The sequence below is a fragment of the Erythrolamprus reginae genome, chromosome 6, assembly GCF_031021105.1.
Source record: "Erythrolamprus reginae isolate rEryReg1 chromosome 6, rEryReg1.hap1, whole genome shotgun sequence".
NCBI lineage: Eukaryota > Metazoa > Chordata > Lepidosauria > Squamata > Dipsadidae > Erythrolamprus > Erythrolamprus reginae.
This window is the reverse complement of record NC_091955.1, coordinates 67,771,655-67,843,743: the sequence shown is the minus strand read 5'-3', so window position 1 is coordinate 67,843,743 and position 72,089 is coordinate 67,771,655. Positions and strand designations below refer to the sequence as shown.

Below are 72,089 nucleotides of genomic sequence, written 5' to 3'. Positions count from 1 at the left end.
CCTGACAATCCCAGGATGGCCCACGTGTAACATTCTGAGTACCTTTTCCCTTAGGCGTTTGGGGATGATCACTCTATCCCCCCACAGCAAACAACCTTTTACATATGACAATTCAAGCCTTTTGTTCTTAAAATCACACAATTCAGGTTTAACAATATCATTTTGCCATCCCTTTAGAACACAGTTCACTACTTGTTTCAGGATTTGGTCTTGCTGCGTGTGTGCAGCTACCTCTTTTGCTGTGGTTAGTGGGTTTTCCTCGAGTTCTATCATTAGCACGTCTGTGGTTGGAACAGGGTCTTCTACCAAGTCTGCTATGGGGCATCTGCTGAGGCCGTCTGCATGATTGATTTCCTTCCCCCCCTTGTGGGTGAGCTCATACTGATACCCAGAGAGGAAAAGGGCCCATCTGATTAGTCTTGGAGACATAAAAGGTGGAGTGGGCTTGTTGGGGGCTAGCAGGCCTAGTAGGGGTTTGTGGTCAGTGACTAGCTCAAAATTTCTTCCAAAAATGTAATTGTGAAACTTCTTTACCCCTGCCACTAATGCCAGAGCCTCCTTGTCTAACTGGCTATAATTTCTCTCCGTGCTGGTCATGGTTCTTGAAAAAAATGCTATTGGGGCCTCTGTCTGATTAGGTAGAACGTGAGCTAGGACTCCTCCTATGCCGTACGGCGAAGCGTCGCACGTGAGCCTAATGGGTAGTGAGGCACTATATTGGACTACTACACTTTTAGAAGTCAGTAAATTTTTTATTTGAGCAAAGGCTTCACGTTCAATTTTCCCCCATGTCCAGCGGGCTTCCTTCTGGAGTAAACGATGGAGAGGCTCTGCTACTGTTGCCTTCTGCTTTAAAAAAACGGAATAAAAATTAAGGAGGCCCAAAAATGCTTGCAACTCACTCTTATCTCGTGGCTCTGGGGCTTCTCTAATTGCTCTCAGCTTCTCAGTTGTGGGGTGGATACCTTCCTTATCTATTTTATATCCTAGGAATTCAATACTGTTAGTTCCCCAGACACATTTATCAGGCTTGATTCGTAACCCTTTGTCCTGTAGCCTCTTAAGTACTTCCCTTATTCTTTTGTTCACTTGTTCCTGGTTTTCCCCTGCAATTAAGATGTCATCAAAATATGGGATGGCCCCATTTACCCCTGACAATAGGCGTTCCATGATGCTCTGGAATATCCCTGGGGCTATGCTCACCCCAAACTGTAACCTCGTGCATTTGAAAGCCCCCCTGTGCGTTACAATTGTTTGAGCGTTTGCTGTTTGTTCATCGACCGGAAGTTGCTGGTAAGCCTGCGCCAGGTCGATCTTTGCGAACCTTTTCCCCTCCCCCAGGGAGTGTAAGAGTTGTTGCACAACCGGAATGGGGTAGGGGTGGTGTTGGAGTGCCTTATTCAGGGTTGATTTGTAATCAGCGCAAACTCTTAAGGAGCCATCTGGCTTCAGGGGTGTCACTATGGGAGTTTCCCATGGCCCCTGTTCCACAGGGACCAAGATACCTTGACTAATGAGTTTGTCCAGCTGTAAGTCTAGCTTGGGGAGAAGCGGGAGGGGAACCCTGCGAGGTTTCAGTCTAACTGGTGGGACCTTGGGGTCAATAGAGAAAGATATGGGGGTTCCCTTATACAATCCTAAGGTGGGGCTGAACACTTCAGGGAACTCTTTCACAAAGTTAGGCATAATATCACAGTTTACATTACACACACCCGAAATTTCAATCCCCAACGGTTCCATCCATGCTAGCCCTAGCAGGGAGTGTTTGGCCCCCGTCACAATAAGCATGGGAAGGGTACATTTGACATTCTTAAATACAATAGGTACATTTGCAGTTCCCAGGACCGAGATTACCCCCCCTTGGAAGTCTCTGATCACCAAAGAGGTTTGAATTAGGTCAGCCTCAGACACATTAGGCATATATAGCTTAAATTTTTCCCAGGGCATGATGGTATATCTCGAACCCGTATCTAGCTCCATTGAGCAAGGCTGGTTATTTAGCAACAACGAGATAACAATTTTAGCCCCCTTTTTGGTTGCCGTGTTATTCACGGAATATTGAGAGTTACCTCTATTGTAGTCTCGGTTAGCGGTGGGGTAATTCCTTTGACCCGAGTTGCGGAACGGTCTCCTTTCTCGCGATTGGGGGGGGTGGTTTTGGGGTCGCTGGTATTGTTGTGTGGCAAAAGTTTCTTCTGGTGCCGTTGCCCTGCATGCGATGGCGATGTGGCCTCTCCGGTTGCAACGGCGGCAAGTGGTGTCGCGGAACGGGCATCGATGGCGCTGGTGATTTCCCCGGCAGCCCGCGCAGGGGGCTGGATGAGTAGCTCTAGGGTGTCTCGGTTGGTCTTGCAGGAGGAGGCAGTCGTCCCCGTTGCTAGTTAGCTGGCCGCGGACGTCTGTTCCCATGGCGCTGGGAGACTCGGCGTCGATTTTGGCAATGGTTTCTCGCCTTCCGTGCTCTTTTAATTCTCTTGCCGCTGCGTCGGCTGCTTCCGCGGTTTGCGCTAATTTGATTACGGTTTGTAGAGTCGGCTCATCTTCGGTGAGGAGTTTACTTCTCACTGTGTGGTTCTTCATGCCGAAAATCAAGGCGTCGGTGAGGCGAGCTTCCGGATCTTGAAACTTGCATTGAGCGAGTACCGTTCGAAGCCGCGTTGTGAATTGGCTTATCGACTCGGTTTCTCTCTGAGCCATCATGTGAAATTGATGCCGGTAAACCACGGCTGGTCTGGTTGGTTTAAAATGGCTCGCTAGTTTCTGTTGAAGGACGTCCCACGCTGTGGCTCTTGCTTGTTCTGGTTCGGTGAGAGTTTGGGCAAGTCTACGGATCTCTGCGCCGCAGTAGTTTAGAAAAATAGCCCGTCTGCGATCGGCTCCGGCGTCCTGCATTCCCGCCGCCTCGAGGAATATCTCGAAGGTGGCCATGTACTCGTCCCAAGTCATTTTCTCGGCATCGAAAAGTTCTGGAGCCTGGCCGATCTGGATTTTGTCCATGTTGCACGCGAAGTTCTTCCGTTCGTTCGTCGCCAGTGAAGTAGACCCAGAGACAGGGTTTGAGCAATCGGTACTTTTATTCAGCTCAGAGAATAAGTGACAGCTCAGCAAGGTAAAGTGACGATTCAGCGAGTACCGACTGGCTCTGCAGGGAGAAGCCGCTTCTTTTATACTTTTGCGGTTCCCGCCAAAGCGAGAGCCGGCCGCGTCTGAGCCAATCAGGAGCGACTTCCTGCTTGGGCTCAGACAGCGCTGGAAAAGAGGAACAAACTATTTACAGCGTTACAAGGTAGCCATTTCAGGATACAACAAGAGCAACTTGGACCTACACATAATATCAGTTTATAATTAATGTACATATGTTGCATTTCTACAGTTAGCATACCTTTATATTTTTCTTGGACAGAAGAATTCACTTCCTAACAAAGCACCATCTTATTTTCTAATGTTTCTCGGGCCTGTCTAGTACCAAGAGACATCCTTGAAAATAGTGTTTGAGATGCCCTGCCTTGCTTCAACCTATCTTCTCATTTAAAAAAAGAAGTAACCTTGAAAAATAAAATCAAATGAAGTTAGAATGTTGAAATGTACTAAGAAGATGTTAATTGGCTCTCATAAATACTAATTGGAGAATGTGGAGCTTAGTTCAACATCTACAAATAGTCTTGTCTTTTCTACAGAGCAGCAAAAGTGTTTAGCGGTTGCTAAAATAGGCTCATTTCTATGCATAAGTGTGATTGCTCTGGGTTTACCAATTTTATGAAGAATAATAAGAACAACAAAACTTGTCCATTGTTGATTTTATTGGCATTTGTTTATATAAAATATTCATATACCATCCCTCTCTGTCCAACAGGGACTCTCAAGACATTTAATAAGTAACAACTTAATCAAGACAAATTGTAAGAGGTCATAACACATAGTTAAGGAAAGGACAACCCAAGAACAAATAACATGCTATCGTTAACAAAAACAACAAAGAGAGCAATTCAATTGCCATTAGTCTTCATAAAGAAAAGAAAACTCTGTCAAAATGTCCAAATGCAAGCAGACAGGAGACAAATGAATGTTGCAGTGAAGAGATTTCCAGAAGACAAGTCGCTATCACCCAGCATGTTTATGTGTCATATCAAATGGCAAAGAGACACTGAGCAAAGCTGAAAATGAAGATGAAGTGAGCCAGCTAGGATGGAGTAGAGAAAAATCGGAAAGTCCTCTAAGGAATGGTTGGAATGTTGAACTTGGCGAAGAGCTCTTTAAGAGATGTTACAAAAACAATTTTTATATCTGAAATGCGGTCCCTCACACAGAAGGCAAAGTAGATTTAATCTTTCCAGAAGGAAGGAGAAAATGACAAGGAAGCAGATTTCAATCAAATATTAGAAGATCCTTCCTAATAATAATTGTTTGATAGTGGAACAGGGTGATGGATTAAGCACCTAAAGCTGACACCACTTTTTAACATCAAATATTTTGCAAGTGTGCAACGAATTGACGATGAAGATATGAAAATATTACATTGCTTCTGTCTGTGAGGGGGATACTATCAATAGTAAAGAAATCAGAAGTAAACCATAGCATTCACTGTGTCATCAATGAAGGTCTTGAAAAAGATATTCAGATGACATACAGTGATACCTTGTCTTACAAACTTAATTGGTTCCGGGACGAAGTTCTTAAGGTGAAAAGTTTGTAAGACAAAACAATGTTTCCCATAGGAATCAATGGAAAAGTGATTAATGCGTGCAAGCCCAAAATTCACCCCTTTTGCCAGCCGAAGCACCCGTTTTTGCGCTGCTGGGATTCTCCTGAGGTTCCCCTCCATAGGAAACACCACCTCCGGACCTCTGTGTTTTTGTGATGCTGCAAGGGGAATCCCAGCAGGGGAATCCCAGCAGCGCAAAAACGGGTGCTTCGCTAGCAACGGAAGTCCGGAGGTGGGGCATCCCAGCTGCGGCGGTGGGTTTGTAAGGTGAAAATAGTTTGTAAGAAGAGGCAAAAAAATCTTAAACCCCGGGTTTGTATCTCAAAAAGTTTGTATGACGAGGCATTTGTAAGACGAGGTTTCACTGTATTTATACCTATGACTAGACTGGTGTAGACAGTGGGCTCATTACAGAATATGAAAGTAAACGCTGGATTTTGATGATGTAGGATAGAAAGAGTATTAATTCTCCTGATAATATAACAGATAACTAAAATTAAATAAGTAAATGGATTGTAGAGGAAAGCAAACTGGAGGTCTTATTTGAGTACAGGTTCAAATTGCCATATTTTGAATTCAGTATGCAAAGACCCAGCTTTCTTGACAAGCGTTATAATGATGGGAGATGGAAGGAAATAGGTTGACTAGTGTAAGAGAACCACAAACTCAGTCATCAATATTCTGATGATGCCCATCTTTACATCATCACCCTGGGCCAATTGAGTGATTATATGGTGGTCCTGTCTCAGGCTGTGTGGGTTTGGATGGGGAACAACAAGCTCAACCCAAGCAAAAGTGAGTGGCTTTGGGAGTTGGAGCCCTCTGATTCTGGGGACTTTCCATCTCTTGTGCACTGCCTCAAGGAAAACCCGGCACAATTTAGAGGCTCTTCTGAACATACAGCTCCTATTTGAAGAACAGGTGGCAGCCATGGCCAGGAGGGGCTTTGATCAACTAAACAATGTCGGTTGGCAGGGCCCAGGGGAAGAGCCTTCTCTGTGGCGGCCCCGACCCTCTGGAACCAACTCCCCCCAGAGATTAGAATAGCCCCCACCCTGCTTGCCTTTTGTAAGCTCCTCAAAACCCACCTCTGCCGTCAGGCATGGGGGAATTAAGATAATCTTTCCCCCTAGGCTTCTACAATTTATGCATGGTATGTTTGTATGTATGATTGGTTTTATAACAAGGGTTTTTAGCTGTTGTAGTATTGGATTTTTACATTCTGTTTTTTGCCACCGTTGTTAGCCGCCCCGAGTCCATGGAGAGGGGCGGCATACAAATCAAACCAAACAAATAAACAAACGAACAAATAAATAAATAAATAAATATGTTGTATACCCAATTTTGTCTATTCCTAAACCAAGAGGCCCTGTTCATGGATACTTGTGAAGTTCTCATATGAATTAAAGTAATGTACTCTCCATGAGGCTGCCCTTGTAAAATATTCAGAATGCAAAATGCTGCTGCCTGGGCAGTTATGATCAGTGTATGTTATGCCTTTTCTCCTTTGGTTGCGAGTTTGCTTTTAGATGATATTCCAGGAAAAGCCTATGCGAGGTTATGTTGACTTATGGATAGGGATGTCTCCTCAGCTGTGAATTTTGGGTTTGTATATGATTTTATAGTTTTTATTGTTTTTATTGTTTAAATTTGTATTGCTTTGCTTTTTCATTTTTTAAAACTGTGAGCCACCTGACTCCTATATCAAGATGGATGACTACATAAACCTGATAAATAAAATGTGATTATGGGTGCCCTCTTGGGTCACCTGAAAGACAAATTTGGAGATAGAAAAGCCCATTTGTGTATGGTTATTAATAGTTACCACAGACTTGATGCATATAATCAATTGCATCCTGGACTAACTTTTGCCAACCTGCTGCTCTACATATATGGTGAGCTAGAAGTCCAGTTACCCTCATGTTGATATTGGGAATTGTGGGAATTGTAATCTAAAATATCTAGAGCAGGGATAACCTTAAACATTCAAAGAGCCACAAGGGTCCTAACCGGAAGCCTCCCATTCAATTCTGGAGCCATAGAGTCTCCTCCTAGTGTGGTGTCCTTTTTCCTCTTCCTGTCCTAACTGAAAGCTCTACCAATTGTGAAGCCAACGGGTGACAGGGAGCCGCAACAGAGGGATGAAAGAGCCGAGGTGGCGCAGCAGGTAGAATACGGTACTGCAGGCCACTAAAGTTGACTGTAGATCTGTAGGTCAGTGGTTCAAATCTCATCACCGGCTCAAGGTTGACTTAGCTTTCCATCCTCCCAAGGTGGGTAAAATGAGGACCCGGATTGTGGGGGCAATTTGCTGGCTCTGTTAAAAAGTGCTATTGCTAACATGTTGTAAGCCGCCCTGAGTCTAAGGAGAAGGGCAGCATTAAAAAAACATTTAAATAAATAAATAAATAAATAAATAAATAAATAAATAAATAAATAAATAAATAAATAAATAAATAAATAAATGAAAGAGCCACATTCAGCTCCACAGCCTCAGGTTGCTGACCCCGATCTAGAGGGCATCAGATTGAGTAAAGCTGATTTAGGGATCTAAAAATAAATGTTAGAAACACTTCAAATTGGGGTCAGATATGTATCTTCAGTTGTACCACTTGGTGGTACTGGAGGAATAGCTATGAAACAGCTATTCCTGATTTCACAAATCCAAACTGTGCTTCCACCATCCTGCCTTGCCTTGTCAAAGCTGAAGACGAAAGAAGAACTGGCGCTCAATGAACAGGCAGAAACGTTGATGTAAGTAGATTCACCCTAAAATAGATTGGACCTTTAACAACAATAACAACAAACCCTTGAATCAGATGCAGGGAGGCTGCTGAATCCAAAAAGGAACTATATAATTAAAGGCCAGGGTGGGGTAAAGTGCCAAAACAGCCTTGCCCATCTGCAAATGCAGAAACAAGGGTGAGGAAATTGGAAGAAATCCAGGATAGAATGGAAGACTTGGCAGAAATCAGGTGGTGGTTGACTAAGTTGGAGCCAGGCAGCCAAATTGCAAACTATTGATTTTCCTTATATTTTTAAATTCATGGCTATTATGGAAATCCAGGAAGCCATGTTATTGTCTTTCTATCCCAAGCCCTTTGTCCTTTTGCCCATCTTCTCCTCTGTGAGGCTCAGCTAAAGTCCTGTTTTCCATGAGGTGGTGAAGCAAGAAAAATAATTTGTAGTTATTTCCCCAATACAGTGATACTTTGTCTTACAAACTTAATTGGTTCTGGGATGAGGTTCTTAAGGTGAAAACTTTGTAAGACGAAACAATGTTTCCCATAGGAATCAATAGAAAAGCGATTAATGCGTGCAAGCCCAAAATTCACCCCTTTTGCCAGCCAAAGCACCCATTTTTGTGCTGCTGGGATTCCCCTGAGGCTCCCCTCCATGGGAAACCCCACCTCCGGACTTCTGTTGCCAGTAAAGCGCCAGTTTTTGTGCTGCTGGGATTTTCCTGCTGGGATTCCCCTGCAGCATCACAAAAACACGGAAGTCCAGAGGTGGGGTTTCCCATGGAGGGGAGCCTCAGGGGAATCCCAGCAGCACAAAAATGGGTGCTTTGCTGGCAACGGAAGTCCAGAGGTGAGGCATCCCACCTGCAGCGGTGGGTTTGTAAGGTGAAAATAGTTTGTAAGAAGAGGCAAAAAAATCTTAAACCCCGGGTTTGTATCTCGAAAAGTTTGTATGATGAGGCGTTTGTAAGACGAGGTATCACTGTATATATTAATTTTAAAGGAACAACAATGATATTTATAATTTGCCACGTGGGTTCTGTGGCTACTAAACATATCTGAGCTGTATCTTCAGCTTAATTGGCATTTGGCAAATTACAAGCAGGACAAGGAAATTATTGAAAGTTGCAGACAACTGGTTGCCAATCATAAAAAATACTGCTGCCAAATAGGAGGTTAAAATAGATGGCGTGCTTTGTATGCAAGTCCCAATTTCACTCTCTGAGATTTCCAGAGGAGATGAGAAAGTCCTTTATGTAAAACCTGAGGAGTTCCTGCCAGAGAAAGCAACCCTGAACAACACAGGCCAGTGTTTGATTCTGTATAAAGCATCATCCCAATTCTGTAAATGATTCTGGGATTACAGAAACCAAGGAAGCATAAGGACTATAAGGAAGAAAAGTGGCTGAATAAGTACATCACCTTCTTGCCTCCGAATCAAGATTAAAAGCTCCAGCTATAAGAAACTGGATTAGCCAACTAATTTATAAATGCAGCTACAAGAGCAATCATGGGCTTCCCTAAATATGCCCATGTCACACCAACACTCCGCAGTCTGCATTGGTTGCTGATCAGTTTCCGGTCACAATTCAAAGTGTTGGTTATGACCTATAAAGCCCTTCATGGCACCGGACCAGATTATCTCTGGGACCGCCTTCTGCTACACGAATCCCAGTGACCAGTTAGGTCCCACAGAGTGGGTCTTCTCCGGGTTCCGTCAACTAAACAATGTCGCTTGGCGGGGCCCAGGGGAAGAGCCTTCTCTGTGGCGGCTCTGGCCCTCTGGAACCAACTCCCCCCAGAGATTAGAATAGCCCCCACCCTCCTTGCCTTTCGTAAGCTCTTTAAAACCCACCTCTGCCGTCAGGCATGGGGGAACTAAGATAATCTTTCCCCCTAGGCTTCTACAATTTATACATGGTATGTTTGTATGTATGATTGGTTTTATAACAAGGGTTTTTAGCTGTTTTAGTATTGGATTTTTACATTCTGTTTTGTCACTGTTGTTAGCCGCCCCGAGTCCACGGAGAGGGGCGGCATACAAATCCAATAAATAAATGAATAAATAAATGAATAAATAAATGAATAAATAAATAAACAAACAAACAAACAAACAAACAAATAAATAAATAAATTTATATCCGTATAACAATGTTGTTTGTAAACTCACGCTGAAGATCATTCTAAGAGTATCTTGACTGGTGGCTACAAGGATCAGAGAGGCCATTGAAAAATGTGTAGTATTAAATATTTAAAAAAATTAACAGTTACACTTGATGCTTGAGTACACAGCACACCTAACTTCACAATTCATCTTACTTTTTTTTCTTTGCTTAGAGTATTGTTCATGACGAATAATTTATGGCTCAGCATGATGTGCAAAGCCAGCCAGTGTTGAATTAAAAAGAAAAAATACAATGGTTGGAACAAACCATGTTTTCCTGCATTTCATTTACATTGCTGAATTTATTTATGTCTCCAAGTTTGGGGTTGTGGCACCACACATCTGGAGGGCACTAGACTGGTGATTATTCTGACCTTCATGCCACTTTAAAAAAAAAAAAGCCTGGCATATTGCTGTTTTATCTGAATGAACCAACTTATTTATTTTATTCGTTTGTTTTGTCAAGCACGTATTGGTGGTATACAAAGATATATAATAATATTTATATACATGATTCTAGTAAAAGAGAAACATTAGGACAGGGGACTGGTGCACTTATGTATGTCCCTTACTGACATACATAAGTACACCCTTACTGGTGCACTTATGTATGTCCCTTACTGACCTCTTAGGAATCAGGAGAGGTCAACACTGGACAGTCTAAGGGTAAAGTTTTGGGGGTTAGATGATGATACTACAGAGTCTGGTAGTAAGTTCAATGCATCAACTACTCTGTTACTAAAGTTGTTTTTCCTGCAGTCGAGTTTAAAGTGGTTTACTTTAAGTTTGTATCTGTTGCATGCTCAAGTGTTGTTGTGGATGAAGCTGAAGTAGTCATTGACAGGAAGGACATTGTAGCAGATGATTTTATGGGCTATGCTTAGGTCGTGTTTAAGGCAACGTAGTTCTAAGCTTTCTAAACCTAGGATTGTAAGTCTAGTTGCATAGGGAATTCTGTTGTGAGCAGAGGAGTGGAGGGCTCTTCTAGTAAAGTATCTCTGGACATTTTCTAGAGTGTTTATGTCCGAAATGTGGTGTGGATTCCAGGCAGATGAGCTGTATTCAAGGATTAGTCTGGCGAAAGTAAATTTTTAAATTGTCCATTGCCTATTATGAAGACTAAACTTTGATGCGGGAAAATTATGAATATGAATGAAAGGGTTTGCTGAAAACTAGTTAAAATTTAAGAAACAGGCATCCATGCTATTATAACACAAAGGAGCCAGGGGGGAAAAAGAAAAAAAATAGATTTGGGACTGCAGTTGCTGAATAACAGAGTGTCATTTGTTGGCCTCCTTCCAATTAGAGAACAGTTCCTGCAATTCAACCCTCACCCCGCTACCCTCCATCTCCCCAGTGTGATGTAGGATGGATGTGGAATGCCACAGGGAGCCCCCTCACATTCCTGGACGCCATTGTGCCCCTCTCAGCCCAGGAATGTAGTTAATGCGTGTAGTAAGTACGTATGGGAAAATAGAATCAGTAGAGACTTTGAATGTCTCAGCTCCCAGTTGAGTAAACAACTGTTTTCTGGCAGCCGATCAGCTCTACACCCTGGAGACCTTGAGCAAAAAGTTGGAAAGAGGTCCCTTTGGTACAAAGTCTAATGAAGGACTCCCTCCCCCAACTCGTTCTGCTGGTCACCAGCCAGCAAGTTAGCCTTTCAAACCCACAAGGCTTTCAGATCCACTCAATAATGACCAGTCATCCACCAGCAAAAGAGATTCCAGGAAAACTCCCTAAGAGGAGAGAGGGGGGGGAAAACGAGATTGCAAAAATAGATTTCCCCAACAAACTTGGGTTGGAGACTGGTAAGAATTTTTTTAAAAAAATTACATTACCAGGAAGGGAATTTTAAATTATGGCTTCTAAGAATAATGAGTCCAAAACACTTTATGCTGTGGCCAATTTAAACTTTTAAAATATCATAAATAACAATTATTTCATAATTGTTCGTGTCTTTGCTCCCTCTAGCAAATACTTAATGACTTACTCAAGTTTGATTATTTTTATCTGGTGCCTTCTAAAGTGGGAGGGGCTAAGTAAACCTCAGCAGCTTTTATTTTTTAGACTTGGTTAAGATCCAGGTTGGAAACAACTGGTTTTTCTTCTCCTGACAAGGGAGAATTATACCAACTCACCAAGTAATACTGGGACTGGATTCACAGCCTGCTTTGAGCCATAGCATTTTTTTTTCTCTGAGGTTTGGCATGTTGTTGAAGCCTATTGTGGCTTGTTCAATGAACCTCGTTTAAAGAAACCATGACTTAGTATAATATACACATTTTATCACTATACAAACTGCAATTACTAGGAAATTGCAGTTACAAGCGAATAAATCGTGAGTGTGCAATCTTTCTTTTATATTGCAGATCCATCCGTTTTAAAATACTTTTGACCCCTCCTGAATGCCACTGATCACTCTGCCATGATTTTCTTAATAATGTATTACCAAGACAAAGGATAAGAGTAAAATAACTAATATAACATTTGCTAATACGTGCAGTCCAGTGAAGGGCAGCAAAAACTTTTACTACCACACTGTGGGCATGGCTTACTTTGTGGGTGTGGCTTGCCAGCCATGTGACCAGGTGGGAGTGGCTTCATGATCATGTGACCGGGGGTGGCTTAAAGGCCATGCAACTGGCTTAAAGGTTGCCAACTTGATGTCACTCACGTCAACGGCATCTCCTTGCCTCAAAGAGATACAATTTCCTTATCTATTTACATAGAAACATAGAAGACTGATGGCAGAAAAAGACCTCATGATCCATCTAGTCTGCCCTTATACTATTTCCTGTATTTTATCTTAGGATGGATATATGTTTATCCCAGGCATGTTTAAATTCAGTTACTGTGGATTTATCTACCACGTCTGCTGGACGTGGTTACTATTACTGAACATCCAAAATATACCCTTTAATTCTATGTACAGTAGTCCCTCACCTATCGCTGGTGTTACGTTCCAGACCTGGCCGCGATAGGTGAAATCCGTGATGGGGAATTTATCGACTGATAGTACTTATTTAAGTATTTATATTGTAATTGTTTGGTAGTTTTCATTGTTTTAAGTGTTTATAAACCCTTCCCACACAGTATTTATTTTAGATACAGTATTTAAATATAGTATTTACAATTTTAGATTTATTTATTTTTTGAAAAACCTGCCGATCGAGTTCGGCGGGCTGTTTAAATCTGCCAATCGGCTTCCTCAGAAACCCGCGATGAAGTGAAGCCGCAGTAGGTGAAGCGCGGTATAGCGAGGGACTACTGTATATATGCCATATGTGTACATACATATTACACACAGGCACACAAAAATAGACATTATCTACTATATAAACTGTATATGTATGTACACACACACATACACACACAGCTCTTCTAAAATTATACACATTCAACCTCATTTACTGCGATAGGAAAAACATACCCAGAGCCCAGAAGGAAAAAAAATAAAAAATAAAAAATAAATAAAAAATCAATTTTCTACCAGTTCTGTGTACCTGAGCGTACCCGTAGGAGCCCATCACTGATACAGTCCTCTCCTAATGACTACAACTGGAACCAGAATTTCCCTTACTAAGCAAAGCAGTTGTTATGTGAGTCGTCCCAGATTTCAGACCTTTTCCCCCAAGATTATTAAATGAATCACTACAATTAAATGAATCATGTGGTTATTAAGTGAATCTGCCTTTCCCCGTCGACTGTGCTTGTTGGAATCCAGTTGGGAAGGTCACAGATGTAATTGTGTGGCCCTGGGATGCACAACATCATTTACATCCTGGTTGCCAAGTGCCTAGATTTTGATTACATGACTGTGGGGAAGTTTTGATGGTCATAAATGTGAGACGCGGTCATAGTATGTCATTTTTTTCAGTGCTGTTATAACTTTGAACAGTTGCTAAACAAATGATTGATTACATGACACTGGGGATGTTAAATTTGTATAAATGTATGTTTGTGTGTGAGGGGGGTTTAAAGGAGACGGTTAAAAGAGATGCTTCAATAATTCAATATCTATAAAGCCTAATTAGTATCTATAATTAGGGATGGGCTGCTGGAAATTCGCAGAGTTTTGGAAAACTTCTAGTTAAGATGCTGTGCAGTTTATAGAATCCCCAAATCCCACTCCTGGCTGGCCACGACCACCCCTCCCCTCCCAGGAATCCCCATGAGGTCTGTTTTGAATGCAGGTAAGTGCAGGACAGGCACGGAGACCTGGGGAGGGTGAAAAACAGGCCTATCTAAAGTTTGGGAAGGACCTCCAGAGCCTGGGGAGGCTGTTTTCGCCATCCCAGAGGTTTGAGGAAGCTCTAGAGATCGGAAAGCCCAATAAATGCCCCCTCCACCGTGATGGTGCAGGAGGCTGACTAGGCCAGTGTTTCCGAACCCTGGCAATCTGAAAATATCTGGACTTCAACTCCCAGAATTCCCCAGCCAGCATTTGCTGGCTGGGGAATTCTGGGAGTTGAAGTCCAAATATCTTCAAGTTGCCATGGTTGGGAAACACTGGACTAGGCCGTACCCACTATGGCCACGCCCACCTAGCAACCAGGCAGAGAACCCCTTGCCAAAATTAACAACAACAACAATAATAATAATAACAACAACAACAACAACAACAGAATTGGAAGGGATCTTGAAGGTCTTCTAGTTCAATCCCCTGCTTAGGCAGGAAACCCTATACTACTTCAGATAGATGGTTATCCAACATCTTCTTAAAAACTTCCAGTGTTGGAGTATTCACAACTTCTGGAGGCAATTTTTGAAGCCCACCCCTGACTATAATGCAAACAAACACAATTTTATCACAAGCTGGAGAGATTTCATCCAGGTGACCAGCAAAATTAATCAAACTATTGTCCAAGTAATGCTCATGTTATTCAGCACATTTTAAACTCTCTCTCACACACACACACTTATACAAATATGATTATGTCGCCACTATTACTCTATTTGTTTCTTTAATTATTTTTTTAAAATCAACCAGGCCCCTTTGAAGTAATGCTAGGAATCGCCTTAAGTTACAACAGGAATATTCTAACATTGCATGTGACCCTCTGCCTGTAGGTTGTCCATATAAGTTACAGACTCTCCCTGTTTCTGAAGGAGACTGTTGCCTTTCTCATTCCCACCTACTCACCCACCCTTTTTTTTTCTTAGCACACACTGCTTGGTAACTTAGCCGGGGGAAAGACACTGTCTGGTTTTGTGGAGGTGACGTATAAGGCATGAGTAACTGTTCTTTCCTTCACCATTTTGTACAACTGGAGAGGGGGGAAGAGCCCATGGCAGCGGGCTGGCCGCTTGCCCACTTCCCTATCGCGAAACATCAGGCATTGACTTTGAGTAGAATGTGCTATTGTTTCTCAGCCTCCAGGCCTTTTCCTGTCCTCATAAGAGCTATAGTTGCAAACAAAGGCAAAGCTAGACAGCTCAGGGTGGAGGCCAAGCCAGTCTTCTCCTTTATGTACCACACCCTGCTCTCCGCAGCACCCATATAAATCAAATGGATGGACACTGTTACTTTGAAAGAGAAAGGGCCTATTTTTAGCATCCACGGGCCAAAAATAAGCAGGCCACATGCACAGTTTAAACACTTGAGATAACATAATTTTCCAGAATGCTCCAGCCCTGTCTGTTTGGAAACCTGTTTAGCTTATTTACCTAAGACCTCATCTAACTTATAGTTGCAGCCTTCAACTTGACTTTCTGCTGCAGCTTTCAGGAGCGACTAACCACATGTTCCATAGCCATGTGTTTTCCTGGATTCTTCCTCCTAAGTGGTGGAAAAGTCCAGTTTAGGACTCCCTATTTCTACTTCCCTGCCAGCATCCGCACCTACCACACTCTAAAGGACGAATATCCAACGTTGGCAACTTTGCAACTTGTGGACTTCAATTCCCAGAGTTCTGGGAGTTGCGGTCCGCAAGTCATAAGACCCTTGCTCTAAAGCAGTGATTCTCAAATAGTGGGGCGGGGGGCCCTGGGGGGGCAAGGAGCGATGGCAGGGGGGCATGTGACCCCGGAGAATGTGGGGGGGGGGTTGCCACAGGGAGTAGAGTTTTATTGCACCAAACAATAGCACACAGCACAGAGCAAAAGATATGAAGTGCAGATAACAAATCCTTAAGAGACACTGGAAAAATATTTAACAGAGATGAAAAGAAAGGAGGAGAGAGACGGAGATAATGAGACAAATGTAAGTCTCCCAAAAGCTAGGACGAAGAAATATGATGAGGAAGCGTGTGTAGCTTTGTGACTATGGTGGGAGACAAGAAAAGACTGGTATGTTTACTGTGTCTAAAAATGTTGGGAACGCATATCATGAAGCCAAATAAATTAAGGTGTCACTTAAACACATTACACCCCAATCACGCTGATAAGCCCCTTGATTTTTTTCAGCGAATATTGCAAACAATCATCCATGGAGAATTGGGGGGGGCAGCAAATATTTACTTCTTCCTGGGGGGGGGCATAACAGAAAATAATTGAGAAGCACTGCTCTAAAGTATGATATACCAAATCAGGGTAGATGCCAGATTTCAGGATTCAAAAGATCTTAAATCCTTCTCCTTCCCTCCATGATCTTCCTCCATGGTAAAAATGTAGACCACCTGTTCTTAGGTCAAAGTGTTCCAACCTACATATCGTCCTAGTAGCAGTAATTGCTTTTTCTACAAGTTTGTCAACATAGTGAAACCATTGTGTTCTTTTATTATTGTTCTTGTAGTTAAGCATCAATGTTTAAAACTTAGACTCTGAGATGAATGCAAGATTCAGGATTCAGTTTAAAAGATGGGAGAACAGAGAAAAGAGAGAAAATGAGTATGTCATAGTTTCACATATTATTGTTATTGGTAATCAACAAAATAATATTTCTGGAAATCTTCAAGTACAGGCTGGGCAATCATCTCTTGAAGACATTTTACTTCTAAAAGAAGCAAATTATCTAAAAAGCTTTTCCAACTCCAAATGTTATAAATAATATGATTCATACAATCAACTAAGTGATCATGTAAATTGTTTGGCTTATCATGTGATATGAACACAGTCATTATGACTTATTTAAAAAGACATAATTGAGTTAATGGAAACCATAGTGAAATGTTTGTTTGTTTGTTTGTTTGTTTGTTTGTTTGTTTGTTCATTTATTCAGTCATTCATTCATTCACTCACTCACTCACTCACTCACTCACTCACTCACTCATTTATTTATTTATTTATTCATTTGAATTATATGCCGCCCCTCTCCGAAGACTCAGGGCGGCTTTCAACATATAGGAAACAATATACATCCTAAATCCAATTAATTGAAATTGATAATCTAAAACAATCTAAGAATCAATTAAAATACTCTCATACCCATTCAGTCAACAAGCTCACAACACATTCGTCGGCCCGGGGGTAATATCTAATGACACCAGGCCTGGTGGCATAAATGAGTCTTTAGACTCTTATAGAAGGCAAGGAGCGTGGGAGCAATACGAATCTCCGAGGGGAGCTGATTCCAGAGGGCCGGCGACCCCCATAGAGAAGGCTCTTCCCCTAGGTCCTGCCAAATGACATTGTCTAGTTGGCTGGACCTGGAGAAGGCCAACTCTGTGGGACCTAACCAGTAGGTGGGACACTTAATTCCCTCCTATTTTACTCCATTCTCCATACTTCAACACTTTGGCATTACTGATCTATAGTATGGGTGTCAAACTCACCACGTCATGTTGATGTCATAGAAACATAGAAACATAGAAGACTGACGGCAGAAAAAGACCTCATGATCCATCTAGTCTGCCCTTATACTATTTTCTGTATTTTATCTTAGGATGGATATATGTTTATCCCAGGCATGTTTAAATTCAGTTATTGTGGATTTATCTACCACGTCTGCTGGAAGTTTGTTCCAAGGATCTACTACTCTTTCAGTAAAATAATATTTTCTCATGTTGCTTTTGATCTGTCCCCCAACTAACTTTAGATTGTGTCCCCTTGTTCTTGTGTTCACTTTCCTATTAAAAACACTTCCCTCCTGGACCTTATTTAACCCTTTAACATATTTAAATGTTTCGATCATGTACCCCCTTTTCCTTCTGTCCTCCAGACTATACAGATTGAGTTCATGAAGTCTTTCCTGATACGTTTTATGCTTAACACCTTCCACCATTCTTGTAGCCCGTCTTTGGACCCGTTCAATTTTGTCAATATCTTTTTTTAGGTGAGGTCTCCAGAACTGAACACATTATTCCAAATGTGGTCTCACCAGCACTCTATATAGCGGGATCATAATCTCCCTCTTCCTGCTTGTTATACCTCTAGCTATGCAGCCAAGCATCCTACTTGCTTTCCCTACCGCCTGACTGCACTGTTCACCCATTTTGAGACTGTCAGAAATCACTACGCCTAAATCCTTTTCTTCTGAAGTTTTTGCTAACACAGAACTGCCAATACAATACTCAGATTAAGGACTCCTTTTCCCCAAATGCATTATTTTACATTTGGAAACATTAAACTGCAGTTTCCATTGCTTTGACCATTTATCTAGTAAAGCTAGATAAATGGTCAAAGTGATGTATCATTACATTTTTTACCTTCGCAGAGCTGAGGTAAGCATGGCCTGTGCGTGATGCACCTGGGCCATTGGCCACAAGTTCGACACCCCAGGTCTATAGTCAGTGAAGGGCTGCCACAATTTTTACTTCCACACTGTGGGCGTGGCTTATGCAGGAAGCCCTGCATTTTCTTTCAACATCTTTCAGTGCAAATTGGATGCTCTGGGGTGGAGCTCCATTTTCATTACCCTACTGCATTACCCCCCCCCCCAATCTGGGCAGTAGCCCACCCCTGTCTATAGCATTCGTGGGTGGGTGGGATTTAAAATACATTGGCTGTAGGGCCAATGGCCCTGCCCCAGACCTCCGCTCAGAAATGCCTAGTCTCACGCACACACACATCCCTTCCCAAAAAAACCTTTAACATATTGTTTTATATTAATGAGACAATGACTACTTCAGCTTCAACCGCAATAACACAAGAGCATGCAACAGATTCAAACTTAATACGAACCACGGCAAACTTGACTGTAAAAAATATGATTTCAACAATCGAGTTATCGAAGCTTGGAACTCACTACCGGACTCAATTGTATCAACCCCTAACCCCCAACACTTCTCCCTTAGACTCTCCACGATTGACCTCTCCAGGTTCCTAAGAGGCCAGTAAGGGGCGTACATAAGTGCACTGGTGTGCCTTTCGTCCCCTGTCCAATTGCCTTTCCTTTTTTTTCACCTATCTTATATATTCTCTTCCTTTCATATATCCTCTCCTCTAAGTTCACCTTCACCCTCTTTTTATATTATCACATGTCTATTTTCTTCCTATGTATTTATGTATTGGACAAATAAATAAATAAATAAATAAATAGATAGATAGATAGATAGATAGATAGATAGATAGATAGATAGATAGATAGATAGATAGATGATAGATAGATAGATAGATAGATAGATAGATAGATAGATAGATAGATAAATAGATAAATAGATAAATAGATAAATAAATAAATAAATAAATAAATAAAAATAAATAAATAGATAAATAAATAAATAAATAAATAAATGTATAGATGTGCAACTGGGATGGGATCACTTCAAAGGAAAGTGAAGTTTCCAGCCATCATCTTCTTTTCCTATACAGATTGCTAGAAAAGATAGTGGTTGGCTAGAAGTCTACTCTTTGATGGGAATCGCTCAATCCAACCCCCAAAAAGGGGTCAGGGAGAGAAAATAGGACATTTCTCCCATTACTACTGTCTAAAAAGAAGGATGGAAGTTGGGCTGATCATTGCAGGGCATGAGGACAGAATTCAGGCCAAGCACAAAGAATACTGGAACTACCAGTGCTATTTTGTAACCATGCATTTTGGGTGTGTTCTTTGCATAGGATGGCTATTGTTGACATAGGCAGCCAGAGGGAACCAAATGAATGCACATCCTACATAAGTGTCACCTAATTGCAGCACTGGAATGATGTTATTGCATGTGGGTGGTCATTAGGGCATCACTATAATTTGTTATAGACACTTCTAAGCAGATGGTTGGGAATCACACATTTGATTAAGCAATAGTTAACTGATTTATAGTAAAACTATAATAGCTGGTGTTTATACAATACTCTAAACCATGATTTATTAATCACACTGTTTGGTTTGTGTATCATATTAAGCCAAAAGTAAACAAACTATGATATATGAATGCTATATGGACGTGTGTTTTTTCATTATCACGTTTTTTTTAAGTACTGGAGGCATACTATATCCAAGCTGCAAATATCAGGATGGCCATTAGATGGCAGCAAGGGAATATGCAAACTCTAATTCTTCCCCATTATTCCAGTGCAGTGATTTTCAACCTTTTTTGAGCCGCAGCACATTTTTTACATTTACAAAACCATGGGGCACATTGGGGGGAGGGAGCTAAAAAAAGTTTGGACAAAAAAATTCTCTCTCTTCCTCCCTTTCGCTCTATTTCTCTCTCCCTTTTTCTCTCCCTCTTTTTTCTCTCTCTCCATCCCTTTCTTTCTCTCTTCCTTCTTTCCTCTTTTTTGCTCTTTCTCTCCCTCCCTACCTCCCTCTATGTCTTTCTCTCTCCCATCTTCCCTCCCTCTTTCTCTCTCTTGCTTTCTTTCTCTCTCTTGTTCTCTTTCTCTCTCTCTTTCTTTCTTTCTTTCTCTCTCTCTTGCTTGCTTTCTCTCATGTTTTCTTTCTCTCTTGCTTGCTTTCTCTCTCTCTCTCTCTCTCTTTCTCTCTCTCTCTCTCGTTTTCTTTCTCTGAGCTTCGCAGCACACCTGACCATGTCTCACGGCACACTGGTTGAAAAACACTGTTCTAGTGGATATCTAGCAACAGTAGTACCTCTACTTACGAACTTAATTAGTTCCGTGACCAGGTTCTTACGTAGAAAAGTTTGTAAGAAGAAGCTATTTTTCCCATAGGAATCAATGTAAAAGCAAATAATGTGGGCGATTGGGGAAATCACAGGGAGGGTAGAGGCCCTGTTCCTCCCAGGAGATTCCTAGAGAGGCCCCATGGAGGCCTTTTCCTGTTACAGTTTCAGAGGCTCGGGTTTGTAAGTGGAAAATGGTTCTTGAGAAGAGGCAAAAAAAATCTTGAACATCCGGTTTTTATCTAGAAAAGTTTGTAAGTAGAGGCATTCTTAGGTAGAGGTACCACTGTAGATATACAAATATTCAGACAATCAGTTGTAGCCATGGGAGATATCTTCTGATGCTACCTATAATGATTTCTGAATGTTCAAAATATGTCCCTCATTTCAAAAGTCTGAATACCCTATCTTCTCTCTTCTACCTGATTATTTCAAAGTGTGTAGTTTTTGAGCTATCTTGAATAATTCTGCCCTCTGTTACTTTTCCCTTTCTCTCTCACCACTTCACACATAAGCCATAATCACCAACATCTCATTAACATAAACCACAAGGAAGTGAGAACAAATAGATTACAGTAAGACAATCAGCAAATACTGTATTCTATTGCCATCAACCGAGTTTTTCTGCAAGTCTGAAAACTAATATTTGGAATACCTATCTCGTTCATATCCAATATCTGATGAAAAGCATCTGGAAAATTAAATGAGATTTTGGAGAAGCCATTTTGAAATTCTTGTCCAAGTGTCTTGAATTCTACTGACATACTTGTCTCCCGTCCAGCTGTTCAGATTTATATTCTGTATTTTGAGCTTCCTGAGACACATACACTTTTCCCTTCCCTGCTGTGGTAGCCTTCCCCCCATCTTGTCATCCAAAGGTGTTAGACTGCAACTCTCTTCATTCCTAATCCACATGACTATTGACTGAGTTTAGTGGGGTAATAGGAACTTGGCATCTCTCATCTGGTTGCAAACTCCAGAGTGATGGTACCATTGCAACTCAATCTGCAGACAAAATTTAATAATTTCATCAGATGAACTCAGCATATAGCAACATCTTTTCATGCACCATATTAATCTATGGGCTGTTTTATATATCTGTCATTTGATCTAAGCCACAATGGACTGGGTTTACTTAACACCTTTATACCAATATCAAACTAACCACATTATGATTTGCTATAATATGTAATGGTTGTTACAATTATTATTATTATTATTATTATTATTATTATTATTATTATGTCAGTACAACACAGCAAATGAGATCACTATGCTGGATTTCGTATTTCATCACCAGTCGGGCGCTTTCCAAGCACCTAGCACTGTGTGATGTAGCAGCGAATTATGTTTGCCGGTCCCAGTAAAGCGGCCTTTTGCAATTGACAGATGGAAATTTTGTCAATTCCAATGGTTTTCAAATGTCCGCTGAGGTCCTTTGGCACTGCGCCCAGCGTGCCAAGTACCGCTGGGCCCACTTTCACGGGCGTATTATTATTATTATTATTATTATTATTATTATTATTATTATTGATAATAATTTGTTAGATTTGTATGCCACCCCTCTCCGTAGACTCGGGGCGGCTCACAACATCAATAATACAATTTAAACAAATCTAATAATTAAAAATCGCTAAAAACTCCTTATTAAAAAGAAACATACATACAAACATACCATGCATATATTGTAGAAGCCTAGGGGGAAATAATATCTCAGTTCCCCCATGCCTGGTGACAAAGGTGGGTTTTAAGAAGTTTACGAAAGGCAAGGAGGGTGGGGGTAGTTCTAATCTCCGGGGGGAGCTGGTTCCAGAGGGTCGGGGCCGCCACAGAGAAGGCTCTTCCCCTGGGTCCCGCCAGACGACATTGTTTAGTCGACAGGACCCGGAGAAGGCCAACTCTGTAGGACCTAACCTTATTGTTTCTAATATCTGATATCCAGAGCTTTAGATTTTGAATAGGTGAGTCCTTAAGTAGGTATGGTACCGGGAGTTAATAATTAACAGGCATAGACATGCATAAATACATAGTACTTTCATCAGCAACTTTTCTCCAAGCACATCAGGTTTCCATATTTTAATGCAATCATCTCAAACTGTCTTATCAATATTTCCATATCCCTTGCATAATGTGCTGGTATGTAGACAAGGATATCCAGGTGTTCCATATAATAGAGGGTGGACTTCTATTTGACAAGGCTTCTTTGTCTTGCCTATCTGGTTATCTGGTCTTCTAACCCAGTGTTTCCCAACCTTGGCAACTTGAAGATATTTGGACTTCAACTCCCAGAATTCCCCAGCCAGCATTCGCTGGCTGAGGAATTCTGGGAGTTGAAGTCCAGATATCTTCAAGTTGCCAAGGTTGGGAAATACTGTTCTAACCCAAAGTTAACATTTCAAAATGCATATCAACAATGGGAAAAAAGGAGACTCCATAGCCATTAAATTTCTCCAGTAACCACCAGCATCCACCCTGCAGATAGAACAAATACATCACTATCTGGTCCTCATCTTTCCCATTCTGATGGACTGCATTGGTTTTTCTACTTATAAGAGCCTCGGTGGTGCAGTGGTTAGAGTGCAGTACTGCAAGTTACTTCTGCTATTCACTGGCTGCCAGCAGTTTGGCAGATCGAATCTCAGTAGGCTCAAGGTTGACTCATCCTTCCATCCTTCCAAGGTCGGTAAAATGAGGACCCAGATTCTTGGGGGCCATGTGCTTAGTCTCTATAAACTGCTTAGAGAGGGCTGTAAAGCACTGTGGAGCGATATATAAGTCTAACTGCTGTTGCTATTGCTATTTCAATTGTAACACAGCTTTCAAAATTATACATGCATGTAAATGAAATATATGCTCTGCGTGTTTGTGTGATTTTTGTCTTCTGATCTAGATATGATTTGGGGCTGGGGGGAGGGATTCTGTATAAACATGGCTCCTTTAGTGCTGAGCCTCTCATTTATTCAGGGAAACTGAGGTTCCAAAATGCCTCCTTTTGAATGGAACCATTGTGCTCTGCAATATAATCCCCACTCGGTTAAAGACCTTGGTATACTAATAACAAAAGATTTAAGTGCCAAATCCCACTGCAACAATATAGCCAAGAAGGCTTCAAGAGTTGTAAACCTAATCCTACGTAGCTTCTGCTCTGGCAATCTCACACTACTTACCAGAGCTTACAAAACTTTTGCCAGACCCATCCTTGAATACAGCTCATCTGTTTGGAACCCATATCGCATCTCAGACATTAACACCCTTGAAAATGTCCAAAGATATTTCACCAGAAGAGCCCTTCACTCCTCCACTTGAAATAGAATACCCTACGAGACTAGACTTTCAATCCTGGGCCTAGAAAGTTTAGAACTAAGACGCCTTAAACAAGATCTAAGTATTGCCCACAAGATCATATGCTGCAACGTCCTGCCTGTCGGCGACTACATCAGCTTCAACCACAACAACACAAGAGCACACAACAGATTTAAACTTAATATTAACCACTCCAAACTTGACTGTAAAAAATATGACTTCAGTAACCGAGTTGTAGAAGCATGGAACTCATTACTGGACTCCATAGTGTCATCCCCAAACCCCCAACACTTTACCCTTAGATTATCTACGGTTGACCTATCCAGATTCCTAAGAGGTCAGTAAGGGGCGAGTACAAGTGCACTAGAGTACCTTCCGTCCCCTGTCCTATTGCTCTCCTATATCTCCTATACCTTTCTTCTATTCCTATATCTCTTCTTCTATTCTTTCATTGATATGTTCTATTACAATATCTTCTTTTCTATTATTTCTTAGATATATTTTACTATGAGTATCTCCTCTATAACCTTCATCATGTATTTTACTATGTGTATATAGATATATACCCACTAAAACCCTCATTGTGTATTGGACAAAATAAATAAATAAAATAAAAATAAATAAATAAATAAATCCTGATGCAAACTGCTCTCATCTTATACGTATCCTTCAGATGCATTAAGGTTTCAACTTCTGAGAGTAATCTTTGGAGGGCACCAGAAGACTGAACATGGAAGAGTATGTTTGCCAATGTCCTGCTTTGTCACAATATCACAGTGTGTGACCCAACATGGTTCCCTCTTCAAGTAGTGAACTGAACTCAAGTTTTTTAATTAAGAAGATAAAGACCGGATCGGAATCCAGGTTGGCCTGCCTACTATAGAATGTTTTTAAGTGTACTCTGCCCATTTGTGCAGGAAACTAAGGCCATTATTACAGTCAGGGAATAATGAGATGCTAACTGTAGTGGGGAAGAAAAGGGGGCTATAAATGCCTGCAGCGCCCCCCCCCCCCCCCATGGAGATCCCTCCTAAAACAGATGCCAATGTGGAAAAGATTTGTTCTGCATTCCTGAACAGGGATGATTACAGCTCTCTTGGAATTGGCTCCTCCACCCTACGACAAAAAATGTCTTTTTGTGGGGAGAAGGATGCGATCCTTCAATGAGGAGATGGAAATACTCATCTGACAACCATTTGGCGAGGATTGTCAGCTTTTGTGGAAAGTCTAGGTTGAAATGAAACTCCATGACAGAACTTCAAATACAAACTGAATAATCTAATTATCACAGATAATCCCCACTCGGTTAAAGACCTCGGTATACTAATAACAAAAGATTTAAGTGCCAAAGCCCACTGCAACAACATAGCCAAGAAGGCTTCAAGAGTTGTAAACCTAATCCTACGTAGCTTCTGCTCTGGCAATCTCACACTGCTTACCAGAGCTTACAAAACTTTTGCCAGACCCATCCTCGAATACAGCTCATCTGTTTGGAACCCATATCGCATCTCAGACATTAATACCCTTGAAAATGTCCAAAGATACTTCACCAGAAGAGCCCTTCACTCCTCCACTCGAAACAGAATACCCTACGAGACTAGACTTTCAATCCTGGGCCTAAAAAGCCTAGAACTAAGACACCTTAAACAAGATCTAAGTATTGCCCACAAGATCATATGCTGCAACGTCCTGCCTGTCGGCGACTACTTCAGCTTCAACCACAACAACACAAGAGCACACAACAGATTTAAACTTAATATTAACCGCTCCAAACTTGACTGTAAAAAATATGACTTCAGTAACCGAGTTGTCGAAGCGTGGAACTCATTACTGGACTCCATAGTGTCATCCCCAAACCCCCAACACTTTACCATTAAATTATCTACGGTTGACCTATCCAGATTCCTAAGAGGTCAGTAAGGGGCGAGTACAAGTGCACTAGAGTGCCTTCCGTCCCCTGTCCTATTGCTCTCCTATATCTCCTATACCTTTCTTCTATTCCTATATCTCTTCTATTCTTTCATTGATATGTTCTATTACTATATCTTCTTTTCTATTCTTTCATAGATATATTTTACTATGAGTATCTCCTCTATAACCTTCATCATGTATTTTACTATGTGTATATATATACCCACTAAAACTCTCATTGTGTATTGGACAAAATAAATAAATAAATAAATAAAATAAATAAAATGAATTACGCATTAAGTTAATCGGATGAATGAAAAGGTTGGTTCGCCTTTCTTGGCGCTCAAGGGAATGGTCAGCTGCTCTTGGGCAGAAACGTACCAACATCACGGCCTGCTGCACTCAGATCTATTGGTTTGACAGAGAAACCCCACCCCTGTAAATAAGAACTAAAGGAATGTGGTGCTCCTGCATGTTAATAATAAATCGGTGTTCTCGGTCCAGCCTCAAAAAGTCTGCCATGAAGTAAATTGTTAACTCCATTTTGTAAGCATCCAGACTTTTTAATATTTGACAGATGATACATCAAGCAATACAAGTAGTCCTTGATTTACAACAGTTCATTTGGTGACCATTCAAAGTTACAACAGCACTGAAAAAAGTGACTTATGACCATTTTTTTTCACAGTTACAACTATTGCTACATCCCCACAGATGTGATCAAATTCAAATGTTTGGCAATACTGTATTTTTCGGAGTATAAGACACACCGGAATATAAGACGCACCTTAGTTTTTGGGGAGGAAAATAGGGAGAAGTATCTGCTTACCAGGTATTCATCTGGCTTGCATTCTTAGTCTGGTCAGCTTCAGCACATTATTTTATCCCCTGATTTGGGCTTTAAAAAAACCTTATTCAGAGAGAGTAACAATGAAAGAGTTTGCAAGCCGTAAGAGCTGGGAACATTGTTAGCACCTGGTTAGGGCTGGAAAGAAAATTACTCAGAGCAAGTTAGAGTAATTAAAAAAAACCCTGCAAAGACTTAGGGCATCTTGCATAAGCCACACCCACAGTATAGTAGAAAAATTTTGGTAGCCCTTCACTGCCCGCAGGCCTCCAGTTTGACGTCCCTGGCCTATACAAAACACAGACACTTTTTAAAGGAGGGGGGAGAGCCTGGAGAGATGATGATGATAGAAGCTGATGACTTTTTAAAAGAATGTCAGCATCCCTTTAATTTACTGTGTATTAGAAAGCAGAGGGGGAAAACCCCATAAGTAAGGCATACGAACCAAAGTGGCCACAAGCACTATTTATTAAAAATTATACTTTATTTAAGTTTAAATCCTTCCAAAAACCACGATGCCAAAGAAACAGGGTGAAGTATCATGGGTGAAGTCTAGGTCTGATTACGGACAGTATAAGTAAGTCTAGATGTGGGTGTGTATTATTAGGTGCATTCCAACAGCATCTAATGCCATTTTAAGTCTTAGATAAATGTCTTAATGGTATCCACCCATAATTTGGAAATCTTTCTGCTTGCATGGTCAATTATTCTCAGGCTAACCTAGCCTACAGACCACTGTCATGATAAACATTATAGGATTCCATACATACTGCCCCAAGCTCAGAGGTACAGCTGTGATTAAACTCCAACTCAACCAATGGAAAGGCTATGTCAAAGACAAAATACAAAATATTTTTTAAATGTTCGTGTACTCTTTGGTTAAAAAGGATATTATGTCTTTTCATGCAGAATTCTAAATGTAATGCACAGAAACTGAACATGTCAAATCCTTCTTTTTCTCTCTAGCCAGAAATAATGTTAATAATATTCCTACAACCATCAATCAAAAGCCATTCTTTAGCTTTTCTTTCTGTTCCCTTTAATATATTTTTGCCTTGTAACTCACATTAAAATAAAACAAAAGAAATGATATGAAAACACAGGAGAGCTGCAAGTGAAGGATGACTATGGCTCAACTCCCTTACCTTATGAATGAGGTAAGCAGTTTCGCAATAAAGACCTTGGAAGTACAGTGGTACCTCTACCTAAGAACGCCTCTACTTAAGAACTTTTCTAGATAAGAACTGGGTGTTCAAGATTTTTTTGCCTCTTCTTAAGAAACATTTTCTACTTAAGAACCCGAGCCTGGAAAAAATTCCCAGGAAATTTAAGACCGGCATGAAGGCCCGGCCAGTTTTGTACCATTCCCCCTTTAATCCTGGCCATCTCGGGCTTTTCTGGGCTGCCAATGGACCCTTTCTGTGGTGCTCCCCCTCTTGCCCACCTGAGTTTCTCTCTCTGGCGCAGTGTATGGAAGGCAGCCTAGCACCGGGTGTATGGGAGGCGCATGCTCTTCCTGGGCGCCTCAAAGTCTCTTTTTTTTTCTTAAGCCTTAAAATTTTGGATTTTTATGATTCCCCTCCCCTCTTCTTCTTCTTCCTCCGCCTCCCACCCAAATTCCAAGCTTTTATTTCTTTACTAATGGGATTGCATGCATTATTTGCTTTTACATTGATTCCTATGGGAAAAATTGCTTCTACTTACAAACTTTTCTACTTAAGAACCTGATCATGGAATGAATTAAGTTCTTAAGTAGAGGTGCCACTGTATATCATTTGAACAAGAAAGATGAATGCAACCAAGCCTTTGTGCAGGAATATGCAAACTTTTCCAGACAAGGTCAACATCTGGCCCCTGAAAGATGCACTATGAATATTTATTTATTTTTATTTATTTATTAGATTTGTATGCTGCCCCTCTCCGAAGACTTCGGGCGGCTCACAGCATATAATATAAAACAGTAGATACAAAGACAAATCTAATTAATTAAAAACTACATAAGCTAAAAACCCGATATATTAAAAATCAATCGAACAAATTCAAATCACAGCCATACATCACATCTATTGGCCAGGGGGCCGAGATCTAATCACCCCAAGCCTGGCGACATAAGTTAGTCTTAAGACTCTTGCAAAAGGCGAGGAGGGTGGAGGCAGTGCGAATCTCTGATTCCAGAGGGCTGGGGCCCCCACAGAAAAGGCTCTTCTCCTTGGTCCCGCCCAGCGACAGTCTGGTTGACGGGACCTGGAGAAGGCTGACTTTGTGGAACCTAACCGGTCACTGGGATTCTTATGGCAGATGAATAGAAATTGAATAGAATTTGTGTTGCTATGTATATAAAATTAAATGTGTTTATTTTATTTTTTTATTATTATTTTTTAAAAAAAATTTTTTACAAATGTGACATACAAGACAAAAGAAAAAACATACATAAAAACATTTGGGAAATGAAAGTTTCCCCACTTTTTTTTTGGATGTTTGATCAGAGAATTACACTTCTTTTACATAATATTAATTTTTGAATTCTTTTATTTGACGTGTTGCTTTGCATAAATTTTTATTTATTTCTTTATTGTTCTTTTCTTTAGGCAATCATAAAATTTTGTCCATGTTTTATAGTAATCTGATTCTTCTTTTCCCTCTAAACTTTTGGATAGCCTGTCCATTTCTGCAGTCTAGTATTTTTTTAATTATCATATTTTCTTCCGGTATTTTGTCTGTTTTCCACTGTTGGGCATATACTATTCTGGCAGCTGTTAGTATATGTATAACTAGGTATCTTACCTCTTTTTCTATTTTTTTTATTAAAAATACCCAATAAATATAATTCTGGTTTTTTTTCGATTTCATTTGCTATTTCTTTTAACCAATTTGTTATTTTATTCCAAAACTTTTTTGCCCGTGTGCATGTCCACCATTGGTGGTAGAACGTGCCTCTTTCTTTTTTAGACTTCCAACATATTGGAGAGGTTTTTGGGAACATTTTTGATAGGCTTTCTGGCGATAGGTGCCACCTGTAGAACATTTTTAATTGGTTTTCCTTAAATGTGTTTAAATGATCCTCTTTAGCTTAGCAGTTATGAATTTCCACTTTTTAATCGCATAAGTGATTAACATTTGGGCTGAGCTTCTAAGGGTTTCTTCAGGTTGCATCCAAAAATGTGAAAAATGCATGGGGCCCTGGAGTTTCTGTTGTATATTTCTGAATCACAGATTTGTGCGGTACATTATTTGATGGTACTTGTGAGATTCCCCGTAGAATATGACTAAAATGCCCAAGAGGTTACAGGATAATAACAGAATAGAATAATAGAGAAACAGGATTGGAAGGGGCCTTGGAGGTTTCCTAGTCCAACGCCCTGCTCAAGCAGGAAGTCCTATAACATTTAAGACAAAGGTTGTCCAATCTCTTCTTAAAAACATCCAGTGTTGAAACATCCACAACTTCTTGAGGCAAGTTGTTCCACTAATTAATTGTTGTAACTATCAGAACATTTCTCCTTTGATCTAGGTTGCTTCTCCCCCATCCATTGCTTCTTGTCCTATCCTCAAGTACAGTGATACCTCATCTTACAAACCCCTCGTCATACAAACTTTTCGAGATACAAACCCGGGGTTTAAGATTTTTTTGCCTCTTCTTACAAACTATTTTCACCTTACAAACCCACTGCCGCCGCTGGGATGCCCCGCCTCCGGACTTCCGCTGCCAGTGAAGCACCCATTTTTGCGCTGCTGGGATTCCCCTGAGGCTCCCCTCCCTGGGAAACCCCACCTCCGGACTTCTGTGTTTTTGTGATGCTGCAGGGGAACCCCAGCAGGGGAATCCCAGCAGTGCAAAAACGGGCGCTTCGCTGGCAACGGAAGTACGGAGGTGGGGTTTCCCAGCAAGGGGAGCCTCAGTGAAATCGCAGCATCGCAAAAACACAGAGGTCCGGAGGTGGGGTTTCGAGGACTTTCGTGTTTTTGCGATACTGCGATTTCACTGATGTTCCCTTCGCTGGGAAACCCCACCTCCGGACTTCCATTGCCAGCGAAGCGCTCGTTTTTGCGATGCTGGGATTTCCCTGCTGGGGTTCCCCTGCAGCATCACGTCTGCTGAAAGTCCGGAGGTGAGGTTTCCCATGGAGGGGAGCCTCAGGGGAATCCCAGCAGCACAAAAATGGGTGCTTCGGCTGGCAAAAGGGGTGAATTTTGGGCTTGCACACAGTAATCGCTTTTCCATTGATTCCTATGGGAAACATTGTTTCGTCTTACAAACCTTTCACCTTAAGAACCTCGTCCCGGAACCAATTAAGTTTGTAAGACAAGGTATCACTGTACTTTGGACAATAGGTTGACCCCATCTTCTTTGTAGCAGCCCATTAGATACTGAAAAACAGAAGAATGATAGAAAAAATGATAAAAGAGATCACATTATATGAAATAGAAAAAAATCCCCTGAATTTTATCTCCTAGGCATAGCTAAACAGAAATATAAAAAAGATATTTTTTTTCCTGGTTGTACATATTTTAACAGCCGCTAGGATAGTTTATGCACAAAATTGGAAAGGGGAAGATATCCCCAAAAAAGAGTATGTAGTTAAAAAAATTCTGGATTGTGCAGAGATGGATATGATGACGAGAAGGCTGAATGATCAAGAAGAATCCGATTTTTATATTATTTGGGATAAAGTTTATACATGGATAGATAAGAATAAAGTTGAAAATAAGGTAACGAAAACGGTATGAATATAATTAAATGTTATTGATATTTTTTGTTGTTGTTAGTGTTGTTGGCTTCTCTTTTTTATTAATTTAACTTTATGTTTATTAGAATATGTAAACAAAGTTCTTCTTTTCAATTAGAATATTAGTTTGATTTAAAGATTTAAGATTTTATCCTTTTTTCTGTATTAAAAATTGACTTCAAGAAAAGAGGGGTAATTGTAACCCCTAATATGTGTTTAAATGTTTGTCAGTTTGTATGTCTTTTGTATTGAAAATTAATAAAGTTTATTTAAAAAAAAATAGATACTGAAACACTGCTACATTGTCACCCTCTTCATATGTTTTAGCTTCCAGGTCCCTAATTGTCTTTGGTTGCTCTTCTCTGCACTCTTTCTAGGTCAGGAATCCCAAAGCCCGCAGTCCACAGCTCACTACTATTTCGAACTAGGATATACTAGCAGAAGGATTACATACATGCGCATAACTCAACTTGCGCTACTAGAGGCAGGCTGGTGTGCATGTATGCACAGCTCAACTTACTCAAGTTAACCTTTATGCATGCCTGTATGCCAGCCCACCATTCACGTGGTTCAATTCCCCTCTTCCCCCGCCAAGCTGCAAAGGTCGGGAACTACTAGTTCATAGAGAAACCAGAAAATGAATTATTAGGTTTACACATTGCACTGCTGTTGTTTTATTTTTATTTATTTTATTTGTCAGACAAGTATTATAGTATGTATTAACATAACATAATTAGAACATACTAATAGAAAGGATAATAAGACAATAAGACAGGGACAGTAGGCACAAAGGTGCACTTATGCACGCCCCTTACAGACCTCTTAGAAAAGGGGAGAGGTCAGTTGTATATAATGTAAGATTGAAGATTTTGGGGTTGGGGGATTTTGTTGTTGTAGTTGTTTTTAAGTGTGATGCTTTAATATGTTCTTGAGCCTTCTGGTTCTCTCATTAGAAGGTGCAGAAAAGAGCAACCAAAATGATCAGGGGTCTAGAAACCAAGACTTACGAAGAGAGACTGCGGGAACTGGGCATGGATAGCCTAGAGAAAAGGAGGGCCAGAGCGGACATGATAGCAGTCTACGGGTATACGAGGAGTTGCCACAGAGAGGAAGGGATCACTTTATTCTCCAGGGCACCGGAGGGCCAGACAAGGAACAACGGCTGGAAGCTGACCAAGGAGAGATTCAACCTGGAAATAAGGAAGAACTTCCTGACAGATCAGAACGATCAACCAGTGGAACAACCTACCAGCGGACGTTGTGAACTCCAATATTATGGACATTTTAAAGAGGAAATTGAACTGCCATTTGGCTGGGATGCTATAGGGTTCCTGCTTAGGCAGAGGGTTGGACTTGATGACCCGCATGGTCCCTTCCAACTCTAACAATAAATAAACAAATAAATAAACAAATAAATAAACAAACAAACAAACAAACAAATAAACAAATAAACAAATAAGCAAATAAGCAAATAAGCAAATAAGCAAATAAGCAAATAAGCAAATAAGCAAATAAACAAATAAACAAATAATTTTCTAATGGTAGAGTGGAGAGAAAGAACGAAATCACACAAAAATCAGCTAGAAAAGGTTTGATAGTGGCATTTTCTTTTTTTTTCACATTGCCCCTCTTTATTTAGTCACTGATTGCAGTGCTGGGTGGAATTTAAATCTTGGAATGGTCCACCAAGAGATTCTAAATTCTTTGCCTTCTCAGTTAGTCTGCTCAAATGGAAGTAGATCTGAGTGGCGAGAATGGAATCTGGTCTGTTGGGGTTTTTTTTCACCTTCCTTTTTTAATTTTTATTTTTTGGGTTACAGAATTCTGAGCTTTGATGCCACAGATAAATTCCTCCGTTGAACAAGTTTTGTGCCTTATAGTAATTCTGTGCCCCACCCTGACTGTTAGCTGTTAAAGATTTTCATAAATATAGGTCTTTCAAGCCTGAAGCCTTGGTATCATCAACATCATATTATTGTTCCCAGGATTTATAGGTGTTTCTTCTTTACAGTAGTTCCTTTTAAACAGGCTCTACGCTACTTTACAGAAAAGGCCACAGCAAAACTCCTTAAGACGTTTCATTAGAGACTTTGGGCAGCCTTTTAAGATTATTTTCCACCTTTCTTCCTCTTTTCCGACACAGGGGTGCATTCCCCCTGGTTTGGACCAAATCGCCTGAACCATTAGTGACCCACCGATGATATAATTTTAGCATCAAAGATCTGGGTTCTGTCTGTACTGGTCTATGCTATCTATCTTTTTGTCTGAATTTTTGGCCGATTTTATTGTGTTTGGATGGTTTCTCCTCATTCTGTGCTTTGAAAAAATCTCTCCCGCTCACCCTCGAGTTAATACAGTCCTTTATTTCTTCACTGGAAGCACAGCTGATCAGTTCCTCAGATGTGTTTGTGGTGAAGCCACTTTCTGAGCATGTGCAGAAGTGAAATTGCCCAAGTGGATGCACGCAAAACATCACAATTTGAAACGGTGGCGAAGGTAACTAGAACCCACACCTGCTACAACAGCGAGAAGATCAAACTACAAGGCAGTCTATGTAAATATATATTTTTAATAGAATTTATTAAATTATATACATATTTAAAAGACACACATAAACAGATCATTGTATTCTTAGTTTGTGAGTACAATTATAGATTGTCTGTTAAAGGACAATACAACATATAATTCCATTCCACCCCTACCCCTGCTGCCTCTTTGCAGCATATTATAAATTTACGGATAATCATATCAGCGAAATAATATACATATATTTATAAGTTGTACATATATACATATCTATACTTATATCGAAATAACAATAGTCTCAGTTAAAAAGAATTGTCAACAAATAAATAATATTTTAATGGCAATAAATAACTTCCTTTATAAAGAGAATATTTCTTGTTATAGCTTATCAGATGAAAAAGGATGTGACATCACTGTTTCCTAGTCTTCCGGGAGAATACAGTGTCAACCACACAGCAGTATCATTAATTTGAAGAGCAAGGTCATCTATTCCCCCCAGTGCCATCCTAACTGAGCCTCATTGTTATAGGGGGAAAGTATTTCTCCCAGTTTTGTGAAAACTTCAGTAGGAGAAGTCAGGTATGTTTGCACTGGTTTAAAAGATTAGCAAACTCTTCCACTGTGCAAGAACTGCCAGTATCCAGACAGGAACAATAGAACTTCAGTCCGAAGACTGGGACAAATTGTATCTCCTGAATCAAGGTATGAGAGTTTGGTGATACAGGGCCACATTAAAAGCCTTCCAAAATGTTAGGGTTATAAAGGTCTTTCCTGCACTTATATTTTCAACGAGTTACAGTGAATGTTATTTTCCTAAAGAGTGCATGATGTCACAAAAATAAATTGCAGTAAGTGATGAAATAATAGTTACCTCTTAAAATGTATTTAACTTGGACAGTGTATGAATTTTGATTTCTCCGTCATATTTTCTGGTGTTGTTTTTTTAAAATCTTGAAATATATTAATAAACTCCAAACGTTGCATAAGCCCTAGGCCAGTGTTTCTCAACCTTGCCAACTTTAAGATGTGTAGATTTCAAGTCCCGAAATTCCCCAGCTAACATGCTTCCAAGGTTGAGAAACACAGCCCTGGGCACTGTGAATAATATGAGCATACCACATTAATATATTCGTATCCGCTGTTTTGATAAAAGTGTACAAGATAACTGAGGTTTAGGATTGAATTGTACTGAAACCTGAAAACATATTAATCAAATATGTCCTGTAAGGGTAAGCTGCAAGGTAATTCATATTACCTTATTAAGCCATGGTATGTTTAATCATAATTTACTGAAACAGTCACAAGTGGCTGGTTCACATAATATGCTAAATGCCCAGCAAACCAATAGTATGTATGTATGTATGAATGTATGTATGTAAAGCCCTTCATGGCATCAGACCAGAATATCTCCGAGATCGCCTTCTGCCGCACGAATCCCAGGGACCGATTAGGTCCCATAGAGTTGGCCTTCTCTGGGTCCCGTCGACGAAACAATGTCGTCTGACAGGGCCCAGGGGAAGAGCCTTCTCTGTGGCGACCCCGACCCTCTGGAACCAACTCCCTCCAGAGATCAGAACTGCCTCCACCCTCCTTGCCTTTCGCAAACTCCTAAAAACCCACCTCTGCTGTCAGGCATGGGGAAATTGATTCCCCCAGGCCGTTTCATTTTATGTATGGTTTGTTTGGGATGCATGACTGTTTTTTATAATAAGAGTTTTAAACTGTTTTTTTAACCATTAGATTTGTACTAAGTATTGTTGTTGTAAGCCGCTCTGAGTCTCCGGAGAGGGGCAGCAAATCTAATAAATAATAATAATGATAATGATAATAATAAATAATAATAATAATAATAATAATAATAATAATAATAATAATAATAATAATAATAGTATTTATATCTCAGGTGCAGGTTCCTCTTACCTGCCTAGTGGTGCGCTGCACACACATCATCACATTTCACTCACGCCCCCACTCACTAGGTGTGTGTCCCCTCGCACGATTTTGATTCCACGCATGCATAACCCACCGCACCAGTAGGAACCCACCACGGGGGGGGGTGTAGATAGAGAGAGGGGGGGACAGGGACAAAGATAGAGAAATAGAGAAAGAGAGAGAGAGAGATGTTATTCGTGGTGGGTTTCAATTTTTTTGCTACCAGTTCTATGAGGGTGGCTTGGTGGCAGTGACAGGGGAAGGATACTGTAAAATCTTCATTCCCACCCCACTCCAAGGGAGCGATACTGCAAAATTCCCATTTCCTCCTGATCAGGAGGCAGAGAATAGATGGGAATGGGGCCAGTCAGAGGTGGTATTTACCTATTTATTTATTTATTTATTTATTTATTCATTCATTCATTAAATTTTTATGCTGCCCTTCTCCTTAGTCTCAGGGTGGCTCACAACATGTTAGCAATAGCACTTTTTAACAGAGCCAGCATATTGCCCCCACAATCCGGGTCCTCGTTTTACCCACCTCGGAAGGATGGAAGGCTGAGTCAACCTTGAGCCAGTGATGAGATTTGAACTGCTGACCTACAGATCTACAGTCAGCTTCAGTGGTCTGCAGTACAGCACTCTACCTGCTGCGCCACCCCGGCTCTTCAAACGACTCCAAATTTCCACTACCAGTTCTCACCCACCTCTGGTATGCATGCATAAAATCCCACCGTATGTAAACCTAGCTGTTACCAGATATCTTATGTTTTTCTAGGCCATATGGTTTGTTTAGGAAAGGGGTTTCAAAGGTACTTAGATCTGGCCCACAGGGCCATCCTGAAAACAGCAAAGGACTGTCTTGTGGTGCTTCTGCCAGCAAAAAGGGCCACCTGGGCTCCGTTTTCACTGGCAGAGGGTTGCAGGAGGCTGTGGCAGCAAACAAATGGAGCTTAGGAGCCTGCTTTCATTGGCAGAGTGCTCAGATCACCAAAGGCGCTGCTGATAGGAGTGATGTTGAGCTGGCCACACCCCACTCCAGCCTAGTGAGGTCAAACACAACGCTGATGCAACCCTCAATAAAATTGAGTTTGAATCCCCTGGTTTAGACTCAGCATCTTGTGTGAACCTAGCCAATATGATTGCATTAACTACTCAATTGTGTTTTATTCATAAAATCAGAATAAAGCAAAGCATGGTTTAGAATCATATATAAATCTGTCCCACGGGTTCCAGCCAGACTTCTGTTAATTGCCTTCTGAATGGCAGCTTTGGAGCTATCCTTAAAGACACCACCACTTAGAAAACTTTACATTAATCTGTCCTGGAAGTGATTAGGCAGTCCAGTTTCTCCAGAAATGGGAACAGCCAAAACAGAGACAGCATTCATGTCTCATGAAGTCAGTTACCAAATTAACATGTTTTCTGAGCTTTGCAAATACAGTACCTGAAACCATCAACTAACCAACTATGCTATCTCATACAACATACAAGGGTCTGTTCTGGGTCCTATTCTTTTTAATATGTTTGTGAGTGACATAGGGGAAGGTTTGGTAGGGAAGGTTTGCCTATTTGCCGATGACTCTAAAGTGTGCAATAGGGTTGATATTCCTGGAGGGGTCTGTAATATGGTAAATGATTTAGATTTACTAGATAAATGGTCAAAGCAATGGAAACTGCAGTTTAATGTTTCCAAATGTAAAATAATGCACTTGGGGAAAAGGAATCCTCAATCTGAGTATTGCATTGGCAGTTCTGTGTTAGCAAAAACTTCAGAAGAGAAGGATTTAGGGGTAGTGATTTCTGACAGTCTCAAAATGGGTGAGCAGTATGGTCGGGCAGTAGGAAAAGCAAGTAGGATGCTTGGCTGCATTGCTAGAGGTATAACAAGCAGGAAGAGGGAGATTGTGATCCCCTTATATAGAGCGCTGGTGAGACCACGTTTGGAATACTGTGTTCAGTTCTGGAGACCTCACCTACAAAAAGATATTGACAAAATTGAACGGGTCCAAAGACGGGCTACAAAAATGGTACAAGGTCTTAAGTATAAAACGTATCAGGAAAGACTTAATGAACTCAATCTGTATAGTCTGGAGGACAGAAGGAAAAGGGGGGACATGATCGAAACATTCAAATATGTTAAAGGGTTAAATAAGGTTCAGGAGGGAAGTGTTTTTAATAGGAAAGTGAACACAAGAACAAGGGGACACAATCTGAAGTTAGTTGGGGGAAAGATCAAAAGCAACGTGAGGAAATATTATTTCACTGAAAGAGTAGTAGATCCTTGGAACAAACTTCCAGCAGACGTGGTTGGTAAATCCACAGTAATTGAATTTAAACATGCCTGGGATAAACATATATCCATCCTAAGATAAAACACAGGAAATAGTATAAGGGCAGACTAGATGGACCATGAGGTCTTTTTATGCTGTCAGTCTTCTATGTTTCTATGTTTCTATGAAAACCAGTGATTTGGTTAAGTATGTACCGTAACTACAAATACAAAGCTTAGAAAAGCACTCCTAGTCAAAGGCATAGTGGATTGTTTAGCAATAACCTTCAGACTGTAAAGTTGCTGCTTTAGGAATGAATGGCAAATCCCTCACTGGGGTGTAACTCTATTCTACATTTTCAGACTCTCCAATTCATTATAACGCCATTTTCAATTAATCATATCTTGTTTCAACTTGGTCTTACTTACTTGCAATATACTGTATGTACTGAGCCACCATCCTTCTTCAATACTACTGTTTAGGTAATATGCAAACTCATGTATTTGAATTGATCAACCACATGTTGAGTAATAAAGGAAGGAAGAGTTCAACCAGAAGAGCTGATGAAAATAACAGTGAATGTGTGTTTCTGGATATATCTTTAAAAAAAATATTTAAATGTTATATATGACATTGGAAACAAGTGTATCCAGGAAAGGAGAAATAAATAAATAAGTCAATTGCAACACATTGCTCACTTCAGTTGATCTCGGAATACAAGTTGGGTTGGATTAAGCTAATGTTTGCATAAGAGATTATCAAACAACTGCAAGGCTATAGGCTATACTAAGAAGTTGAAAAATAATTTGGGAACAAACTTCTAGCTAACTTTTCAACCCTGTTTGCAGAAAAACTACACAGGTACAGCCATGTAATCACCAGAAGTCATGTTTGACACAAAGAAATCTTTGCCTTTCAAAGGTATGTGTGTGTGTGTGTCTGTGTGTGTATTTATGTATTTATGTATTTATGTATGTATGTATTGTTTGTTTGTTTGTTTGTTTATTTGATTTGATTTGATTTGATTTGATTTGATTTGTATGCTGCCCCTCTCCGGAGACTCGCATCATATATCATTATAAAAATTTTCAAGTCATGTTGGTAGCAAAGTTTCTTATTCATTCATTTTACCTACCTGCAATAACTACAGGTTTCTTATTCATTCATTTTACCTACCTGCAATAACTAACCTTTAAGTTGGGCAGTATGAAATATCAACCTTACATTCATCCATTTAAATACAGGCAGTTCTGAAACTGTAGGTCCAGAGAGATGTGTGAGTACACACAAACCCCTAGCAAAATAACAGAATAACAATTAGAAGAGACCTTGGAGGTTTTATTATCCAACCCCCTGCTCAGGAGACCCTGTCTATATGCTACGTTAAATACATCTCCTTAAATCAGGATGGAGCACTGTAACTCTACAGATATTGCTAAAGTACAACACCTATGTCCCCTACTCCTTGGCCATATTGAATGAGACTACTGAGAGCTGTGCACTTCAGGAGTATCTGGAAACCCATGCTATTGTGTCCCATGCTATTGTGACTTTAAGCATCGAGTACAACGGAACTCAGTATTTTCGTATGATGTGCCAGGTCCAAGTACAGTGGCCTTTTGCAACTGACAGATTGTGGTTTTATCAATGTTTATTGGTTTCAAATGCCAACTGAGGTCTTTTGGCACAGCACCCAGTGTGCCAGTTACTACTGGGACCACCTGTACTGGCTTATGCCAATCGTTCTAGTTCAATTTTAAGATACTGACATTGGCTAAGATTTTCTTGTTGTTTTTTTATCAATTTGACTGTCACCTGGTATGGCAACATCAATGATCCACCTCCCCTTTTTTTCCACAATTGTGCGGTTCGCTGTATTGTGTTTTGTATCCAAAACCCTATCATCATCATTATTATCATCATCAGCAGCAGCATCTAGTAAACCAACAAACTAAAAATAAACCCACTGCAACAACATCACCAAAAAGGCTTTAAAAGTTGTTAACCTAATCCTACGTAGCTTCTGCTCCATTAATCTCACACTACTAACCAGAACATACAAAACTTTCACGGGTCCAATCCTCGAATATAGCTCATCTGTCTGGAACCCACACCACATTTCGGACATAAACACTCTAGAAAATGTCCAGAGATACTTTACTAGAAGAGCCTTCCACTCCTGTACTCACAACAGTATACCCCACGCAACTAGACTTACAATCCTAGGTTTAGAAAGCTTAGAACTACATCGACCTAAGCATAGCCCTTAAAATCATCCGCTACAACGTCCTTCCTGTCAACAACTACTTCAGCTTCAACCACAACAACACACAAGCACACAACAGATACAAACTTAAAGTAAACCGCTCTAAACTCGACTGCAGGAAATATGACTTTAGTAACCCAGTACTGTGTAGTTGATACATGGAGGTCACTACTTGACCCTGTAGTATCATCACCTAACCCCCAAAACTTTATCTTTAGATTATTATTATTATTTGTTGTTGTTGTTATTATTATTATTATTATTATTATTATTATTATTATTATTATTATTATTATTATCCACTGTTGACCTCCCCCCCCCCCGATTCCTAAGAGGTCAGTAAGGGGAGGTGCATAAGCGCACCAGCGTGCCTGTCCTAATATTTTCTCTCTTGTTAGTACCATATATATAAACATTGTTATATCTTTGTATACCACCAATACTATTTAACAAAACAAATAAATAAACCGAGGAGCAAGTGGGGGGGGGAGAGAGGGAACTACTCAGAAAATGCCATCCCTCCATCCTGTTCCTGGAAGGATACTGTTCCAAATCTCAGCCTCTTAAAGAACGACGCTGTCATTCAAGGGGGGGGGGGAGAGATGAAAGATGAAAAAGATCACGAGTTTCTGAATTTCCCTCGGCTGGACTTTTGGAAAGCCACTCCGTCTTCGCCGAACTTCATTCTCTGTCGGCTCCGGATTGGTCAACCCGGAGCTGAAACTCCACCCACCCCTCTTTCCAAATCCTTCTCCCGTGTCCGTCGCTTGAGTCCGCTTCTTTCTTTTTTTTTTGTCCGCGGTGAAGGGACGGCGGCGGGGGGAAAGAAAGAGACCCCAAAAAAGGCTACAGTTGTTTAACGTCATTGGCATTAAGAGCCGCTCCGCTGGCTGCGGTGGTAAAAGAAAGTTTCCAGAACTCCCAGTTTTCTCTCTCCGGCAAGTTTTCTTCGTTGGGGAAAAAAAAAGTCTTAAGAAACCTCAGAAAAGCGACAATCTGTGTGGGTTTCCTCTCCAGTTCCCCTCCAGGACAGGTAAATTCTAAAGATTAAAATTTAAAAGTTGGGGTTTTTTTCCTACAGTCGGTGGGTGAATTTTAGTACGTCGTGCGGAGGAGTGTGGGAAAGGCAGAGGAGGAGGGAAGATAAATTATGGGGTAGAGTTGGAAATGGGTGAAGAAGACGTTGAAAGAGATGAAGGTAATGGTGGGGATGGAGATGGGACAAGGGGAAATTAAGGGGAAGAGGCAAACAGTCCCCTACATACATATATGCATGCATAGAATAGAATAGAATAGAATAGAATTTTATTGGCCAAGTGTGATTGGACACACAAGGAATTTGTCTTGGTGCATATGCTCTCCATGTACATAAAAGAAAAAGATACATTTGTCAAGAATCATGAGGTACAACACTTAATGATTGTCATAGGGGTCGAATAAGCAATGAAGAAACAATCAATATTAATAAAAATCTTAGGATACAAGCAACAAGTTACAGTCATACAGTCCTAAGTGGGAGGAAAAGGGTGATAGGAATAATGAGGAAAACTAGTAGAAATAGAAGTGCAGATTTAGTAAAAAGTCTGTAGTGTTGATGAAATTATTTGTTTAGTAGAGTGATGGCGTACATGCATACATGCATTCATACATATTTATGCCTTCACCGTTTTGGCTTGGGAATATTGGGAGACGAGATTCACCCCGTCTGGATGGGGTGTTTGGAGCTATGAGGAATTATAAGAAACAGGGTGCAGTAAGAGAAGGAGAGAAAGAGTAGGAGAATGGGGAGCGAAGGAAAAAATAGTCAGATGGAGAAAGGGTTTGAGTCCAAGACAGATGTACACCATGTGGAGAAGTCAGGGGGTGGGGAGAAGAGTAACTGTTGAGGTAGAAATTAAGTGTGTGTGTCTTTGTGTGCATGTGTGTAAAAATTTGTGGAATTTTATATCATACGCTCGAAGGAATAGGACTCCTTAACGTTGTCAAGCATGAAACAGAATTTCTTTTTAACTGTGGAGTGTGATCATGTGAATAGAACTAAGTGGACTAGTACTTTAAGATGCCATACTCAAACACGAGCCTGTCTGGGAAAAACAGTACTGTATTTCATGTGATCCATACACACACACAGACATTGAGAGAGAGAAATATTCATACACAGAGAGAGAGAGAGACATGGAAACCTCTCATGTTTCTACTGTGGCTTATGTGTCTAAATTCTTAGGCCTGGAAGCAACTAGAGATCTTCCAGATGTTGGTAGTTCCACTTCTAGATAGCATTTTAATTTAGTGTCTAACTATATATAGCTTGTGTTTTAATTGCTGACTTGCTAGGGAAAATTAGCAAGAAAGCAGTCCTTCCAGCAAATATTCTGGATTTCAACTCAAAAGTGGAATACAGCAGGATTAATTCTTTTTTTTCCAGGCTATCCCAGAGTTAGCTGTTTCCACTTTTTATATTACTACTTTTGGGGTGGCTTGGAATTACAGATATTTTCAATCAAAGAGCCATCTGGACCTTTTCCTTCCAGTTTTTGTTAATTGGTTTGCTGGAACTCTTTTTTTCAAAGTGGTGTTTCTGGTTCAGCCTTTGAACTTGTAAACTGAAATGCATTCTGGTGCTAACAGGCTGTTCGTGTTCTGTGTAACTACGATGGTCTGGATAACAGACAGGAATTTCCTAAAACAAAAGAAGACGGTGGTCATATTTTCTCATTTCATTCGTCATTGTTTTAGGGTTCTTATATCAAGGCAAGACAGGAATAAAACAAACTTTTTGTTCAATAATGCCTTTTAATTTGGAGAAATTAAGGTAACTTTTCCCAACTTATCACTATCCATATGTGTTATGTTTTTCCCCTTTATCTGTTGACTGGGTTGAGTAGGCATTATGAAAACCATTGTCTGTTACATCTGGGGGGCTGGCAGAATTGAATTGGACTAGATCAGTTTGGACACTGGCAAAAGCAATAAAAGAAATGTGAAACAATAAGTGCTATTTAGAGTCACATTTGGAAGTAAACAGCATTAGATTCAGTAGGGAAGAAAACAATTGAGGGAGGGGAGAAGGAAGAACGGACAGACCCCAGAGTAATTCTGAAGTCCGACAGCACCTAAATCAAATAAATTAATTAAATTAAGAGGTGGATGGAGAGAGAGACAGACAGACAGATGCCAATGCAGCCATTGTTTATCTGTAGCTGTACATAAACTTTCCTTAAACAAAAAAATAACTAGATTTTTGGGTTCCTGATAAATACAAAGGAATGGGAAGAACATTTGTTGATTGTGTTGCTCCAGGGGAACAGAGTTTGGGAGAGTCCCCGCAGTAGCAATTTAGCTGGTTGGCAGGAAAAAAGAGAGGAAGGAGGAGCAAAACCAAAGATGGATGATAAGGAGGCCCATAAAGCTGTGGTTTTTTGGAAGAAGCCAAAGTTCTTTAGCAAGAGCAGGCTGAGGTAGCTGCTGGCAATGGGGCAGCAAATCCAAAAGAAAGCAATACTTTGGGGTTTCTGAAAGTTGTGTTGGTTACACACACAAACACACACATAATATCAGCCAAAAGGCCAAGAAGCGTTGGTTAAATAAGAGTTTGTGTCAAGAAATAGAAACATAATCTTCTGCTTGGCCTGTCACAGCTTTGGAGCAGATTCCAACTACAGTGGTACCTCTACCTAAGAACGCCTCTACTTACAAACTTTTCTAGATAAGAACCGGGTGTTCAAGATTTTTTTGCCTCTTCTCAAGAACCATTTTCCACTTACAAACCTGAGCCTCAGAAACTGTAACCGGAAAAGGCAGAGAGAAGCCTCCGTGGGGCCTCTCTAGGAATCTCCTGGGAGGAAACAGGGCCAAAAAAGGCAGGGAGAAGCCTCCATGGGGCCTCTCTAGGAATCTCCTAGGAGGAAACAGGGCCAAAAAAGGCAGGGAGAAGCCTCCGTGGGGCCTCTCTAGGAATCTCCTGGGAGGAAACAGGGCCAAAAAAGGCAGGGAGAAGCCTCCATGGGGCCTCTCTAGGAATCTCCTAGGAGGAAACAAGGCTGGAAAAGGTTGGGAGAAGCTTCTGTGGGGCCTCTCTAGGAATCTCCTGGGAGGAAACAGGGCCAGAAAAGGCAGGGAGAAGCCTCCATGGGGCCTCTCTAGGAATCTCCTAGGAGGAAACAAGGCTGGAAAAGGTTGGGAGAAGCTTCTGTGGGGCCTCTCTAGGAATCTCCTGGGAGGAAACAGGGCCAGAAAAGGCAGGGAGAAGCCTCCATGGGGCCTCTCTAGGAATCTCCTAGGAGGAAACAAGGCTGGAAAAGGTTGGGAGAAGCCTCTGTGAGGCTTCTCTAGGAATCTTCAGGGAGGAAACAGGGCCTCCACTCTCCCTGTGGTTTCCCCAATTGCACGCATTATTTGCTTTTACATTGATTCCTGTGGGAAAAATTGCTTCTTCTTACAAACATTTCTACTTAAGAATCTGGTCACGGAATGAATTAAGTTCATAAGTAGAGGTGCCACTGTACAAGTATATTTCTCTGCTTTTTTGTTTCCTTCTTCTCCACCCTATCTCCTATCAGCATTTTCAATGATAGATATTAGTGAGATCTGCTAGGCCTCAGCAAAAGGAGGGTGATGGAGGGTAACTGAGATGAGATGGAGACAAGTCACAATTCTCGTGGATTGTTTAGAGAAGGACAAAAAACCCATAGCTTTTCGTATGGGCAAATTTTAATCTCCCTTTTAGGAAAGAGAATGGATAGTTTTGGGTACTTTTTAGTAAAATGATTACTGTTAAGCAGAATCCAACTAGAACAGCTTTTCTGTGTACAGTGGAACCCCGACATAAGAGCTGCTCTACTTAAGAGCAACTCGAGATAAGAGCTGGGAGGGGAAGGATATTTTTGTTCTACTTACAAGCCCAAATTCGAGATACAAGCGCCAAGGAGCTGTCTCCTGAAGCCAAACGCTAACTTCCGCGTTCGGCTTCAGGAGACAGCTGCGAAGCGGCGCGCGTGTTTTAAAAGGTTGCAGCCGGCCTGGGGGGCTCGGGGGGGTGCTTGCAGCTTTCTTTCTTGCTCTTTTTCTTTCTCTCTTTTACCTTCCCTTCCTCTATTTCTTCTTTTCTTTCTCCTTCCCACCTTCTTCCCTCCCTCCCTCCCTTCACTCATTCCTCTCTTACTCTCCCCTTTCATAAGTTTCCTTGCTTCCTTCCTCTGTTCCTGTCCCTTCCCCCTTTCTTTCTTTCTTTCTTTCTTTCTTTCTTTCTTTCTTTCTTGCTCTTTTTCTTTCTCTCTTTTACCTTCCCTTCCTCTATTTCCTCTTTTCTTTCTCCTTCCCACCTTCTTCCCTCCCTCCCTCCCTTCACTCATTCCTCTCTTACTCTCCCCTTTCATAAGTTTCCTTGCTTCCTTCCTCTGTTCCTGTCCCTTCCCTCTTTCCTTCCTTCCCACCCTCCATCCATTCATTCACCCATTCCTCTCTTGATCGCTTAAAGCCGGTCCCTGGTGCAAAAAGGGTTGGGGACCTCTGTCCTACAGGATTGGGTGGCAGAGAAGTTGAACATATGTAAATTTAAAAGTTTAAGAAAGTTTACAAGTTAAGTGAAAGAAACTTCATTATTCATTTATATGTACATGTACATTTCTTCATTAAAAACATGTCTTTCTGCATAATTTAGACTAACTTTGTGAGTTTTTTGAGGGCTGGAACCAATTAAAATTATTTACATTAATTCCTATGGGGAAAAGTCGTTCGAGATAAGAACTGCTCGACTTAAGAGCCCAGGTCCGGAACGAATTAAACTCGTATCTCGAGGTACCACTGTAATTGATTGGTTATCTATCTTACCATTGTAGAAGTTCATATATTTAGCCTTCTTGTTTCCCTTGTACTCATCGGGAGAAAAAGAGGACCTGTGACATTATTACTGCATTGGCTGCCGATCTGTTTCCGGACACAATTCAAAGTGTTGGTTATCAGCGATAAAGCCCTGCATGGCATAGGACCAGACTACCTCTAAGACCCCCTTCTGCTGCACGAATCCTAGCGACCAATGAGGTCCCACAGAGTTGGCCTCCTTAGGGTCCCGTCGCCCAAACAATGTCGGCTGGTGGGACCTAGGGGAAGAGCCTTCTCGGTGGGGGGCCCGGCTCTCTGGAATCAGTTCCCCCGGGAGATTCGCACAGCCCCCACCTACCTTGCCTTCCGAAAGAGCTTAAAAACTCATCTTTACCAATCATCTCTCCCTCCCTCCCCATCCCTCCCTATTTAAGACAATGTATGGTTCTTTGGACCAACAGGTTTTGTTGTCAACTTATTTGAAGTAATATATTAGTCAAATTTCACTTCTGAATTTATTGAAAACTCTATAAATGAAAATGAGTGCAGAAAATTGCTACACTATGAATGGAGACAAGAATAAAATTGTCTCCATAGAGTATATTCTGGGGCAGTGACACTCTTTGAAGACTCTGAAGAAGGGTTACTAGATCTTCCCCCCTGACCAATGAATGTTTCTTAATATGATTGTCGAATGAATGGTAAATGATGGTCTTTTAAATAAGAATTTTAAGGACTGTTTTTATAGTGTATTATTAATTGGATTGTTTATTACTATTTTCTGTATATGATGTGAGCCGCCCCGAGTCCTCGGAGAGGGACGGCATACAAATCCAATTAAATCTAAAATCTAATCTACTGAAGAGGGACACAAAGGATGCTCCTTGCATCTTCCTCTTTGTGACATGTCCTGCAAAAATGTGTTACTTGATTGGGTGCAAGGAATCTTGGAGATAACTTGGAGAAGGCATCCAAACATCTTTAGAACAACAGCAGGTCCAGAACCGTGTGTTATGCCCAAGAGCAGAGAGAGTATTAGGGAAAAATTCAGATTGGCATCCCTCCGACTTCCTGGAGTATAAGAGAGAGGGTAGTCCCAAAGATGCTTTTTCAAAAGGCAACTGGACTTTCTGGTTTTTCTTTGAAGATGCTTCACTTCTCAGATGAGAAGCTCTTGGAAAAGCACCTTTGGTGCTTTTGAATGACTGAGAATTTCCATTGACATTTCCTTCCTGTCGACAACTACTTCAGCTTCAACCACAACAACACATGGGCATACAACAGATACAAACTCAAAGTAAACTGCTCCAAACTCGACTGTAGGAAATACGACTTTATTTACTTACTTACTTACTTACTTACTTACTTACTTACTTACTTACTTACTTACTTATTTGGATTTATATGCCGCCCCTCTCCGAGGACTCGGGGCGGCTCACAGCATATACAGAAAAACAGGAAACAATAATAACAATCCAATTATACCTTAAAAAACAATCTTAAAATTCTAATTAAAAACTATCAATATCATTCATTCAGCAGTCAAACTAAGCATTCATCTGTCAGGGGGAAGGTCTAAGGAAACCCAGGCCTGGCAGGTTTAGCAACCGAATAGTTAATGCATGGAATTCACTTCTTGACTCTGTAGTATCATCACCAAACCCCCAAAACCTTACCCTTAGACTACCCACTGTTGACCTCCCTCGATATCTAAGAGGTCAGTAAGGGGCGTGCATAAGTGCCTACCGTCCCTGTCCTAATGTTTCTCTATTATTAGTAGCAATATAAAATATAAACATTGTTATATCTTTGTACACTACCAATATGTACTTGACAAAATAAATAAAATAAATAAGAGAGAAGGTAGGGAAAACACAAGCACCTATACTTCAATTAGTATAGATCAGTGATGGCGAACCGATGGCATGGGTGCCACAGGTGGCACGCAGAGCCATATCTGCTGGCACGTGAGTTGTTACCCTAGTTCATCTCCAATATGCATGTGTGTGCCAGCCAGCTGATTTTTGGCTCGCCTGGAGTCTCTGGGAGGGCATTTTTGGCTTCCAGAGAGTCTTCGGGGGGATGGGAGAGGGCATTTTTGCCTCTGGGGCCTTGGGAGGGTAAAAAACGGGCCTACTGGGCCCATTAGAGGTTGGGAAGTGGACTATTTTAGGCCTACGAGGGGGGGTGGCGGGAGGCCATCTTTGCCATCCCTGGGCATTGAATTATGGGTATGGGCACTCGCACATGCGTGATAGCACACACACACACCCAAGGAAAAAAAGGTTCGCTATCACTGGTATAGATTATCTCAATAAAGTACAGTTCTAGCTTTCCTGGTAGTCAGTTCATCTTCTATTCTACCTCATTGGGATGAGATTGGGTCACAGAGCCCTCACCCCCAAATGTGCATGGGGTTGAAATCCAGGAAGATGTCCCAATTACTCCGTGTCTGTGTCTGTGTGTGTGTCACATGTTTTTGCTGAATTTAAAATTAAGGGAGAATAGGATAGATCTATTTCGGCCTTTAAAATTAAGAGAGACTCCCTTTTATAGAAACATAGAAACATAGAAGTCTGACGGCAGAAAAAGTCCATCTAGTCTGCCCTTATACTATTTTCTGTATTTTATCTTAGGATGGATATATGCTCATCCCAGGCATGTTTAAATTCAGTTACTGTGGATTTATCTACCACGTCTGCTGGAAGTTTGTTCCAAGGATCTACTACTCTTTCAGTAAAATAATATTTTCTCATGTTACTTCTGATCTTTCCCCCAACTAACTTCAGATTGTGTCCCCTTGTTCTTGTGTTCACTTTCCTATTAAAAACACTTCCCTCCTGAACCTTATTTAACCCTTTAACATATTTAAATGTTTCGACCATGTCCCCCCTTTTCCTTCTGTCCTCCAGACTATACAGATTGAGTTCATTAAGTCTTTCCTGATAGGTTTTATACTTAAGACCTTGTACCATTTTTGTAGCCCGTCTTTGGACCCGTTCAATTTTGTCAATATCTTTTTGTAGGTGAGGTCTGCAGAACTGAACACAGTATTCCAAATGTGGTCTCACCAGCGCTCTATATAGCGGGATCATAATCTCCCTCTTCCTGCTTGTTATACCTCTAGCTATGCAGCCAAGCATCCTACTTGCTTTCCCTACCGCCTGACTGCACTGTTCACCATTTTGAGACTGTCAGAAATCACTACCCCTAAATCCTTTTCTTCTGAAGTTTTCGCTAACACAGAACTGCCAATACATTTTATTATGTTCTGATATGCATGTTTCCATCAGCAGAGAGGACCATTACTTTCTCTCCTTTCTGTGTATAGGCTAAGATTACAGGCTATTAAAACACTGAACTTCTTCTTTGCAACCCAATCACATTCCTCTTAAAAAGCAGTTAGTATGTGTCATAAATTCCAACTAAAGTTACTCAGGGTTGTTTTTTAAAAAAAATATTTGCCAGCTTCTAAACCTAGTAGTAGATAAGAGTAACCCTGAATGAACAAATAGAGTAAAAAAGAAGAAAAGGGGAAAAAGTTACACAGAGCTGGGACACTACTTAGTGATTCAGTAGCTACTCCGGCTCAGCCTCTCTGGCCTTTCCAAGGTGAGCCACAACACAAAAAACAAAGGAGACATTTGAAGAGATTTCTGGATATAGTTAAGTCAGCACAATGGGGGAGAGAACATTTTCCACTGAGAAAAGTGTATAAAGAAGCATTTCATTAAGCCAGCACATTAATAATGTGCAAATGCTAGTAATATTTCAAATAACTGGCACTTTAAAATGTTGGCTATTGAGCAAAAACAGATGCATGTGGGCTCAAGTACATGCCAATCAGGGTGTAGTATTGTGTAGACTTTGCTTCACCAAAGCAGTGCCTCTGCAGGATTGTTTCCATGTTTGAAGAGTTAGTTTGTAAAATTGCTTTCCTATCCTGATGCTCTCCAGATGCGACATTATCATTCCAATAATCCAGCAAGCAATTACACTTATGGAAACACTGAACGTAGTCACAAAGTCCCAACTGCTTGAAAGGGTTGGATTAACTCTAAGCACATCAGGCCAGGGCTTCTTCATTATTGAAATCAGGAACAGGAAAAGAAGACGTTTGCTTTCCTCAACCAGATGTCCTCGGATCCATTTAACTACAATGCTTGGCTGATAATGACAAATAGCACCATGGTGATTGTACCATTGAGGGCAGTGGCAGGTGGCAATATTGGTCAACCTTGGCTGGGTTCAGAAGTTAAGTGTGGTCAGATGTGGTTTGTACTGGAAGGGAAGACAACTAAGAAATCTCAGGATTTGGGGGAAGATTGCGAATTTTTAAAATATTGTTTGTTTGTTTGTTTGCTTGCTTGCTTGCTTGCTTGCTTGCTTGCTTGCTTGCTTGCTTGCTTGCTTGCTTGCTTGCTTGCTTGCTTGCTTGCTTGCTTGCTTGCTTGCTTGCTTGCTTGCTTGCTTGCTTGCTTGCTTGCTTGCTTGCTTGCTTGCTTGCTTGCTACCTACCTTGTTTGCTTGCGTGCTTGCTTGCTACCAATCTTTTAATGAAATGACTCTGGGAGGCTTCCAGCATTAAACCATTAAAATCCTGAACAATATCTCTAAAACAATTAAAATAGAAATCCGAATCAATCCCAATCATACACTGTGAGAGTTTCTCAGGAGCAAAAGCAACAACAAACTGTTTGGTAAGAAAACTGCATGGATTGGACATGTCTGTAAGTCATCAAAAGTTGACTTTGACTTGACGGTATCTTAGCTATTTTACTTTGCCCCAGAACCCCATGCTAGAAAAGGATCCTCTTAAATCACATGTAGCCAGAACAGAATGAAATAGGGATCTGAGGCTTTGCAGAAAAAGAGTTGGGAAATTCTTGCAAGATGATGCATCCCCAGTCAATCATTTGCCTCTGACCCAGAGGGTGCAGACATAAAGATATAATGTATTGCAACAAACTCTGCCATCAAGTTCTGTTCCAACCTAATAACAATTCCAGCCAACATTACAGAGAAGGCAAAGAAGAAAGTCATTTCACCTATTAATATGTAATCTCTCTAGAATTGTTTGATCAACAGCACTGTGTGTTAAATACAAATATAAATGGTGCAGACAGAAAACCGTCTGTGCCACCTGGTGGAGGACTCCAGAAGGAATCTGCTCGATGTACCATGTAAGTTTTCTCTCCCTAACATTGTGCGTTGTACTTTCATCACAGACTGGTAACTAGGCATCGTCCACTTTCCTATTCGTTGTTTGAAAATAGTTTGGGAACTTCAACTATTCCTTTGTCTCTTTTACCTTCTCTAGGATGCTGTGTGGCAACAATCCAGGCTCAGGACACTGAGATGTGAGCCTCCCACTGTGTCCCTTGTTACTTGCTGCCCGCGTGGTTTTGCTGGTTCTTGCAAAAGAAATTGAGAAATTGAGAAAGAGAGATGGTGGAAGACGAATCAGCTCAATAATATTGATTTTTTTTCCCAGCTTTGCACACATTGAGTCAGAGAAGTGCAAACACTGCTTTAATGACCGTTGCTGTTCGCAAAAAAGAAACCAGGATGCTCGTCGAAACCTTCAAGGAACAAATCGGATAAGTAGCTACATGAAAACTGTGAAAGGTCACTATCAAATTGGACTGGGGAGAACAGTGCAAATTAGACAACCTTGTCCTGGAAGAAACCTAGAAGTTGCACAATAGACCTATTTTTTATTCTTTGTTAAGTAGACTAGAAGAAAGAAGAACAACGAAAGAAAACATAAACAATGGGGGGCGCAGGTGTGTGACTATCCATAAGTTACACCCATACACTCTCAGATTAGCATCTACTTTTTCTGAAGGACACATTGAATTTCTGAGTTGGGTTTTTGTCAACTGGCTAGCTAAGAAATGAGTCTTGGAAAGCTACCCGTGATTGGCTGGGTGTCTGGCTCAAACAGCAAACGTCGATTCAAAACAGAGTTGACCCCGGACATGATCAGCCCACCACTGGGGGATTTTCGTCACACCATGCATGTGGGACGTGGCGGTGATGCCTTTGGAGACACATCTTTCCTTAGGAACCATGGTGGAGAGGAAGTCAAACCCCAAAATTTCTTTGCCCGGACATTGTGGCATGTAAGGAGAAGCCCGCTAAGGAACCGGGGGAGCCGAAACAAGGACCAGGGCTCCTCTGCTCCTCCTGCCATCTCGCCCATCATCAAGAATGCTGTGTCACTGCCTCAGCTCAATCAGAGTCACTATGACAGCGATGATCTTGGGGTAGCGTTTGCCTTCAAGAAACCCCCAACAAGCTTCTCTGACTATGGTAGGTGGCTCCTAAGGTAACTCACTTGAGTCAGACGGGTTGTCTTGTTTTAGATGTTAATTCTTTCTGTGCTTTGGTTTATTTAATTGTTTGTTTAATTGTTTTATTGGATTTATATGCCGCCCCTCTCCGAAAACTCGGGGCAGCTATCAGCAATCATAGACAGTATACAATAATAATCCAATACTAAAACCAAATTAAAACCCCTTAATATACAAAACCAAACACACATACAAACATACCATGCATACCATTGTAACGGCCTAGGGGGAGAAGAAATCTTAATTCCCCCATGCCTGGCGGCAGAGGTGGGTTTTAAGTAGCTTACGAAAGGCAAGGAGGGTGGGGGCAATTCTAATCTCTGGGGGGAGTTGGTTCCAGAGGGCCGGGGCCGCCACAGAGAAGGCTCTTCCCCTGGGTCCCGCCAAGCGACATTGTTTAGTTGACGGGACCCGGAGAAGACCCACTCTGTGGGACCTAACTGGTCGCTGGGATTCGTGCGGCATCAATGTTTTAGATCAATGTTTCTCGACTTCGACAACTTTCAAGATGGATGGACTTCAATTCCCAGAATCCCCTCTAGAGAATTCTGGAAGTTGAAGTCTGCCTATCTTAACGTTTCCATGGCTGAGGAACACTGATTTAGGTACACGACAAAACATTTCATAAGCACGCTCAATTAGACATTTCAATAATATTTTTAGAAGTCTATACTTTGGAGATTGACAAGTGCCATACTGCAATATGTGTTTAAGAGAAGTCTATCACATATTATCTTACATTACAGTTTCTACGATGCTCTGCTGCAGTAATTTTCTTTTCTTGCTCTCCCATTCTTTTCTTTAAAATACTTCTGCAGTATGTGATTACCAAATCATTATTTTGAATAACATCTACTGGCTCTTGAGTCGTAGCATTGTCTTAGTACATATTCAAATGACATCTTTTAAGAGCTTCTCAGAGGCTTTGCAACAAGAAGTTTCTATAAATATATAAGTCTGTATAAAATGTGTTCAGTTCTGGAGACCTCACCTACAAAAAGATATTGACAAAATTGAACGGGTCCAAAGACGGGCTACAAGAATGGTGGAAGGTCTTAAGCATAAAACATATCAGGAAAGACTTAATGAACTCAATCTGTATAGTCTGGAGGACAGAAGGAAAAGGGGGGACATGATCGAAACATTTAAATATGTTAAAGGGTTAAATAGGGTTCAGGAGGGAAGTGTTTTTAATAGGAAAGTGAACACAAGAACAAGGGGACACAATCTGAAGTTAGTTGGGGGAAAGATCAAAGGCAACATGAGAAAATATTATTTTACTGAAAGAGTAGTAGATCCTTGGAACAAACTTCCAGCAGACGTGGTTGGTAAATCCACAGTAACCGAATTTAAACATGCCTGGGATAAACATATATCCATTGTAAGATAAAATACAGGAAATAGTATAAGGGCAGACTAGATGGACCATGAGGTCTTTTTCTGCCGTCAGTCTTCTATGTTTCTATGTTTCTAAAATAAAAGTCTGAAAATAGAGGGTTTCTAGCAGGAAATGACAATGTGACTCAGCTTTTAGATGTCCTTTTTTTGGCCTTTCAGCCAAGTGTCAGCAGGCATCTAAGAGTGCTTTAAAGTTTCATCAATTGTTTTGGCCTGGTGGTGGTTTTACACATTAAGTCTACCCCAGTTCTATAAGTCATATGTTTCCAGAATACACTTGGTATTTTCCTGGAATGATAAGGATAAGGCCAGAAATAGCTACATGTTTTTTTTTCTGGTTTACTGAACAATCCATGGACAGCAGGAGATTAAAAATGGGAAGTGTGGTTATAAATGGAAAGGGAAGGGGTGGGGCAGTTTTAAATTGCAACTATGCGTAATATTGGTGAGTGAAACCAAAAATGAAGTGAATATGTTGCGAAGACTCTAGAAACTGCAAAAATTATATTGTTAGAACACTCTTAACTTTTGCTGCAGAATAAATAGTAGTGCAGATGGTCTCACATGCCAATTATTTTTTAATGCTTAATATGTCTTCAGTATCCTTGCTTGTTTATTTGCTAATGGCTTTTATTTTTATCTATTACTATATTGTTTCTTCTAAATCAAAATCTTACCATCTGCAGTTGAGTAAACTACATCGGTGGTGCATAAGCAAAATAAACTTTGGAAGAGTTAAGTTGATAAACAACAGAAGATAAATAATTCGGAGCAATGAGATCTGCCTGGAGGGGAAGAGCTATAAGGTGGCCACACAACTTTAAATTTTAAAAGTGAACAGAATATAAAAATCTATTTTATTTTATGTACGTTGAGAGCATATGCACCAAGACAAATTCCTTGTGTGTCCAATCACACTTGGCCAATAAAAATTCTATTCTATTCTATTCTATTGCTAAGCTCTAAATAACAAGCAGCTAATAATTTTGCATACGTTGTAGCAATCAGAATAAATTGAAACCTAGGACAGTGTTTCCCAACCTTGGCAACTTGAAGATATTTGGACTTCAACTCCCAGAATTCCCCAGCCAGCAAATGCTGGCTGGGGAATTCTGGGAGTTGAAGTCCAAATATCTTCAAGTTGCCAAGGTTGGGAAACACTGACATAGGATATGTTATGAGAAATGCCTACCAGTATACAAATTCTACATCAGGAAGACAGAATCCCTGGAAAAGTAAGGCCTTCCAACTGTCATATAGAAATACAAGGTTACAACCAGCCAGTGATGGGCTCCTAAGGGTATGGTCAGGTACACAGTACTGGTAGCAAAATTTTGATATATTTTTTTCTTTTTTTCCCTTCTGGGCTCTGGGTATGTTTTTCCTATCGCAGTAAATGAGGTTGAATGTGTATAATTTTAGAAGAGCTGTGCGTGAGTGTGTGTGTGTACATACACATAAGGTTTATATAGTAGGTAATGTACAGTATATTTTTGTGTGCCTGTGTGTAATATGTATGTACACATATGGCATATATACATAGAATTAAACAGTATATTTGGGATGTTCAGTAATAGTAGATAGATAGGGAAATTGTATCTCTTTGAGGCAATGAGAGGTCAGGCACCCTAACCCTAACCCTTGACATGAGTGATATCAAGTTGGCCACATTTATTTGTTTATTTATTTATTTATTCATTCATTCATTCAGATAGATAGATAGATAGATAGATAGATAGATAGATAGATAGATAGATAGATAGATAGATAGATAGATAGATATGATTTGTATGCCGCCCCTCTCCGTAGACTCGGGGCAGCTAACAACAATAATAAAACAGCATATGACAAATCTAATATTTAAAATAACTAAAAAACCTTTATTAAAAAAGTCACATGACCTTTAAGCCACCCCAGTCACATGATTGTCAAACCACTCCCACCTGGTCATATGGCCAGCAAGCCACACCCACAAAATAAGCCACGCCCACTGTGTGGTAGTAAAAAAAATTGTAGCCCTTCACTGCAACCAGCCTATATAAGCCAGACATTTCTCTGTGTGTAGGCCTCTTCATTTTATGCTGAATGTAAAGAGAGGGATAAGAGAAAATATGTGATCTCTCCACTTATAAAAATGCACATTGCGTACCTCCTGATTTTAACTTTTTAGATTTTTCTGCAACTGCATGTAGACATCAATGCATAGGTATGTTGCAAAGGGATTGATGAATAAGTGTAGGTTACAGAAGGTTGCAGACAGGCTGATGCTCATATTTCCTAAATCTCAACTACATGTTGTATTAAGATGTGCATCCTGCATGCTGATTGACTTCCTGTTGGCTTTGTTATTCGAGCGTCCTCTAGTTAGAACATTCAAGTTCACAGAAGTATAAATGCAACAGCTATGCAACTATCTCTGGACAGACAGACACATATGTTCCCCGACATGGAGCGAGACTGACATCTACTCCAGGCTAATGGCTCTAATGCTGTAAATGTATTTGATTAGCATCATCTCAAATGAGATGCTTTGTTCACCTGAATTGGAATCCTTACACCAGCTGAAATTGGTGTAAAAATAAAATACCTTGAATCAATAAATAGATCATGACTTTGACATTGTGCTTATAGAAGTCGGACATTTCATTACTCCACTGTAAACAGAATTAACTCTGGGCCTATGCTAATACATGCAATGGCATGAGTCTATTTGGAGACTTGGTAAATATGTCAAAAGAAGAGTTATATAGAGCAGTGGAGAAAAATTGTCATCAAAGGCATTTTTTTGTACATTTGTTTTGGAAGTTAAATCTTAATGAGCAAATGCAATGAGATATGTGTCAGTGAAAACCTATCTAGGATCAGGTTATAAATCTCAGCTGTTTTGCTAGGTTTGAGTGCGTATGTATACATGTATGTATGTAAGCAAGTAAGTAACATATTTTTGTTGATGATGGAAAGGAAGGGAGACTGGTATAGATCTATTTCAAGCTATTTTGCTCTCATCAGCTAGCCATTCAAATCCCAGTAAGGGTATGGCTAGCTGATGAGAGCAAAATAGCTTGAAATAGATCTATACCAGTCTCCCTTCCTTTCCATTATCATTATCAGCAAAAATATGTTACACATAAAGAATGTAGTTTTTTGGCTATAAAAAATTAACTGCCTTGGATATGTCCCCTGGAGAGACCAAGAGGCAAAAAGGAAGCAGTATGCTCCCTCCCATATTTGGGTATACCAGGGTGATTTGACAGGAAAAAACACCCAGAAAAACATGTGACAGAACATTTTGTGCCCGTATAGGCCTTACTAGCTTCCTGTGGACACATCGCGTATAGCCCACAACCCATTAGATGCCAAGGTCCTCTTCGAACACGATGGACGAACATCATATATGTTTGTGTGTGTGCATATGTATGTATGTATGTATGTATGTATGTATGTATGTATGTATGTATGTATAAGAGCCGGGGTGGCGCAGCAGGTAGAGTGCTGTACTGCAGGCCACTGAAGCTGACTGCAGATTTGTAGGTCAGAGGTTCAAATCTCATCACCAACTCAAGGTTGACTCAGTCTTCCATCCTTCCGAGGTGGGTAAAATGAGGACCTGGATTGTGAGGGCAATATGCTGGCTCTGTTAAAAAGTGTTATTGCTAACACGTTGTAAGCCGCCCTGAGTCTAAGGAGAAGGGCGGCATAAACATCGAATAAATGAATGAATGAATGAATGAATGAATGTGTAAGTGAGATGTTGGGAAGATTAGTGCTGGGAATATGACCTGTGTCCAGCAAGGGGCTCTGTATTCAGTACAGAATGCCAAGCAGGCAGCTGATAGTAAAAAATAGTAATTTGTATGTAAAGGAAGGACTACTGCAATGCTCTTTACATGGAGCTACCTTTGAAGAGGGGTTGGAAACTACAAATCGTGCAAAACGCAGCTGCATGAGCAGTCATGGTCCTTCCTAGACATGCCCATGTTTCTCCAACACTCCGCAGATTGCATTGGTTGCCAATTGGTTTTCGGATGCAATTTAAAGTGTTGGTAATGATCCATAAAGCCCTATATGGCATCAGGCCAGATTACCTACGGCAGTGTTTCCCAACCAGTGTGCCGCGGCACACTAGTGTGCCGCGGGACCTAGTCAGGTGTGCCGCGAGCCCAGCCTGGCTGGAGCTTCCCTGGTGGTGACAGCAAGTGAGCTTTTGGGGCCCGGTGGGAGGGCGCTGGCCACTGTTGCTTCTAAGCTGCACCGTGGGTGTGCGCCCACACACAGCCATTAGGAGACCACCCCCCCGCAGAAATTTTTGAAGTGGCGCAAAGCCACGTAGTCCTGAATCGCTCCCTTCTCCGGCCAGCAAAGTCGGCTGCCCAGGAAAGCACCGCGTTTGAAAAGCGTGGCGCTTTTCCAGGCAGCCGGCTTGCTGGCCGGAGAAGCGAGCAATCCGGGACTGCGCGGCTTTGCGCTGTGATGACAACAACGGCACCATGGTGGCCTTCAAGCACCGCCCTTCGTGGCGCCCCACCACCCATTCCTGCAAGTAGAAGTCAGGCGGGATACTGGGAGGCGGAGGCGGCGCATGGCCGGGCGCTGAGCACCATGGACACCTGGGAGGGCGAAGGGGTGAATGTGGCTGCTGCCTCTTAGGCAGAGGTGAAGACGACGGTGGAGTCTGCGCTGGGGCCATGCAGGGCTGCTGATCAAGGGGGCAGCGGACCAGCAAGCCACCCTCCACTCTCTCTCCGCGCTCTCTCTCTCTTTCTCTTTTTGTTGCCGGTGTGGTGCATGAGAGAGAAAGAGAGAGAGAAAAAGGAGGAGAGAGAGAAAGCAAGAGAGAAATCAAGAGAGAGAGAGAAAGCAAGGGAGAGAGAAAGAAAGCAAGGGAAAGAGAGAAAGAGTGTGTGTGAGAGAGAAAGCAAGAAAGAGAGAAAGAGAAAGGAAGAGAGAGAGAAAGAGAAAGAAAGCAAGAGAGAGAGAGAGAAAAAGAAAGCAAGAGAGAAAGAGAAAGAGAGAAGGAAAGCAAGAGAGAGAGAGAGAGAAAGCAAGAGAGAGAGAGAGAAAGCAAGAGAGAGAGAGAGAAAGCAAGAGAGAGAGAGAAAGCAAGGGAGAGAGAAAGAGAAAGAAAGAGTGTGTGTGAGAGAGAAAGCAAGAGAGAAAGAAAGCTAGAAATAGAGAAAGAGAGAGAGGAAGAGAGAGAGAGGAAGAGAAAGAAAGAGAGAAAGAGAAAGAAAGAAAGAGAGAAAGAGAGAGAAAGAGAGAGAGAGAGAAAGCAAGAGAGAGAGAGAAAGCAAGAGAGAGAGAAAGCAAGGGAGAGAGAAAGAGAAAGAGTGTGTGTGAGAGAGAAAGCAAGAGAGAAAGAAAGCTAGAAATAGAGAAAGGAAGAGAGAGGAAGAGAGAGAGAGGAAGAGAAAGAAAGAGAGAAAGAGAAAGCAAGAGAGAAAGAGAGAGAGAGAAAGCAAGAGAGAGAGAGAGAAAGCAATGGAGAGAGAGAGAAAGCAAGAGAGAGAGAGAGAAAGCAATGGAGAGAGAGAGAAAGCAAGAGAGAGAGAGAAAGCAAGGGAGAGAGAAAGAGAGAGAAAGAGTGTGTGTGAGAGAGAAAGCAAGAGAGAAAGAAAGCTAGAAATAGAGAAAGGGAGAGAGAGGAAGAGAGAGAGAGAAAGCAAGAGAGAGAGAAAGCAAGGGAGAGAGAAAGAGAGAGAAAGAGTGTGTGTGAGAGAGAAAGCAAGAGAGAAAGAAAGCTAGAAATAGAGAAAGGAAGAGAGAGGAAGAGAGAGAGAGGAAGAGAAAGAAAGAGAGAAAGAGAAAGCAAGAGAGAAAGAGAGAGAGAAAGCAAGAGAGAGAGAGAAAGCAATGGAGAGAGAGAAAGCAATGGAGAGAGAGAAAGCAAGGGAGAGAGAAAGAGAGAGAAAGCAAGGGAGAGAGAAAGAGAGAGAAAGAGTGGGTGTGATAGAGAAAGCAAGAGAGAAAGAAAGCTAGAAATATAGAAAGAGAGAGAGAGGAAGAGAGAGAGGAAGAGAAAGAAAGAGAGAAAACAAGCAAGAGAGAAAGAGAAACAGAGAAGGAAAGCAAGAGAGAGAGAAAGAGAGAGAGAGAGAGAAAGCAAAGGAGAGAGAAAGAGAGAGAATAAAAGAGAGAGAGAAAGAGAGAGAGAAAGAATGCAAGAGAGAGAGAGAAAGCAAGAAAGAAAAAGAGGGAGGGATGGAGGGAGGGAGAAAGCAAAAAAGAGGAAGGAAGGAAGATAGAAAGAGGGATGGAGAGAGAGAGGGAAAGAAAGAGGGAGGGAGAGAGAAATAGGGCGAAAGGGAGGGAGAGAGGGTTTTTTTGTCCAAACTTTTTTAGCCCCCCCCCCCAATGTTCCCCAGGATTTTGTAAATGTGAATAATGTGCCGCGGCTCAAAAAAGGTTGGGAAACACTGACCTACGGGACCACCTTCTGCCGCATGAATCCCAGCGACTGGTTAGGTCCTGCAGAGTCAGCCTTCTCCAGGTCCCATCAACTAGACAGTGTTGCTTGGCAGGGCCTAGGGGAAGAGCCTTCTCTGTGGGGGCTCCGGCCCTCTGTAATCAGCTCCCCCCGGAGATTCGTACTGCCCCCACCCTCCTCGCCTTCCGCAAGAGTTTTAAGACTCATCTATGCCTCCAGGCTTGGGGCGATTAGACCCTAGCCGCCTGGCCGATGAATGTTACGTATGATTGCTGTTTGAGTGGGTACTATTGTTTTTTTTAATAACACTGGGTTTTATAGACTAGTGCATTTAGTTTTTAAATTAATTAGATTTAGATTATTCTGACGGTCAGAGCGATCAACCGGTGGAATAGCCTGCCAGCAGAGGTTGTCCCAACTCTGGACATTTTCAAGAAGAGATTATGCTGCCATCTGACTAGGGAGATGTAGGGTTTCCTGCTTGAGCAGGGGATTGGACCTGATGATCTCTGGGGTCCCTTTCAACCCTAAAAATAAATGGATGGATAGATGGATGGATGGGAAGGAAGAAAGAAAGGAAGAAAGAAAGAAAGAAAGAAAGAAAGAAAGAAAGAAAGAAAGAAAGAAAGAAAGAAGAGATTAATCAGGAGTCTTCAAACTTGGCAACTTTAAGACTTGGACTTCAACTCCCAGACTTCTCCAGCCAACTATGTATTCTGGGAGTTGAAGTCCATGAGTCTTAAAGTTGCCAAGTTTGAAGACCTCTGAGATAGATAGATAGATAGATCATCCATCTGATAGATGGATGAATGGAGGGAGGGAGAGAGAGAGATATTGATTGATTGATTGATTGATTATATTGTTCTTCTTTTTTATGTGCTGTTAAGCAGCCTCAAGTCTTCAGAGAGTATAAATCCAATAAAATAAAATAAATAAAAAAATTTGTGAAACAGGAATATTTGGATCACGAGAGGAAACCAGAATGAAGTAAAACAAATCTCCGGGGTCAGATGTTTCCAGACAATCTTCTTTGCAGCCACCTAATCAGCATAGGAAGAAGTCTAGTCCAATCCTGATCTCAGCTCAAAACAGTGGAACACATTCAGGTTTTACGCTGTTTAATTGGCAGCTGCTTTCTTTGCCTCCTGCGGTGTCCGCATCTGCGGTAGGAAACTGCACTATTTGCACTGAGGTGGGAGCAGGAGAATCACTCGGAGCAACGGCAGCTGTGGAGTTATCTTTGACCACATTGCCAGTCTGGCCTTCTTGTTCTTTCCCCAGCGCTCTCCAAAAGAGACACAAGACAACGCTGCCCCCTGTTGTACGCGATGAATTGTGCAGCTGTTGCAACAATCGCATTCCCCCTTCCAGCTTTTTACACATTTTTATCATCCCGCCTGTAAATTCCAGCTTCATGAGCAAAGTGCAGAAAAGATAAGGTTAACCAATCATTTAGAGAGAAAACTCGTTCCACATTCTTTCTGCTTTTATCCATTTGATCTTCGGAGTGTAATCAAACCTGCAGTTCCATTGCTCCCAATCTATTTGCTCCCTAAATAAGCAGGGCCAATATTTCATTGCCCAGGCCAGCTGGCTCTGATGCATAATTCATATGGCTCTTAGAGTCACATGTTTAGCAACAGGCAGCAGCATATTCACAAAAGATCTTGACTAAGGCAGGGCCTGTGTACCTAAAGTATTTTTATTCCACAGATGAGAAGGGCTGAAATGTGCCTTGAAAAATTAAGTAACCCTACGGAACCATCGTAAGATCATTTATTATGTTTTTTGAATAAAAAGCAGGGCATAATATTTTAGAATGGAATGGAATAGAATAGAATAGAATAATTTTATCGGCCAAGTGTGATTGGACGCACAAGAAATTCATTCATTCATTCATTCATTCATTCATTCATTCATTTATTAGATTTGTATGCCGCCCTTCTCCAAAGACTCGGAGCGGCTCACAACAGAAATACAAAATACAAAATACAGAAATACAAAATACAAATCCAATGATTAAAAAAGCAAAACAATTATTGATTAAAAAAACTCATACAAACCAAACAAACCATACATATGATGGAGTGGCCGAGGGGAATCAATTTCCCCATGCCTGGCGGCAAAGGTGGGTTTTTAGGAGTTTGCAAAAGGCAGGGAAGGTGGGGGCAGTTCTAATCTCCGGGGGGAGTTGATTCCAGAGGGTCAGGGCCGCCACAGAGAAGGCTCTTCCTCTGGGTCCCACCAGACGGCATTGTTTTGTCGATGGGACCTGGAGAAGGACAACTCTGTGGGACCTAATCAGTCGCTAATTGTCTTTGGTGCATATGCTCTCAGTGTACATAAAAGAAAATATAGATTTGTCAAGAGTCATGAGGTACAACACTTAATGATTGTCACAGGGGTCAAATAACCAACGAAGAAACAATCAATATTAAAAGTCAATGTAATGGAAGGTGCACCTGGAGAAGAGTTTTGGCAGAACAGGGCTTTCCCCAGGAGGAGGCAGTAAATTCCAACAGACGCCCAAATTAAGTCCTGAGCTCGATGGGGAGAGAGGAAGATGTTCAGAGTAGCCACATCCTAGAACAGTGATGGCAAACCTATGGCACGTGTGCCACAGGTGGCATGTAGAGCTATAAATTATTATTATTATTATTATTATTATTATTATTATTATTATTATCTGCTGGCATGTGAAACGTTGCCCTAGCTCAGCTCCAACATGCATGTGTGTGCCGGCCAGCTGATTTTTGGCTCACACAGAGGCTCTGGGAGGGCATTTTTTACTTCCAGAGAGCCTCTGGCAGGATGGGGGAGGGCGTTTTCCCCTCCCCCAGCTCCAGGGAAGCCTTGGGAGGGAGAAACAGCTTACTGGACCCATTAGAAGTTAGGAAACAGGCTATTTCCAGCTTCCAGAGGACCTTCCGGGGGGTGGGGAAAGCTGTTTTTGCCCTCCCCAGGCATTGAGTTATAGGTGTGGGAACTCACACATCCGTAATAGTGTATATCCATGCTCTTTCAGCACCCGAGGAAAAAAGGTTTCGCCATCACTGTCCTAGAATCTCTCAGGATATATCTAACAATTTATAGCTTTAGTTTGGCAAGATTCTGTCCATTAGGTATCAGCAAATAAAGAATTGAATTTGATTGGATTTCAGTGGGTTGGCTCTGGGTTTGGACCTGACAGTCAGCTACATCTGTCATACCAAAGGTGTCAAACTCAAGATCCGGGTCCCTGGGGTGCTTAGAACTGGCCTGTGGGCAGATTCCGGGAAACAGTGAAAGACTGGCCTGTGGTCCCTCTGCCCGAGAAAACGGGCTCCTGAGCTTTGTTTTTGGCTGCAGCAGCCTCCGGCAACCTTCTGCCAGTTGAAATGGAGCTAAAGAGGGCCATATGTGGACCTCCAGTGTTCCATTTTCACTGGCAGAGGGTTGCAGGAGGCCGTTGCAGCAAAAAACAAAGCTCAGAAGCCTGTCTTCTCTGGCAGAGCGCTTGGGCCACCACATATATGTGTTCATATCAACCCAGTGACCATGACTTAAAAATTGATGTTAAATGACATGATGCCGCATGAATCACAGTGTCTGGTTAGGTCTCACAGAGTCAGCCTGCTCAAGGTCCTGTCAACTAGAGAGTGTCGCTTGGCGGGGCCTAGGGGAAGAATCTTCTCTGTGGGGGACCTAGCCCTCTGGAATCAGCTCCCCCCGGAGATTCGTACGGCTCCCACCCTCCTCGCCTACAGCAAGAATCTGAAAACTTATTTATGCCGCCAAGCTTGAGGTCACTAGACCGTAGCCTCTGGCCAACGGGTGTGTGTCATGTTTGCGGTTTGAATCTGAGTGAATGAATTTTAATGTTTTAGCCTTTTTTAGAATGGTTTTAGACTAGTTATTTATATTAACTGGATTTCAGATTTGTTATTGTATATTGCTTTTTTTGTAATATGTTGTGAGCCGCCCCAAGTCCATGGAGAGGGACAGCATTCAAGTCCAATACACAAGACGTATGCCGTAAAATGGGAAAAAAGACACAGAAATGTAGTATAAGCACTTTAATTCTGAACCTGTTTCTACATATTTCCTTTACTGGCTCTCGGAGCCCACTGTTGAAGGATGGCTACTAGGTTAACTCAGGGATGAAAAATTTGCTCTTGGCACCAAGAACAGCTCATTAGGAACAGCTCACAATCCTCTGACTAATTTGCATATTTTAGCTGTATGCTGTTAACACAAATGTGCATGAGGTGGCAAATGTGAATCAATGTTAGTCTGACATGGTGCACTCCTCCACAATAGTCTTACCCTGAAATGGTAATCTCTTGCAGAGAAATCTTGACTAATCTTGTGGGCTTAAAGAAAAAAAGAACAATTTTGAAATTTGATCCTAGAAATCCCAGGTGCAGTCAAATACATATGATTGGTTTTCATTTTCTTGATTATTTTTTTGGCTTTAGCCCACTGGCTGTCATATAGTCAACCTTTTGTCCAGAGATTTGCAACAAAAAAGCTGAAGTTATGAATAGGATACATGAAAAACCTCTAGTTCCCCTAGAATTATGAAATAATACCAACCTGCTCCTCATATTTCACATTCCACAAATATAAAATTGTCACCTTCTGCTGTAACAGATTGATTGACTGATTGACTGACTGACTGACTGACTCATTCATTCATTCATTCATTCATTCATTCATTCATTCATTCATTCATTCATTTGAGTTGTATGCCACCACCCCTCCGAGGACTCAGGGCGCCTTACAACATATAAAAGAAAACAATACAAATATCCTAAATCCAAATAATTTAGACTAATCTAAAAACCCCAGTAATATTAAAAGTCAATCATCCCCATTCAAACAACAGACATACATCACAATTGTTGACCACAGGGCTAGATTCTAATGGCCCCAAGCCTGGTGGCATAAAGGAGTCTTCAGACTCTTGTGGAAGGTGATGAGGGTGGGGGCAGTGTGAATCTCTGGGGGGAGCTGATTCCAGAGGGCTGGAGACCCCACAGAGAAGGCTTTTCACCTAGGTCCCATCAAACATTGTCTAGTTGACAGGACCTGGAGAAGGCCGACTCTGTGGGACATAACTGGTTGCTAGGACTGATGCAACAGGAGGTGGTCCCGCAAGTAATGTGGCCTGATGCCATGTAGGGCTTTATAGGTCATTACCAACACTTTGAATTGCATCTGGAAACCAATCGGCAGCCAATGCACTCCACGGGGTGCAGGAGAGACTTGGAAGGCCCATAACCGCTCGCACGGCTGCATTTTGCATGATTTGCAGTTTCCGAACCCTCTTCAAAGGTAGCCCCATGTAGAGAGCATTGCAGTAGATGAACCTCGAGGTGATAAGGGTGCGAGTGACTGTGAGCAAAGACTCCCTGAGCAAATAGGGCTGCGACTGGTGCACCAGGTGAACCTTGGCGAACGCCCCCTCGCCACAGCCGAAAGATGATGTTCCAAAGTCAGCTGTGGATTGAGGAGGACACCCAAGTTGCAGACACTCTCTGAGGGGGTCAAAAGTTCCCTTTCCCTAGAGCAGACCTGGGCAAGGGGTGGCCCGTGGGCCACATCCGGCCTGCCCACTGTCTGTGACCAGCCCGCCCGCTATCTGTGACCGGTCCGCGGAGGTCGGGGTCCGCTGTAGTGCGAGGATGAAAGAGCTCACCGCATCTGCCGGGACTCCTCCGGTTCCTGCTTTCCTGATGAATCATGAGGAAAGCAGGAACCGGAGGTGTCCCGGCAGACGCAGTGAGCTCTTTCATCCTCGCACTGGAGTGGACCCCAAACTCCTACCGAGAGCGGCTGAGCACAGAAACCATGCAAACACTCCAGCGCAGTGACTGTGGTGCACCGTGTTGCCTAAAGCAAACAATTAGGGGTCTGTAGAGTGGGTCTGGGTGTTTAGGTCAGGCCAGTGTCTGGGTCTTTACAGTATTGTAAAGACCCTATGGAACCAACTCCCCCCAGATATCAGAGTTGCCCCCATCCTCCTTGCCTTTCGTAAGCTCTTAAAAATCCACCTCTGTCGTCAGGCATGGGGGAATTGAAATATTCCCTTCCCCTAGGCTTATAAACTTTATGTATGGTATGACTGTATGTATGACTGATCTCTTAAATTGGGGTTTTTAGAATTTTTTTAATATTAGATTTGTTTACGTTGTCTTTTTACTGTTGTTGGCCACCCCGAGTCTGCGAAGAGGGGAGGCATACAAATCTAATAGATAGATAGATAGATAGATAGATAGATAGATAGATAGATAGATAGATAGAAAGAAAGAAAGAAAGAAAGAAAGAAAGAAAGAAAGAAAGAAAGAAAGAAAGAAAGAAAGTAGAACTGAGTTAATTATATTAGTCCGGCCCTCTAAAACCATCCCTATTTCTCATGTGTCCCCATGGCAAAATTAATTGCCCACCCCTGCCCTAGGGTAATGGAGGGACAGATGGAAGTGTCTTTGGGAAGCAGAACCTGCAGCCACTCTGCCTTGTGGGGTTGAGCCTGAGCCTGTTAACACCCATCCAAACTCTCACAGCCTCCCAAAGACACAGATAATGCAGAAACATAGTTTCCTAAGTTTTGATTATTGACTCATTATTGATTTCATGGTCTTTCAGGATTAGAATCCGGATTCTGCACCATCCCACGCTTCCCCCGGTCTGAGAAGCCTCCCGAGAGCTCCCACCCTGCTGAGTCGGCATTGCAGCGCTCGGATTCCTTGCTGTCTTTCCGCGTGGACCTCGGTCCCTCTCTCATGAGCGAACTTCTCCACGTCATCAGCTTCTCAGGAAGCAGCAGCTCTGACTGCAGGGAAAAGAAAGAACGCGAAGAGAGTAAACCCCCAAGCGCCAGTGAGCCTCACTCTTCCCTTCCCATCAAGAGCAACTGGTCGGAGGATTCACTACCTGGGAAGTCCGAATCTCATCATGGTAGTGGTGAAAAAAGCCAAAACGTATCAAGCCTTTTGGATTACTCTGAGTTTAGCTCACCCTCGGCACCTTTGGCCTATGCCAATGGAGATTCCCATTCTATAGAGATGTCTGAGGAAGGATCTCCCTGTTTGGGAGGCAGGAGTTCAAGTTTTGAACTGGAGACCTCTTGGCAAACAGGGCACCACAAGGACTATAACATGGAAGCAAGAGAATTCAACCATGCTGCCCGCGTCTTAGCACGCCATTATGGGGCAGGAAGCTCCTACTGCAGTCCATCTCCACGAGAAGATCCAAGGAGACAAGCATCGTGTGAAAGCCCAGTTGCCAATTCATGGCACTTGAAAGTAGGTGGACCGGAGCAACAGGAATATTCTACCGGGTGGCGACAAAGAGGAGGAGATGTGGAGGAGGAAGAGGAGGAAGAAGAGGAGGAAGAGGAAGGGGAGGACCACAACAATTCTGACAGTGATGAAGATACCATTGTTAGAGAGGGACACAGTGATTCCCTTGACTATGTGGATGAAGAGGATGAAGATGAAGTTAAGGTTTGAACGGACATATATGTTCTCTTGTGGCCTCCTAGGAGATATCAGAGCAAAATGAAACAATGTAAAGCTATCTGGCATCCTGGATGTGTGCCGATTCACAAGGTTAGCCTTCTTTCCAGATGATCTACTGTAGGTCAGTGTTTCCCAAATGGGTATTTTCAGGCAACAGTTTGAATTCCCATAGAGTGATAAGTTCTCCCACACTTACAAAGTGCCAGGCTAGGAAAGGCAGACAGAGTACGGAACTCATTTCTCTAGCTTGGTTGCTCTCCTCCTCCTTCCTACTTTGTGGGTTTAGAAAAAGAAAAAGGCAAAAGGGACAATTTAGAGCAAACAAAAAAGTATTATAGTTGCTCTTCTGCGGCAACTCACAGTTAAAGATGCTTATGACTTCACAGACTCCTTCCTTCCTTCCCCCTGGTTGACTGATTTCATCACGACAGATAATACCATTATTTTTCCATTACCTAGAAATAAAAACATTTATACTTAAGAATAGAGACCACTGAGACCTTTCGTATCTCTATCAAATAACTGTCAGGAAAAATGCCAGTTAAAGAAAGAACAGTCTCGAAAAGGGAAGAGAAACTGTACTTCCATTGGGACAATATTCTCCTAACTACCTAGTGCTGAAAATAAAGATGAACTCAACTGTTTTTCCAGTCCAAGATACTGGGACACCTAGGCAGGATGGTTCCTCTTTGCTTTTTACAAGAAACACAAAATTTGGATTGGATACCAGTCCATCAATACACTGCCCATTGTTCCTGCACCAGAACTCTGATTGAGATAGGATTATTTGTTGTTTATGATACACCCTCGGAAGGAAATATAATCCTACTCTTCCAACTGATATCATTCCAGGGAATCTGTATGTTAAACGTTGTTGTTGTTTTATATACTGCCAGAGAGTGCCCAGAATTCAATTTATGTGAAGGATCCAGTTTTCTGACATGGGGGGCTGAAATATAACCTTTCCATCCTGTACCTCCTAATTCAGTCATTGACAATGCAAAGCCCTGAGTAACAGTTTGTTTCTAGCCCTTTATAGCTTTGCATAGCTACTGCAGCAGCTTATCCACGGTGCTTGTTCAGGAAGAAAAAGAAATTATTTCTCTTAAGGTAAAATCAGATTCTGAAACAGGGCTGCTTTTCATGCTTCCATGGTCCAAAAAAAGAGAGAAGAGTTTACATGTTATCTTTGGAAGCCTTCCAGGTAGCCCCTAAGACAGTGATGGCGAACCTATGGCACGGGCGCCACAGGTGGCACGCCGAGCCATATCTGCTGGCACGCGAGCCGTTGCTCTAGCTCAGCTGCAATGTGCATGTGTGTGCCGGCCAGCTGATTTTTGGCTCACAATGAGGTTCTGGGAGGGTGTTTTTGGCTTCCAGAGGGATGGGGGGAAGCCTTTGGAGTCTGGGGAGGGTGAAACACAAGCCTACTGGGCCCACCAGAAGTTGGGAAACAGGCCGTTCCTGGACTCCAGAGGTCCTCCAGTGAATGGGCCTCCCCAGTCATTGAATTATGAGTGTGGGCACTTGTGCATGTGTAATAGCACATGCCCACACTCTTTCGGCACCTGATGGAAAAAAGTTTCGCCATCACTGCCCTAGGATTTGTGCTACTGCCATATATAAGGCTGTTGCTTAGCTGTGTAGAACACAACCGCTGCCATGATTCCAACTTTCCAATTATGATATATAGTGTGGCTTAAACAGGAAGGACAGCATGTATGAAGTCATTCTTGCCCATTTCTCTTCTCCTTTAAACCTCATGTGCCTGCACAACTGCATACTCGGGTGCAACCTTTCTCCATACCAGGGAAAGAGATTCAATAAAATCTAAAAATGCAGCCTTGTGTGTCTTTGACCATGTTTTCTACCAACATACTTCTGCACTTCTGCCCACTGGTAGAAATAACTTTCATAGATCAGGCAATAATCCCACTCCATATTTGTCTCAAAGACCATTCAGACAACCATAAGTTATACCCTCTGTAAGAGAAGCAGTATCTAAGAAAGTATGCTTGAAGGGAAGATCAGACCACTTAATCTGAAAGTATCTTGGTATGTACTTTATTCTCACAGGAACTGTTGACTGCCCCCCCAAAAAAGAGAAAAATGAGTAATTTTTTTCTCTCTGGCTAAATTATAGTGGTGACCATTTTTTTTACACAAGAGATATTTTGGAAGCATCACTAGTTGAGATAAGCCAGTCTGAATCATGTCTTTGTGCTCATTTTGAAGAGGCTCTCAGACAGTTATGTTGGCTGGGAAAGAAGGGTTGTCTTGTCCTAGACATGGAAGAACATGAAAATTAGGCTCCTCACTCCCCCTTCCCCTACATATTTTCAGAAGATACTCATACATTGCCCTCTTGCAACTCCCACCCATCTGCCTGCATTTTTCCCTGACCAAATCGCTCTCTCTCAAGGAACTTTTCTGCTGAGAAAACAAAGGGAAGAAGTGGAGGTCATACAGCAAACTCATTAGGGGATTAGGAGATATGAAAAAGAAATACAGTGATACCTCGTCTTACGAACTTAATTGGTTCTTGGACGAGGTTTGTAAGGTGAAAAGTTTGTAAGACGAAATAATGTTTCCCATAGGAATCAATGACAAAGCGATTAATGCGCGCAAGCCCAAAACTCAACCCTTTTGCCAGCCGAAGCGCACGTTTTTGCGCTGCTGGGATTCCCCAGAGGCTCCCCTCCATGGGAAACCCCACCTCCAGACTTCTGTGTTTTTGTGATGCTGTAGGAGAATCCCAGCAGTGCAAAAATGGATGCTTCACTGGCAACAGAAGTCCAGAGATGGGGTTTCCCAGCAAGGGGAGCCTCAGCGAAATCGCAGCAACACAAAAACACGGAAGTCGTCGAAACCCCACCTCTGGACTTCCGGTCCCGGAGGTATTCTGGTCCGATGCCATGAAGGGCTTTATAGGTCATAACCGACACTTTGAATTGTGACCAGAAACCGATCAGCAACCAATGCAGCAATCCCTTTGTTTAGCAATAATTCGCAGTTGCAACAGTAATAATGAAAAAGTTGTGACCAATCCTCACATTAATGGCCTTTGTGGGTCTGTAAAGCCAAAGAAAACTGAGTCAAATCATAGATACCATCAGGGATTCATTTATCGACCACTTCTTGTAACAACCGTGGTAGTTAAGTATTAGCTGTATAGAACTCTGTCCTTCAGTACCACTTTACTCCATAGTCCTGTCTTGTGAGATCTACTGTTTATATATTCTGGCACTTTTTCAGGAACTTGAATGAGTAAAAGTGCTTTTCTACAGGCTTATTCTTGGCTTGTCTTCCTGAGATTTGGATTCACTGGCGCATTAGATGACAGTCTAATGGGATGCCCCCTGACAACATGGATTCTTTGGAATGAACAAATTCTTTCCATGTTCACAGGATAATTTTTTTTCCTAATTTTTTTTTCCTTGTGGCAAGCAGAGATGTCTGGGAGATGAGGTCACCACAATGTTCCCTCACAGCACTGTGATTGTTCACAAGTTGGCAGTAGCTGGAGGAAGCCTAATCCTGCAGTAAGCTGTACGTGGCAGGAGGAGGGAGACAAAGCAGGAAGAAATGGAGAAAATATATATATATGAGGCCAGAACAAGGCCAAAATGGGACCATGTTTGTGTTTGGGGTTTTTTAGCTGGAATTTTAAAATTAAGGGAGACTAGGATGGTCCCATTTCGGCCTTGTTCTGGCCTCATCAGCTAGCCACACCCTTCCTTACTGGGATTCGATCTGGTGAACTCTGCCTTGTAAGGCAGAGAATTAGCAGTTGAGCTATCAGACCTGATCCCTTCCAGCTCTGTACCAGGGAGAGGCTATATGTTTTTTTTATTATTATTATTATTATGTCGGATCACCCTGGTATATTGAAGGAACGTCACAGCTCCTTTTTGCCTCTAGGCCCAACCCAGGACCATTTCAAGGCAGTTAATTTATTTATAGCCGACAACTATATTCTTCAGAGAGGGGCGGCATACAAATCCAAATAATAAATAAATAAATAAATATTCTGTATGTGTCAAATGTTTTTTTTTTAAATATGTTCTGCCGGCGTGTTTCAACAGCCCGTAATTATAGGGTAATTAGTCCAGGAAGACACACACCACACGATAAAAGGAAACCCAAAAGTTTTTATAAACAGAAAAACAGAAACAGCTCCCTTTTTAAATGTCAAAGGGATTTTCTGGTACACACAAGGCACAGGTGAAATGCAATCCAATTGCTCACCGAATAACT

The 72,089-nt window shown here is 41.6% G+C and overlaps 1 protein-coding gene across 1 annotated transcript; it reads left to right on the top strand.

The window, feature by feature from the left end:
* Positions 1-41,109: 41,109 nt before the first annotated feature.
* On the top strand, positions 41,110-69,673 carry CDC42EP1 (CDC42 effector protein 1). The gene is made up of 3 exons (XM_070756166.1): positions 41,110-41,365; positions 51,473-52,467; positions 66,958-69,673. Exons 2-3 carry the CDS (start codon positions 52,050-52,052, stop codon positions 67,821-67,823), a joined length of 1,284 nt encoding a protein of 427 aa, XP_070612267.1. The 5' UTR covers positions 41,110-41,365; positions 51,473-52,049; the 3' UTR covers positions 67,824-69,673.
* The last annotated feature ends 2,416 nt before the right edge of the window (positions 69,674-72,089 follow it).

What these genes read in the sequence shown, in the direction of transcription:
- CDC42EP1 (XM_070756166.1), top strand. Translation starts at nt 52,050, where the DNA reads ATGAGTCTTGGAAAGCTACCCGTGATTGGCTGGGTGTCTGGCTCAAAC. An exon ending in AACAAGCTTCTCTGACTATG is followed by an intron (nt 52,468 to 66,957) that starts GTAGGTGGCTCC and finishes ATGGTCTTTCAG; the next exon opens with GATTAGAATCCGGATTCTGC.